The sequence below is a fragment of the Carya illinoinensis genome, chromosome 2, assembly GCF_018687715.1.
Source record: "Carya illinoinensis cultivar Pawnee chromosome 2, C.illinoinensisPawnee_v1, whole genome shotgun sequence".
Taxonomy (NCBI): domain Eukaryota; kingdom Viridiplantae; phylum Streptophyta; class Magnoliopsida; order Fagales; family Juglandaceae; genus Carya; species Carya illinoinensis.
In genome coordinates, this window is record NC_056753.1 from 3,758,270 (window position 1) to 3,830,358 (window position 72,089).

General features: G+C 36.3%; 4 protein-coding genes, 1 long non-coding RNA gene and 1 pseudogene across 5 annotated transcripts; 2 read left to right on the plus strand and 4 right to left on the minus strand.

Moving 5' to 3' along the window:
* Positions 1–3,195: 3,195 nt before the first annotated feature.
* Positions 3,196–6,069, minus strand: LOC122297540. Its single transcript, XR_006238807.1, has 2 exons — positions 5,894–6,069; positions 3,196–3,439 (listed from the first exon to the last, which is right to left on the minus strand). It is a non-coding gene; the product is annotated as an uncharacterized LOC122297540 (long non-coding RNA).
* An 11,059-nt stretch (positions 6,070–17,128) lies between these two features.
* On the minus strand, positions 17,129–20,770 carry LOC122301621. The gene is made up of 3 exons (XM_043113026.1): positions 18,216–20,770; positions 18,030–18,117; positions 17,129–17,932 (listed from the first exon to the last, which is right to left on the minus strand). Exons 1-3 carry the CDS (start codon positions 20,768–20,770, stop codon positions 17,129–17,131), a joined length of 3,447 nt encoding a protein of 1,148 aa, XP_042968960.1.
* Positions 20,771–29,187: 8,417 nt separating this feature from the next.
* On the minus strand, positions 29,188–34,534 carry LOC122297544 (GLABRA2 expression modulator-like). Its single transcript, XM_043107656.1, has 4 exons — positions 34,141–34,534; positions 33,946–34,047; positions 31,406–31,677; positions 29,188–29,766 (listed from the first exon to the last, which is right to left on the minus strand). The coding sequence occupies exons 1-4, from the start codon at positions 34,211–34,213 to the stop codon at positions 29,578–29,580; spliced, it is 636 nt and encodes a 211-aa protein (XP_042963590.1). The 5' UTR covers positions 34,214–34,534; the 3' UTR covers positions 29,188–29,577.
* Positions 34,535–58,644: 24,110 nt separating this feature from the next.
* Positions 58,645–59,589, plus strand: LOC122297553 (classical arabinogalactan protein 4-like). Its single transcript, XM_043107666.1, has one exon. It carries the CDS (start codon positions 58,816–58,818, stop codon positions 59,284–59,286), a length of 471 nt encoding a protein of 156 aa, XP_042963600.1. The 5' UTR covers positions 58,645–58,815; the 3' UTR covers positions 59,287–59,589.
* A 4,001-nt stretch (positions 59,590–63,590) lies between these two features.
* On the plus strand, positions 63,591–68,341 carry LOC122297563 (annotated as a pseudogene).
* Positions 68,342–70,356: 2,015 nt separating this feature from the next.
* LOC122297573 (putative clathrin assembly protein At4g40080) lies at positions 70,357–71,956 on the minus strand. Its single transcript, XM_043107683.1, has one exon. It carries the CDS (start codon positions 71,827–71,829, stop codon positions 70,762–70,764), a length of 1,068 nt encoding a protein of 355 aa, XP_042963617.1. The 5' UTR covers positions 71,830–71,956; the 3' UTR covers positions 70,357–70,761.
* Between the last annotated feature and the right edge of the window lie 133 nt (positions 71,957–72,089).

Sequence of the window (72,089 nt, forward strand, 5' to 3'; positions counted from 1 at the left end):
AGCTGGTTGCTATATATAAGACGGCCTGATATGGCCTCATCGACGGTGGTACGTAGCGTATTCTGTAGTGAGACATTTTCTGGACCAGTCGACAAAATTAGAGGTGGTGGATGGCCGATTGGCCACGAGTATTCACGCCAGATGATTTTGGGTGAAATCAGGGCAATGGAGAAAAAAGAGAAGTTTTCTTGAATTTCCTGGTCTTGGGTACATATATAATGGGCAATTTGCATATGTGAGGATCATTGTGGAAAGCATGTTAATTGGGAATTAAATATAGAGATCGCATGGGGTTTGGTGTTGAGGCCGCGGGAAGGTTTTGATCATATCTTTTCGCATGCATGCATGGAATATCGGTCCTCATGAGTACTGATCTTGTGCTCTAGTCATGATGGCTAGTGCCGGCTTTAGATAGGATATCTTCAGCTCCAAGATATTGCCCTTTCATATCCAAGAGTTTCGTGGCTTTTTTGTGGCTTGTGGGAGATCTAGGGGTCCGGGCAAGGTATAATTTGCTGTAAATGGGGGTCGGGGGTAGTTCATGGTCTTGTACATGCAAGGCAGGTTGTTTTGGAGGTTCTCGGCAAGCTTGGCTAGTAGGGAAATATTGGAGTACTAGCTTGTGGGTGATTCTTAAGGCTGTGTTTGGTTAGCCAATCCAACTCAACTCAACTTAATTTATCTCATGTAATCATTACAACTTTTTCAACTTTCAATACAAAATATAATAAATAATTTAATTTTTTCAAATCTCAAAATAATAATAATATTAAAAAAATATGAAAATTTTTTTTGTCATCCTCACACTTCATACACCACACTTATTTTAATTTTTTCTATAATAAATATGTAGTGTGTAGATGATAAATAGAATAATTCAATTAATTTAATAAAAATAAAATGAATTAATAAATAAATAATATTTTAATATATAAAATATATGATGTGAAATGATGTGTAATATTTATCTAAAAAATAATATTTTAAAATCTCATTTTAACTCAATTTACTGTTCAAATCTATCCTTAATCTTGATAATGATTTGGGAGAACATAAGAAGACCTAGCTAGCTAGGAGCACAATTCATGAGTTTTGGATTTTTCCGTACGTCTTAATTAAAGCGTCACTTTACCACACGTTTTAATTTGTACATTGTCACATCTTGTGTTTGGCAGGCGGTTTCGGGAAAGAGGATCAATGTGGATGGACATGAAGTATCATGCAACAATTGTTTTGATGAGCGACAATATTCCTGTTGTTGCATGCATGAGAGCAGAGTTTATTATTAAAACAAATTATTAACTTTTATATAAATATTATATATATATTTTTTAAAAAATATGTAAAATTTACACACTCTATAACTATAATTATTATTTTTCAAATAAAACTCATGTGCCACTCTCTAGCACCGTCACATTTCATTTTACGAAATGTTAGACCCATACACTACCCAACAGGAAGCGCTTCAATTATAGATCACGGAATTTAATTACTTTTATCATTCTCAATCACACCAAATAATTAAATAATGAAGTTTTTATACCTTACAACTTTAATAGTACTGCTATATGCAATCCATTCTTTATATTATATGTTAAGAGATAAATGATATTTACAATTGTGAAGTATTGTATAAATACTGTATAATCATTTTTAAAAAAAATTAGTAAATACGATATTCACATAAAAAAATAATTTTTTAATAATAAATCTCATTATTTTTCAAAAAGAATATACATATATATGTATACTCCACGACTATATATAACATAATTCATGTTACAATAATAATACGTTATTTTTCTCATGCAAAAATCAATTGTATTAATCAGCCAGCTTTGATTAATTAGTTGATAAATAATGACAAAGTACTCAAGATGAGGAATCTGTGGTCATTTCAATATTGTATTCTTGATTGCTACGTTCCTAGCTATATATGAATATTGGCATTGCCAAAAAAAACAAAAAAAAAAAAAAAACAAAAAAAAAAAACTAAAAACAGAAAACAAAAAACAAAAAAACAAAAAATGGTGACTCTGTCAAAAAAGAAACAGAAGTGGGGGCTAAACATTCCAGAGAACATAAAAGTAGTTATATCATGAAAACTATGATGTAGTGTTGCATGGCAGTCTAATCAAAATCAGAAATGGCCCTAATAAATTAATAATTGTAGTGGACTAAGAAATTCACCCTCTTGATCCCTAGCAACTGACATGACTCTCTGGTTGTCTCTCACGTGTTGACATTCCAGGACCAGGCATAACTTATCACCTCTAAGACGTTTATTACATAGGCTATATAATTGGTAAATACAGTCGATGTACAGTCAGTTGTATAAAATAAATAAAAAAATTATAAAAAAATTATTTTATATTCAATGAGACCTACATAAATAAAAAAAATTATAAAAAAAATTTTTTTTATGTAGGTTCTATATTAATTTACTTTTTTCTTCACGACTGCACGCCGACTGCATTTCCCGCCTGTCAAAAGTATTTCTCTTATTGCATTGGTTGAAGGTTCGTTTGCCTTTTTGTTTAATTAATTGTCCGGTAAGTTAATGAAACTGTCCCAACTTATGATATAAAAATGAATGATTGGATATTTTGGTTGGATTAGCAAGAGGCCAAGACAACCTGGTCATGATCATGAGTTCTTTTTAAAAAAAAAAAAAAAAAACCTGCCAATTTTATGTTCCATATATATATATGATTCCAAAAAATGGGGTTGTGTCATGCTAAGGAGAAACGTACGGTACTACATATACCAAAGGCTTTGGCTTGCCTCATCTTAATTATCTTTAATATAGATACTATGAATTTTATTTTATTTTTTTTTAAAATGAGTACCCGAAATTTACCTAAGATAAAATTAAAAATATCATTTTTATCGTCTAGATGGTTTGGGTTTATTGTCAACATACATATATACAACTTCATGTTATAAGGGCATTGGCAATAGTTTATGTATCTTCATATGCAAAATCACATATTTTGAAAATTGATTTTACATATAAAGAAAAATTCCTATATTAGATTATGTATTTTTTGACCAAATAATAATAAAATATTAATTTTTTTCCTATAAATCTGGATAATCCAATAAATTCAAGTCAAATTCCACATCCAAGTCCAATAATTTCAATATATCATATATATATTCAGCAACACAAAAAAATCTACACATACAATGTGGTTTTTAATTTCATACAAATTCACAACTTAATAAATTCTACTCCATACAAATTCAGTGTTTACAAAATAGATGCAATATAAATTCAACTTCCAACTAAAAGAACCTCTATACAAATTTAAATAAATCCCATGTATCAAAATCAACTTAATAAAAAATCCACAAAGTTGATTATAATACAACTTAATTGGCAACTCCACGACAGCACCATTCTGCTCTACAGCAACTCCACAGCAACAATAACCTGCTCCACAGCAGCTCCCAATAGTTTTCATGTCATTGTTAGCAACCAACGGTACAACAAGTTAACGAATTTGGTGCAACCAACAATACAAAAAGATCCAAAATATGTCACCACAGTATTTACAATTTCAAAATACCCAAAATATGTAACCATGCATAGTCAAAACTATGTACGAGATATAACCTTATTCTTTTGTTCCTCAATGATCTCTATTTGAAGATTATGAAAATACTCTTGCTGCACACAACTCAACGAATCAATATCTTTGGACATAATTTCAATATCAATCTTTCTCTTTTTAAGAGTTACTAAGTCAAATCTATCTTTTTCAGCCTTAATTTTCAAATCAAGTTTTCTCTTCTTAAGAAGTAGTAACTCAAATCTTTCATTCTCATACTTCAATTGTGATTCTCTTCTCTCCATCATACAAGTTCTCCTATCATCTGTCATTTGGCTTAAGGCCTCCTTAATTACTAGATTTTATCTTTCGTTACATTTTCTTTCTTTCTCTCTTACTTATTCAACTTTCTTGCCTGGGGGTCTCTCACAACCGACGAGTACATTTTCCATGTCTTCCCCTAAAGGTATTGAGTGTGGAGTAATACTTGAACTTGACCCATTTTTCTTTTTTATAAGGTCCATGTATGCTTGCCATTTCGGCTGGTGCCTCGATAGATTCCAACAATGATCTATGGTAAAGTTATGTTTGAGATTCTCTCGGTACAAGATTTTTACCTTATCAATTTACAAAATAGTTTCCACAATTAATACTAATGTCATTGCAAATACCTAATAATCAGAACCAAAAAACATTGAAAAAAGCATTATATCTTGTCTTGCTCAGTTGCGCTGCTTGGATGCATTCATTCAACTTGGGCTAAGCTATCACAAAATTTATTGACGTATTTTTGAATGATTGACTACCGATTGGTCAAAGAGGCTATAGACCATTCTTAACAATTAAGTTTTTTAATGTGGAGTAGTACTCATAAATTCTACTCCACATTTGTGTGGATGATTGTTCAATCTCCTGTATGGGATCTATATTAATGCTAAGCCAAACTGAAATGAGGATAGTATCTTTTTCTATAGTAAATGACACATCCCGTTGGGATTTTTGTTTCCTTTTTTCCCGTTGGGGTTGTGTCGCTTGAACATCAACACTTGCACTGCCCATGGGGGATTGTTAATATCAGCTTCACCACTTTCCAACAGTGTAGTGAATAAGAGATCATCATCAATTAAACAGTTCATCATTTAATAAAATATTGAAGGATAAAGTGTTACTCAAACAACACATGGGAAACAATGTATGTAGTGCATATGAGAGATTATATGGCTGCTGCATGCTGAATATATTTGGAGATTACATATACATATTGTGCATACATAAACAATCCATGTGGCTAAAGGCATACATAAACAATATGTACATCTAGTCTAAAGGCATACAAAAACATGGATAGCAACCAGCTATATTTTGTTTTTATAAGCTATTGTGGTTATTTAAGAATGTGGCATTATTTAATAAACATATTATGCATACATAAATCAAACCTATGCCTAAGACAATCCAATAAAAAAAATTTCAGAATGTGGTATTTTAATTTTACAGAGTAAATACTTCTCATGAAAAGCATGCAGCAGCAACCAATAAAATACATATAGGGTCACCATATATATATATATATATATATATATATATATATAGTGCCAACAAGTTTACAATTTCAGCATGCAGACTCAGATTGCCAAGGTAGGTTTACAATTTCAGCATGCAGAAGTGAACTCCAGTAACTAGATTTCTAATACCCAAAATATGGTTGTCACAAAATATGATTGTGCTTGTCATAGAATATTACATCCAATATATCGGCAATATGAGTTAGTGCATGTACAACTCAGATTAATGCATGCCAATATCAAATAATGAGTTAGTCATTTCGTGCAATTTGAGTTAGTGATTTTGTGCAATCTACACCCTCCAATATACAACTCAGATTAATTTCCTGCCAATATTCCCAGAAATTTCATAAATTCCCCAAATCAGTATCAAATTCTTCAGCCCACGTCCTCCAATCTAGTCTAAAGGCATGTACACGATCATTGATCATCAAAAAAATCGAGAGAAGAAACTACTGATTTTGTGCAATTACGGTGACTAATTTTGTGCAATCCGACTTAGTGCATGCCAATATTCCCAGAAATTTTCCAAATCAGTGTCAAATTCTCCAACCTATTTTGTGCATTCTAGTCTAAAGGCATGTATAAGATCATCGATCATTAAAAAAAAACATATATCAAGAGAAGAGGCTATTGCATGCGTAAAATCAAGGGAATTAGGGGAAATCACAAAAGAAAAAAAAAAGCCTAAATCGTTCTAGGGTAGCACGAAATAAGGGGAAATAAAGAAAAATTTGTAACATCAAAACAAGTAATGGAAGACGAAATCACCTTTAGCTAGAGTTTTCAAACAATGTTGTTGATGGATCAACCGTCATTGATGAAGGTAAAGAGAGCAGAGAGAGCCGTGAAGAGTAGAGAGAGAGAGAGCTGGGAGCAATGAGAGAGAGCCATGCCATGAGCAACGAGAGAGCAGAGAACAAAGAAGAAGCAACGAGCATGAAGAGAGAAAGAAAAAGAAACGAGTGAAAGAGGAAGGAAAAGAGTTGTTCGGAAAGAGCCGTTCCGATAGAGAGAGAAAAAATAATAAAAATAATATTTGAAGAAAGAAAATGACATCTTTAAAGATGAATAAAGACTGTTTATAGTTATTCATAATTTTACATATATACAAGCCAATGCAGAAGATTTTAAGGGGAATTTATTCAAATTTAAAAATAAAGATGAAGATAAATAAACCATTACTAATGCTCTAAATAGAATTGTTTAAAATTTACTAAAGGGAAAATGGGATATTATTATCACAAGTTGAAGGATAACACGATCATGATCATCCTACATGTAAACGGAAAAGTTGCTAAGCTAGCTAGCTAGGATGGAGAAAGAGTAGTGCTGCTGTTACCCTTAAGGGTGCATTAACTAGTCATGTGCTGCGCGCATGCATGCTCCTGTTGTAAGAGACTGCCCCCCAATGCTCAATTATGACTTCTGTATACATCCATCAAAGCATGCCCTTGTCAATTTCGACCATATATGATTATGGAAAGTTGAAGTTGAAGATAAAGTAAAATAGAATAATGTGGAATTATATGATTGGAAATTATTTATTATGTTTTATTTATAATTAAATCTTTTATTTAATGTCACTTAATGAGCTGACGAGATAATAATTAAAAATAAAATAATGAATAGATTTTTTCATAAAGATATATTTTTGTTGGTGTATATATTTATTGGATTGTAATTAAGTATTTTTGTGTTGGCGTTTTTCAGCCACAAATGAAGTGACCTGTGAAGTTTGCATGGATGTGGAGTAGATTGTACAATTTTGTTTTGGAATGGAATCATTTAGAAGAAAATAAATGCTCTAAGTGATTAAAAAAAAGTTTGATAAAATTACTAAAAAGATAGAGCTTTTAGGGCAAGTTCCGGGCATGATCATGAAAGGGTTACATGTGAATGCAGAAAACAGCCAACGGGATGAGGGACGGGTGAGGGGACGTGCTGACATGCATTTCTGAGAAAGAAAAGGAAAGAAAAGATGAAAGATTTGTGAATTTTCTTGGTTGTCAGTTGGCGGGAAACCGCTAATACAAGAAGACAGAAAGAGAGAGGACAATTTCATTGTGTCATCCATTCCATCCTCACTGAGCTTTCTCTGTCTGTCTCTCATACCCTTTTGGCTTCACTCTCTGCCAAACCTACTTTTTTATTTAATTGTAAAAAGTGCTAGCTTCTTCTCCATCGACGGAACGGCCATTGATAAATCTCATGCAGAAACGGGACGGGGTCGGCGGAAGGGAGGGGGGGACTGAGGAGTTGGGTGGCTTGGAATTAGAACCAAAGTTAATAAAAGGGTCTCCGTTCAGTAGGGATGCTGCAGCTAGCGTGCAGCATTACAAGCTAACACAGAGAGAGAAATTTGCGGAGAAAAGGGAAGTAGATGGTGACAGGACGAAAAAAGAGTGGGACGACCGTGATTTCCATTTCGATATTCTCTGGCAGCCTTTCTCTCTCTCTCTCTCTCTCTCTTACAGACACAGAGACTAGAACAGTGGCCCCCAGATTGCTTGTTGCAGCACCATCATCCACCAACAAATGAACAAAAACCATCTCCTTTTGTTTTGTTTTCTTTTGCTTGTTACGTCCCCAGTATTTCATGTTCTTCCTCTTAGATCTTATAAGTTATCATTCTTGTCTCGGATTTTACAACTCATTGCTGCAAAAGAAAATCGGAATGATTTAGCTTTCCATTCATCATTGTAACTTTTTCACCGAAATAGGATTTCTAATTATATATTCTTCTCTAGTTCTTGGACCGAGTTATTAGCTAGCTAGCTACGATTTTAAACAGTGAAAAAGATAAATATATATATATAACTAGTACTGTAGGAAACCAAGAATTGTTATTATGGCTCTGAATGAAGATATTAGACATCGTTACAATAATGAGGACCACTTGGGATGTGGTAGCAAAAGATTATAACGTGGGTTTTTTTCACACGAGTAATTGTAATGAACATGCCAAGTACGTGTGTGTGTTTTTGGTGGTGGGGGTAAAGAGAGAGAGAGAGAGAGAGTTTAATTGTGTGTACCTGACATTTCCACCCCACAATCACTTGGTTGACATTAATATTTGGGTGTGTCATGGATAAAGGTGTCTGATCTCTTTATCTCTTAGAAGTTGCTTGGATATTAATATGAAATGAGATAAAAGTTGAAAGTTGAATAAAAATATTATTAGAATATTAGTTTTTAATATTATCATTATTTTAAGATTTGAAAGTTGTATTGTTTATTATATTTTATGTGTGAACTTAAAAAAATTATAATGATGAGATTAGATGAGATGAATTGAGTCTAATATCTACATACACAATTCTCAAATTACTAAACTCATCTCAATTCAAAACCTTTTAACACATGGGACCATATCATTTTTCAACTCAAAATTTTTTTACACACGTGATCCACAACCTTTCTAACTTTCTATAGGTACATTTAAATTCATCTTAACATCTAATTAACACATCTAAATTCATTTTAAGTAGACCAAACAAAACTCATTTCATCATCTCAACTCATTATTATTCATAAATAACTCAACTCAACTAAACTTAGCTCAATATACAAATCACTACAAGAATATAACCTTTTTGCGGCGGTCAGAAGTCCCCGTTATAGGTGTCTAACTCGTCGCAACATCTCAAACGCTGCGTTTTGTTGAGCGCAGATGAACTGCCGCTATTTGACGCTGACATATAGGGAAAATTTTCGCAGCAAATCACCGCCGGAAAGAGAGGTGCTGTTCTCGGCGATTTTGACGCCCGAGACAGCAATGCACATGCTGCCGCGAAAATTGATGCTCCCAATCGACTTTTCTCGCAGCAAGATCCGTGGTGTTCCAGCGGGATTTGGTTCGTCGCAGAAGATGGTTTTAACGGGGAGCGGAGAGATGCCGGGAAACATAGCTGCGATTCCATACACGCCCAGAGAATTGCGCCGGGGGGGTGGGTTATTTACGGCGAGCATCCAATCGCCGATGACCTTGCAGGGCACCACAATATCAGGTATTTATGGTGATTATCATCGCCGAACATAATTACCCTTTCTTCAGAATTGTTGGGTTTTGCAGCGCCGTAGGGGTTGCGTTAATTAATTGGGTTGTGACGGTGATTATCACAGTACATAAGTGGTAGGGTATTCCATCGAATGTAATAGGCGCATAATTTGTTAATTCCATATCATTTACAGTGGGGTTCGGCCATAATTAATGCCATACCATACACGCCCATATCAGGATTACAGGGAGGGGGGGGGGGGGGGAGTGGGTGGGGGTACGTACGTAGTACTGCACGCAGAATTGATCCATTTAGTTCCCCAATTGATTTTTTAGTAGCAGAGGCCTAATATTTGACTCATTACATTGCAATTTGCAGGCCACCATAAAATTAAAACATGTTGTTTGTGAAGTTAATTAATATCCCTTGCCTAACTGGTAGAAATTAATCTGCCACTTCTAGATTTGCATTGGGTTTACACATACATGCATGATATATATATATATATATATATATATATAAAGGGTTTTCACATAATCCGGCCTTGCATTTTGAATTTGGTCTATATATGTAATTAATGTTTTCTGCATATGCATATAAAGATATGTCATCATTAATCCCTATTATATCTACAGAATTTTGCAAATATATATATATATATATATATATATCACAATTCTGCCAATGATACAAAATAACCTGATTGCATTGATCATCATGAAGATTTGACACATGAGCTAGCACTAGTACTACATATATATAAAGTCAGCAGCTTCTACTATATATATATATATAGTAATTGATATGTTGAACTCATGAGTTCAACACATCAATTACTTGCTAATTTAGCACTCCCACTAGTCCTATGCCTAGTATTGCTATCCATACATGCCAGCATTACTCATATATATGTCAAAATTTCTACATGCATGTACATGATACTCCACGTACATGAGAGGAATCCTTTGGTTCCGGTAGTTGTTGGGGTCTTGGCTACAGCACAACAAAATCAGCACTACCTTTGGAAGGTGATTTGACCTGTAGCAATAAACAACATCAGCAGTAAGTTTTTCTGTTTTCTATATCCATATTATTTCTGAAATTCCACACAAGGTAAGATGCTCTTTGTGCTGTACTGTATGTGTATATATGACATGCAACAATTATTTGTCCATAATAGTATAACATAGATGAGCCAAAATGTTATATTATATGATATATTTACTAACTGGAACATTGAAGCTGATGAGAAAAAAGCTTGCTACTTCGAAGAAACCATCTAAAGAAACACTCACGAATAGCGCCCAATAGAATTGTCAGTTTAGATGAGGAAAAACTTGTGAGTTCAAAAACTTGTAAGTAGCAAGCTTTGGCCATTTTACCCACCACACATGAAATTGAATAGCATGCAAAAAATATAACAATGTATTCCCAAAATATATATATTAAGTCAATCAATCAGTGTAGATTATCTACTGAATATATGTATAATCATTCTGTCTTCACTATATATATTTAGATTAAGTTCACAGATTCCATGCGTGTATATTTCTGCATATTAGATTCACAGATTCCATTCTAGTGTCAGATTCTATAACTTGCAATAGCCTTCTTCTTTCAGTCTCGCCTAGCATGGTTTTTCATGTATAACCATAAACTCTTTTAATGATGTAGTGCTCTTTATATTCAAGCAATCATACTTCTTCTTGTCCATTAACAAGTTGTCCCTATCATCCAACATTGAGATTACTGATATAAGTCATTTAATGTTGCTGTTAACATGCCTCATCTGAAAATCCCACTAATGTTGCTATTAACATGCCTCAATAATTAAAAACATCTCCTATTAATCAAACAATTTGAACATCATTAACATGAGCAGGATTCTCAGTTTTATTCTTAGCAAACTAAGCTTACTTTGATGTGATTTATGATCAGAAATTTAACCTCCCCAAGATCATAAGGAATGTGAGGCTAAAAATTGTCTAACTATAACTGTTAATGTGCAATGTCAATTATTTATGGTGCAACCAGATCATGCCTACCCTCACACAGCTTACAGAGCATATCATTAACACTAGCATTATACACATTCTTTAATGAATCCCACACTCTACTTGTATTTTGATCATAAACTAGCTGGTTCTGAAAAAGAAAATACAAGTCATTCTCTGGACATCATATATAGAACTTATAACATTAATAAGATATTAGCAAATTACCTCGAGGTTTTCTTTACCCTCTCCATCAACTTGGAAATTTCCCTATCTGTGCTGAACAAATGTATTTTTTCTACTGATCTCCCCATGACACCTTCATCAAAAGTGTTGCAAAAGTGTAGGTCAAAATACAAAATGAGTAATGCTGACATATGTGGTGGCTAAGGATTTGTGGATTGAGTCTCTCTCTGAGACTCTAATTCTGTCTGTAGTTCTGACATCCTGCTATTGACACGTTGCTCATACTCCCGCATACGGTCCTCCATAGCAGCGAAACCACCTTCCATTGATAGCATCCGATTTTGGTAATACTCTGCATTTTTCAAATTCTGTTGATTTTCCTCAGCAAGGCGTTCATACTCCTCATTGCTCACTCCAGGCACTGTACTTTCGGGCATAACAGAGTGGCCCAACCCTCTAGAATAGCCAGACCTATGTCCCAGAACCTGCCTAAAAATGGCTGCTGCTGCTTCATCAGTGCGATCCTCTGGTTCTTTGGCATTCATCAATTCAACCATATTATTCTGTGGCATTTTTCAGAACCCAACCATCAATCAGTTTTATATGCGTAGTCAGCTTAAAGCTCCCATTCAATATTCTATTTATCACCTAACTAATTGATCATAAAAAGCTGCTAGGTTTCTTACTATAATCTGTTATTTGTTGGGCATATAAGGTTGATGCTTTCTTAACTAATATTTAAAACTGAAAATCAAAAACATATACTTAAGAGTAGCAAACACAATATTGTTGAATACCATAGACTGAACAATTAATAATTTCAAATTACTGGCAACACTTGGCAACTGAAAAAACAGTTTGTGAGTGCTTACATAATTCTGTTCTGTGGTTGGCGTGACGAATCTGCCCTTTTTAGTTGACCAATGCGCATCCTTGTAGAAATCAATTAGATTCTTGTCCTTCTAAATATTCGAAGATAGGCAAACCAATCAAATTATATAAGTTCCCATTTCAAATAAAATGCAAATTGACAATTAGGAGTTAAAATAAGCTTATACCCTTCTTTCCATTAGTACAACAAACGACGTCCTTCCACTTGTGTGGTTGACCATTTGTTTACCCCTATTCTCTTTGTTTTGAGTGGACATTTTCTGCAATAAAACACAAGAGAGCAACTGAAAAGGCATCAAAACCAGCTTTTAATGCCAAAAGACCTTAGTGTTGATTTGTTTTAGCTATATAGAAACCCAGTCTTTTATTCGTTCTGAATTGAGTCACAAGCTGTACATCTTATCTAAACTGGTGAGAGTCTTCAGAGTAAACAGCTTTTGCTGAGGCACATTATCGCATTCCTTCAATATGATATTAGACATACGTACCTTGAATTCATCACTAGCCCACCGATTGCATAACCACTCCCAAACTGGCCTCTCTACCATCTCACCTCCATTAACTACTGCCTCCTCATGTGTTGCATATTGCTTGTATTTCCGATGCAACATGTAATGAAACGAGTTGTATGCATGGGATAACTGAGTTGTGACTGTCCGACGATGATTTTTCTTGGTCCAATCCAACACAAAATCAGCCTACAAATGCCATTGTGTTAAAAAACCTGGTTACAATATTTCTGACCATGCTTACTCTGGTTTTGTTAAAAACACATGTCCATGTCCTTCACCATTATATTTGATTGGTGATATTATTGGTGTTAATACATCTAGATGGAATTATAGTATGTGCAGCTTCAAGATAAAAACAAAAATAAAACCACCTTCTACATTTAGACATTCAGGGTAAAAAAACCAGCTTCTACATTTAATCATTCAACCAAAGTCTAGCAGCTTCTACATTTAATCATTCAATATCCATAAAAACTAGCTTGAATTTAATTTAACATGGTCTACCAACAGCTTCTATATATCTTCTATTAATTCAATATCCATAAAAACCAGCTTCTACATTTAGACATTGAAGGTAAAAAGCACAATATTTCTACAGTTATTCATTTAACCAAAGAAAACCTTACTCGAACTCGATCAATAAGTTCATCCTTCTCCTTAACGTCGACGTTACTCCAACTTACATGCCTCATTTCTGCATAGTGCTTCACAATCCACGTCACTCTCGTTGTATAGACTGTCCTGTTGTTGCATGATGGGCCTATCTTACCATCTTTTATCTCCAATGGTATCTTGCCATACTTTCGCAAACTCTCAAATTCTGTCCCTCTGGCTACACCCCTGCCACGTTTGTTACTTCTTGGTGCTATATATATATATACCACCCATGCATAGAAATGTTCAGACTTTTAAGTTGCTATAAGATTTGTATATATATATTACTGGCTAAGTTGAAATAACTGTCATTCTTACCCTCAGATTCTTCATTCAGCTGACCTGCTGGATTACAGCTCTCTGGATGTTGAGTGAAGTCATCAGCTTCCACCTGCCTTTCATCTCTCAGATCCCTACTAAGGTTGTTACTCCTTTGTACTATATATATATATACCAACCATAGAAATATTCAGACTTCTAATATGCAAAACATTATTATATATATTACTTTAAAGTTGCAATAAGGAACAAACACTTACCCTCAGATTCTTCATTCACCTTACCTGCTGGATTACAGTTCTCTGGAATCTGAGTGGAGTCATCAGCTTCCACCTCCCTTTCATCTCTCAGACTCCAACTTGTCGGTGCTACTGGTTGCAGGTGTTGTCCGATGGGAGGCAACACTCGTTTCCCTGGTCCCACTCTTCCTCCACCTCTCCCTCTCTTCGATTGAACCATTTCCTTAGCAAGCTAAAGTAATTCAGATTAGCATTACTGCCTACTAAAGTGTTAATGAGCAGAATGTGCAGTACTATGTAAGAAGATGGGCGTACTATGCTGTTTATCTATTGCAGAAGGAAGCTTCACTTCGACCACAGCTTTCAATCTCCAACACAGAGTTTCTTTCAACTGGAAAGTAGAAATATGCACAACCAATTCTTTTAACTTCAGGACTGAATTGGTTCCGAGTGCTTCAGCTTGCAATGTGTTTCGAGATAGCCACCAAGAGTAGTTGACTGAAATCTTATGCATTGGTAATGCCAAAAGATGGTTTGGCGCTATATTATTTTCATCTCCCGCGTAAGTGTAGCTTGTGTCTCCCAAAACTTACGCCAGTTGCAAGGGATGGTAGGATTTTGGAGATTTGTTCTGTCATTCACAGATATTGCATTCCCATCTGCAAGTACTTACGTCAGCAACATCATGATTACCTGTTTATGTAGCAGCAGCTAGCCTCGAATATCTTACATTGTTCTTCTTTTTCACAATATCTTATATAACAGCTATTGTGTATAAGCTTTGACTGTACACCCTGACCTTTATATATTCTCATGAATCAGATCAGTGGGTATTTATCATTGGAAGATGTATCAGTTTTATTTGCGAACATAGTATATATATACAACACAACTTTCAGATTTATATGTAAGATCGTGACTTTAATGTATTATATATACATACTGCACGTAAGTGTACGTGATCAACTTCTATGATCAATACTTATATATAATATATTATATATTATATTATTTATATATATATAAGTAATGCTATTTAATGTGTTATATAGGTAAGTATGTACCAAGGTTGGACTATATATATATTATATATTCTATTACATCATGTATGTGTGTTCAAGAACTTCCATGATCAAGTATTATATTATACATGTCTATATGTGTGATCAACTTTCCTTTTCAAGTAATATAAATATATTTATTTATATATATAATATTAGATAAGTGCGTAATGCTAATGAAGTTATTATATACATAAGTATTAAAAGTTGGATAATGAGGGCCTTATATATATTTGTCCAATAATATTGAAGCGTACGCTGTATAAATATACTCACTTCTCTATGTAAGGTAATAAAGTGTACGGAAGTAAATAAGGTACTTACGACTATATATTAATTTTATTATTGGAAGCGTACGCTGTATAAATATACTCACTTCTCTATGTAAGGTAATAAAGTGTACGGAAGTAAATAAGGTACTTACGACTATATAAATTTTATTATTGGAAGCGTACGCTGTATAAATATACTCACTTCTCTATGTAAAGTAATAAAGTGTACACTTGTAAAGAAAGTCGTAATTTTATTATTGGAAGCGTACGCTGTATAAATATAAGCACTTCTCTATGTAATGTAATAAAGTGCACGGAAGTAAAGAAAGTACTTACGACTATATAAATTTGAACTTGTGAGGGTTGATGATAATGATCAATATTTATAATATATTAAGATAATATATATTTTATCCAAAAATGTTACTTGATTTCTACTAAAATCAATTATTCATTTCAAATAAATTAAATGAGTGAATATTTATTCCTCACTTAATAAGGTTCGAATATCTTATATATACCGTCATGCTACATATTAGCCTTCATAAATCACACACCCTGCACACTCGATAAAGTGAAAAAGAAATTACAAAAATTCATTCACAAAAAAAACATTCTCTCACACTAAGTAAAAAGCCCTCATATATTCATTAATTAAGTACCTTTATAAACAATGCCCCTGTATTTGGACCTTTTCCTACTACACAATTGAGCAGAGTTGAATATTGACCATGAGCTTGATGAGTTGACCTGTTGAATAATCTGTGGTATAAAATTGGCACTATCTTCTCCTTCATCATTCAAAACCTATTTCAATAATGGCTATTGTACAATACCAAAAACATCACTTGTTTCTAAAGCTTACACAAAAAATCATCTCAACTTCTCTATATATATGTCCGGTATAACATTAATCATCCATTCTATAGCTAAGCCATATTCACTTTCACAAAATATCATTACAAATATTCTCAGAGATATGTCCAGTAGTACAACATTAATCATCCAACATAGAGGTAAGCCATCTTCACTTTCACAACAAATCATTACAACTGTTCTATATATATGTCCAATACAACATTAATAATCCAACATAGAGTTAAGTCGCATTCATTTTCACATAAACATTACAACTATGGCCAAAATAGCAGCTCACAAAATTGATGCTTGCGAAAATACAAAGAAAAATAAACAATTGCAAGCCAAACACCAAAAACCACCGAAAGGTTCTGCAGTACTTGCACGTCGTCTTCTTTCACAATCGGTAAATCCAACCCCTACCAAGCAGCACCTTCACTACCAATTGAGTTAGCTGCTGGGGTTTTCTTGGATGTAAGTAGGGATGCATGATGCCAAGCATTGATCGAAACAACCTGTTAATAATATGTAACATCAATACTGGAATACATGGAAAAACACTAAAAGAAGTATAGAACAAAATTAAATGGTTAGAAATTTATAATCACAGCACCAATACTTGTAAATGAGTAGCACTAATGATACGGAATTAGATTCTACTTATCTCATACATACTTGTGCGTTTGATAAGTGCAAACCATGGGGTTGAGCAAATGTAAATGAATAATAAGTCCATAAAACTATATCAGTTGTAAATTTTGTGTACAAAATTAGTAGTAAGATGCTTATATTAATTAATTATTACAACTCCTCATTAATCAGAGATTATCAAAAGTTGCATGAGATATACCAGTCCTCCCCGGTAGCCATCATAACAATGCCCACCAAGTTGTCAGTTATTCATCAAATTCTGCATAAAACATAGTCGTTTATTGGAGTTAGATATTTCATATTTGGGCGCACATTAATAATGAAAACCTATTTTTAAATAACTATATTGAGCAGGTTATACTATACACGTATGAACCCACATTTAATCTTGTAATAATAAGTAACACCCTAGCATAGAATCATACCATCGTCAGACGAAGACTGGCTGTCCGAGAGAATGTCTTCACTGCTATGAGTATGATTATCATCATTTTCATCCTCTTCATCATCAATGAATTCTTCATCATCAGCTTGTGAGGGTATTGCATGTTGCAATGTTCTTTCTTCAGCAATATGGGTTGGTTCCACGTCAGTTCTATGCAACCCCTGCCCAGTATCATCATCATCACATTCGGGTACAACTTCTACATATGAGGGGTCATTCTCTTGGAAAGCAGGAACATTCAGATTTTCGGCATCATCGACATCATCGTTGGCCACGGGCATAGTTGGAACATCATACACGTTTCTACTTGTAATCTTTTGCACGACGGACCAATTACCACCCAGGTTAGTGTCTTTAAGGTAAAACACTTGGGAAGCTTGACAAGCAAGGGCGAATGGTTCATCCTTATACCATTTGCGAGCAGTGTTAACAATAGTTAGGTGGTCCCCAACACGTATTCCTCTCCTCCTATCACCGATATCAAACCAATCACATCTAAACAAATATACATGACGCCAACCCATATAACGTAATTGCAATATGTCAATCAATACACCATAAAAATCAACAGGCTGTGATCGGTGTTCCCCTTGAACAACAACCCCACTATTCTGGGTTGCACGAAATTCTCCATGCTTTATTGTGTGGAATCTGATGCCATTCATTATGCAAGCAGAATATGAAGAGACCCATGGATCTGGTCCACAAGCGAGTGCATAAATGTCATCTGCCACGTCATCAGGACTTGTTGAACGTATTTCTTGAATCTAAACATGGCGATGTGAAACAAGATAATTAGCCATACTCTAGAATTCTGCATAAATTGACAAGATTAAATGTGAGTTCATTTTAGAGATAACGTACCCGTGTACGAAACCAACTTGGAAATTCAACTTGATGTCTACGATCGATATTCTCGGATGAAATTTCTTTCAACTTCGTCAGGTGTTCACTGCCGAAACATATGCAGATATTGAAACTTAGACAGGTCTTTGTAAAGAACAAACTAGAAAGCAATGTACAAGTAATGGAAATAACCAAAATACTTACTCTAGGTATTGACTAATCTCAGCACAATTATTAAGCACGTACCACCTTGCCTTTGCAAATAGTGGTTTATCTAATCGATTGGAGGTAGGTGAGCCCAAAGGACGTATCTTTTGTGAGAAAATAGAGAAATGTTCAGATTCTATACCCTTATCTATATCTCTGTTTCTTTCCTCCCGATTATGTATGGTCCCAACATCATGGATGTACAGGGAGCAAAAGGATAAGCATTCAACATGGACATATGCTTGAGCAATTGAACCTTCTGGGCGAGCCTTATTCCTTACATAACGCTTGAATTTTCCCAAATATCTCTCAAAAGGATACATCCACCTATATTGAACAGGCCCTGTAAGGTAAGCCTCGCGGGGTAAGTGAATGGCGAGGTGTACCATGATATCGAAGAAAGCAGGTGGGAAAATCATCTCAAGCTTGCAGAGGATAATCGCAATGTCATTTTGTAGTCGCTTCAATATGTCTAGTGTTAACGTTCGGGCACACAAGGCCTTGAAAAACGAACTGAACTCGGTCAATGCAAGATGAATATCAGATCGTAAAAACCCCCCAATTGCAACCGGAAGTAATCTTTGCATGAACACATGACAGTCATGACTTTTCATTCCTGATATCTTTCCATCAGCAACTGAAACACATCTAGAGATGTTCGAGGCAAAACCATCGGGAAATTTAACAGATGCAAGCCATTCACAGAAACGTCTCCTCTGATCGATATCCAATGTGTAGGAGCCAAGCATCATGGAGTACCCATTCGCCGAAGGTTGTAAATGTAATTCCTTCCTTAACCCAAGCTCCATCAAATCCCTACGTGCATTAGCTGTATCTTTGGTTTTTCCTTCAATATCCATCACTGTTCCTAAGACATTGTCGCAAATATTTTTTTCAATGTGCATGACATCGAGATTATGTCTTAATGGTAACATGGACCAATAAGGTAAATGGAAGAATATACTTTGTTTTGTCCAGTTCAATTCAGATGGTGTGCGTTTTCTCTTTCGAGACCCTTTACCAAATTCGGTGTTACCAATCTGCTCTAGTTGATGGAGTACATCATATCCTACTAGATCTGGAGGTGGCAAGCGATGATCCTCACATCCATTGAATGCAGCCTTTTTCTTTCTCCAAGCATGCGTGGATGGCAAGAAGCGACGATGACCCATATAACAATGTTTCCTCCCATGTTTCAACCACTTTGAATCTGTGTCTTCCCTGCATAATGGGCAAGCCATCTTTCCTTTTGTGCTCCACCCAGAAAGATTGGCATATGCGGGGAAATCATTAATTGTCCATAATAGTGCAGCATGTAACTGGAAATTTTCACGCTTTGATGCATCATAGGTATCTATGCCGTCCTCCCATAATTCTTTTAAGTCATTCACTAAAGGTTGCAAATAAACATCTATGTCGTTTCCCGGTGCTTTGGGCCCAGGTATGAGTAAGGAGAGTATTAAGTACGGATCTTTCATGCACAACCAAGGAGGCAAGTTGTATGGCACGAGTATCACAGGCCAAATGCTATAAGGTTTACTCATATTGTTGAATGGATTGAATCCATCACTGGCTAGCCCCAATCTCACATTCCGAGCATCTTCTGCAAACCAGGTGTAGTCTTTATCAAATTGTCTCCACATCTTAGAATCAGCAGAATGCCTTAAAGTACTGTGGTCATCAAGTCGTTCTTCTTTATGCCATCTCATTTCTTTTGCAATATTCTTTGACATAAACAGTCTTTGTAACCGAGGTTTCAGAGGGAAGTATCGCAATACCTTTTGGGGAATCCTCCCCTTTTTTCTTCTACTGGACACCCACCTTGACTCGTTGCATTTAGAACAACTTTCTTTATCAGCATCATCTTTCCAAAATAGCATGCAATCATTTGGGCAAGCGTCTATCTTCACATAACTAAAACCCAACCCATGCTCTAAGCGTCGAGCCTCATGGTATGAGTTTGGCAACTGAATGTCTGGGAAAGCTGATTTTAACAATTGTAAAACCATGTTAAATGACTTGATAGTCCACCCACCAATAGTTTTGATATGGAGTAGCTTAACTATAAATGAAAGCTTAGAGAATTTTTCGCAACCAGGATAAAGTGGACATCTGACATCATCTAACAATTGTTCAAAATTTTTCGATTGCCGCTCACTCATGGTAGGTTGTGAAGTAGTACCCTGTTCCATGGAATCATGGTCCATGAATGCACCGGCGCGAATGTCCTCTATCATCTCATCCATATCATCAACATAATTATGACTGTCATTATATGTATTCTGATCACTGTCTGACGAATTAGCACTCCAACTTTCACTCTCCCCATGAAATATCCAATGTGTATAACTTGGGAGAATACCTATCGTGAAAAGATGATCTTCGACTTGAGCTATTGATAAGAAAATGTTATTACAACATCTTTTACATGGACACCTAAAGGTAGTGCTTCCAGGTGCATGGGCTTTCGCCATTGTGAGGAGTTGCTTAATCCCTTCAGCATACTCCCGTGACGTAAACCTATTTGGCACGCGCATCCAATCCTTGTCCATTTAAACCCCAAAAGTATTGAGGATGAATCTGCCTTTTACCACAACAGTACTGAGTTAGTAAGGGGCAAAGGCACATATAAACAGACTGACTTAGTAAGGATCAGACACAAACATTGGTTTAACTAGTTAGAGAAATAGGCATATCTTAAACTTTTAGAGGAATTAAGGGTATTAGTGTATTGCCTGAAAGGGAGTTCAAAGGCGCACAACATAATGGATGTAGGGTAGGGATGGTTTTATTAAGTTCATGTCGAAGAAAGTGCCATTTGTGGGTGCCTATAAACCCTGATTCTATAGGGTTGCATTCTCTAAACCACCTTCTACATTTAGAATGTGCCACCTCCCCATGTAGCAATATACATGAAATTGGTTGCCAATTACTTGTGGACACTGAGATAGGCAAGACATTCCCCAATATCTATGAACTTTACACATGCAGCACATACTTGAAAGCAGTAAAATCATAACATTTAAGATCTATGTGCTAAACCATTCACAACATTCCTTAATAAATTGACAGATTTTTTAACGTAATTTTTTGTTATGAATAAGCTTTCGATACATCCACCTATAAAATGGAATAAAAATGGAGGGTTGGGGAAAACATATTATAACTAATATTGCACATATAATATCTAAATATAAATAAGGGGCAATGGAGGTTATACTCTGGTTGATTGGCAAAGTTAGCAAGAATTGGTCATTTGTGGTACAAAACTATGAAAGTTAAGTCTACAGTAGGCTAAAAGTGAGAATTGGTAATGGAATCAATTTAGTTTAGTGTTTTGATGAAATCATCATCAAGCTTCCCACAATTGAGTATTCCTCTAGATCCTCTCATCAAATTAGTTAGAATTAACTAATGTCAAGAACCTTATAACTACTATATGCCTGAAAGTCTGAATTAAAAAATTAGTATCAATATGGTCTCAAATATATTACAAATCTCTCTCTCTTTTTTTTTTCCAGTCAAATATCTTATAAATCTGTTTTCTCCAGATAAGATTCATGATCATGCTGTACAGTTTTATAGTTTCCTCTTAACTGAGATGGTGGATTGGAGACCTAAAATTTATGGTCTAATTTTTGAGTCTTGGGGGGGGGGGGGGGGGGTGGGGGGTTGGGCGGGGGTTGGTTTACTAAGGAGGGTAGGGGGACTTATGGGGTAAGATTATGAAAATTCATTAGAAAAGGTTGGGATGATTTTGTGAAAAAAGTTTATTTTGGGGTAGGTGATGGCTCAAGAATTCGGTTCTGGTTTGATGAACTCTGGATGAATCAAATTGTTTTCGCTGTATTAGTAGTTGAATGTTCTTAGGTGTTTCTTTTGAAGGCGACCTGTGTACATGGGCTTTGCCTACTACATTAGTTGAATTATTGTTTTTACCTATTTCAAAAAAAAAAGAAATGCAAATTATACCTTACTACTTGGGGGGAAAAAGTTGCAAATACCATACTCGTTATTTATTTATTTTTTTCCTGGAAAACAAAAGAGCAGATAGCATGCAAATTATAATTTAATTCCAACTCATGCATGGCACAGGGATTGAACACCTGGAGGCTCAAGAGAGCATAAATATCTATAGTCAAAGCTGTATTATGTAGCCTAAGAAAGCTTTATAACCAATCCCAAGGGAATCATCTCACTTTTCATCTTTATCTCAGGCCCCTTAGAATCTAAATTTTCTCAAAATGCTTGACAGTGAAAAGAAATCAGTTCTCATTACAAAAGTTCATTGCACTTTCACTCGACAAATACATATATGCAGTAACATAAAGGTGGAAAAACTTAATTATAATGAAAGAAAAAGCAAGCTGGCCTGCAATATTCAAAAGACAAGTTATAAATTGCAGCTAGCTAGCTGGTCCTGCATGCAGCATACCATGGATTAAAGGGACCCATATATCTATCTATCTAACATATATATAAATATGCTAGCTGTGTGCTGGGGGAGATCTAAATGCATTTGAAACTGCATGGGTCATTGCTTTATAACATGATGCATGATTTACACATATAGAGCATGCAAAACATAAAAGTAGTAGTTAAGAGGCTGCATGCAACCACGCTAGCTAGAATCTCTTGGAAGCTAATTAGTGATGGATGGAATGTCAAGGGAAGATCAAGACTATGATCACATATATAAATGGAGTTGCTTTTTGACCAATATTCTGCACAACCTCAAAGTTTCCATATTTAAGTCAATGATCAGATCAGGAACCAAGAAGAAAATGGTAATTGAAGTTCTAATACAAGGAAAGATGCAACAGATTCAAGAGAGAGAGGGAAAAAAAAGACTGTCATGACTGCTTACATTACTAGGAGAAAGAGAGAGGGGCACGTAAACAAAGGACATTATGTAGTTGGAGATTGGGGTATATTAATATCACAGCCCACTAGATCCAATCGACTTGGTCAACCCAAAGGTTATAGCCATGGTAATCAAACCTCCAAGCAAAACCCCCACAACAGACCTAAACACAAGGGCCTTACCTAACAGAGCCCCCAGCCACCTCGAAACCACCATAGCCAAGCTCACTGTCCCAACAATCAACCCCACTCTTACCTTATACTCCTCTATAAATGAAGCTAACTACAATTGCAAATTTGGTGGTGATAATTGTAATTGTACTTTGCACCAATCATACTTAATTTGTAAGTTTCAACATAACTTTCAGACACAGAGGCTTAAGGCTGAAGTGTGGGAAATTGGTTCAAACCCTTTGTTTCTAACGTAAGGCATGAATGGTTTGCTGTGAAATTTTTTTAATTCTCTACGTACGAAATTAGACTATGGGTAGTAAATATTGGACAGCAACTAAGATTTCTACAATTCGGCGTTTACCTATACAGACACGTTGGAAATGCTTATATATATATGCTTACATACATGCCGACACAGAGTATTGTAGTTGAAGGAGAGAGCTTACCGCAGGAGGCCGTGGCGCTTTGAAATGCTGGTCTGATACGGCATCCACGGTGGAGCAGCCGTGATTACGGAGGGAGCTGGCGTTCAAAGAGGGCAGCAGTAAACAATTAATCACGGACGGAGAGAGAGGGCCTTCGTAAGACTTATAGATAGATCTAGAGAGAGACAGAGAGATAAATCAACGATCGAAAATTGAGAGACAGATGAGGAGTTTCCCGGCGAACTGCGACGGGACGGTAGCAGGCTTACAGTGAGTCGCGGCGGCTTCAATTTGTTAGAGAAGAGACAGAATCGGGGCACCCAATTTCACACGGTCTGTCAAAACCCTTGATAATTATAGATGAGTTGTAACGGCGGGTCATAGTCGACGCTTCAACCAATAAGCAGAAATCACTTCTTTCCAAAATACCTATAGCAGCGACACACAGCTGCCGCTATAAACGCTAGCCTCGCAGAAATCCATTTTAACGCATTTAAGCAAAAACATTTACTGCGAATTTATTTGATTTTAAAATTCCGCCGCAATAAAATTTATTTACCGCCGTTTCATTACAGTCAAACTTAACAATGCTACATGAAGATGATTTATGGCGAGACTGTCTCGCAGCAAAATAATTTATTAACGGTAATTTCATAAACTGCCGTATAATACGCATGACCATGCAGCGATTATTTTTGCTGCGAGCAAAATTTGCTGTAAAAAATTGGTAATGTGCGGCAATCAGAGAATTCGACGCAAATAAAAAAACTAAAATGTGGGCTTCACAAATTTTTGGCAGATATCTATCGCCGCAAAAAAAAAATGCAACAAAAGCTACTTTATGTTGTAGTGAATGGGGCCTTAGTCTTCCCTATAGTCATAATATATAATTGGTTTTTTAGTTTACTAACAATGAGGCATGAGTAACTTGATCGATTTTTTTCATATGAGGAAGGCATGCACATTTGTTGTCAATTTTCCCCCCATATGTTGGTTGCAAACTTGCATAGAGCGTTCTCAATAGCTTATGTATAATACAAAAAATGTAAATTATTTGAAGAATTGTTTATAAAATAAGTTCCACCTGATTATATAAAACAATTTGTAAAATACAAATCGCTATAGTAACTAGCTACATATAACGGGTATTGTTCATCCTTCGAATAACTTTTTATTATTATTTATACTTCATTTACTCCCTTATTTACTTTTACTTTTTAAACATTTCAACATAAATTCTTTTTCTTGTTCGTCATTTAAAACGCCTCTAGAAATATTATTTATCCAATTTTTTCATATTTTGATTTTATTTTTAATTTTTATTTGGCTTATATATTTTTATTTTGTGTGCATAGAACTGAATTATATTACATTGTCTATAATAATATATTGCAAATATAAAAAATATATATATAGCTATTACAAATTTATTTGTAGAAAGAAAATGTTTAAAAAGAATAAAAAAAATATTACTTAAATGAAATGAAGAAAAAAATAGATAAGCTGATCATGTATAATATATTGTAAAAGTCAATATGTAAAATAAAAAAAATTAAAGTTTGGTAATGTATTTTAAAATATCAGATAAAGAAACCATTGTAAAAGCTCTACCACAAGTGATGGAGGCCATAAGCATAAAAAAATAAAAAGGTTGTATCTTGAGATTGAGTTATTATAATTAAGATGCTTGGCTTGGGGGATATATGGCAAAGAGAGAAGTGGGGTGGGGGGGTCTTTGGAGATAAGATTGATAATCAATGAGCTACCATATTTGGGCTGACAATGTAAAATGCCTCCTCCACTATCATCCAGCTTGCACCCAAATGGAAGATATATATTGATATTCTCTTTCAGTGACCTTTCACTAATTCTTGCGTGCAATGAAAACCCTACCCATCCTTCTCTGAATCATGATAATGGGAAAACTATGACAATTACAGCAACTTGTCCTTGCCAAATCTCTGAAATTTTGCTTTTGTTTTCATTCATGTCATGACTTTGTACAACAGGTTATCACGATGCATGCATCCTAAAATGAATATTATTTCTTAATTTTATGTACGTACATTAATTTATAATATAAGAGTTTCTTTTAATTTGTCGCCAATAATTCCTAGCTAGCTTGTTAGATAAGGTGGCTATAGCTAATTACTGCATGACTAAATTAAAGAGGTTCCACGATAATTAGTCATGATTAAATAGTTCATCGGAAGGGGAATAAAGTACCAAAAGCCAAGATGTGAGGAGATATTCTAGCTTCAAGAGTACAAGGAAGATCTTCTTTTTATAAAAGAAAATTAAAGTGCAAACAGATAAAAGGCACTATTAATACAAAGGTCATTGCTCACATGATGATCGCTAGCTAGGGATCTTAACATAAGCTTGTAAAATTCACTGTCACAATGCATATTTATATATAAAAGTTGTTGCTCATCAATTATTAATGAGAGCTATAGTGAAAAGGGGATGGGCATTAAAAATAAAAATGGAAATGAATGGGGCCAGATTAAATGAGTATGTTCTAGAACAGAAAGAAAGACGTTAAAGCTACATATTAATACATGATACATGTTGAGAAGCATGATGATTGCGCCTATATATATGGGCAGGGGGGGGGGGGGGGGGGGGGGGGGGGGATCAGCTATTACACATGAGAGCCATGCATTTAGGCCACCGACATACTCATTGTTAAAGAGTAGTACTCATGGATCGAGATCAAGTAAGCTAGATAGATATATCATATATACTTTAATGGAACAGTAGAATTGCATACTTTGATGAATGTTAATGGCTGTAAAAAGCCTTTGGCTTTGGCTTTAGAATTCTTCTCCTCATGTCGAAACATTAAAAGAAACATGCGAAACATTATTATATTATATCATGATGATATACATGATCAAATCATTGCCTTTCCCAGCTCAAAACTATATATATCTATAAATCACTCGAAATTATAGTAATTACGCACTACAATTAATTGAGATCGATATCAGCTAGCTAGCTAGGTTTAATTTCCTGCATGCATGAATATATATATATATATATATATATATATAGCTATTAAATTTCTTAATTATCACGGGGATGCATGCATGGGTCCTCATGAAGGTATTGGCCGGGTTTTAATATAATCTATATATAATTGATTATAATTAAGGAATTAATTTCAGTTGTAATTATTTGGACCATTAAGGAATATTAACGATAATATAAGTGCTTCTTTCTTGTAAATAGTGATTTAATTAGGGCATTGCATGTTTAAATTATTCCCGAGCTAGCTTGCTTGCTAATATATATAATATTAATATAGAGTACTTGATTTCACCTACATACTAATAATTATAAGTCAATTGTATATATAATTAATTAGAAAGTGGTATATTTACATATGACTTAGGCTGTGTTTGGATATGAGCTGAGCTGAGCTATATTTTTTATGAATAGCAAAGCATTGAGTTGGTGAAATGAGTTATGTGTGGCCCATCTAAGATGAATTTTGATGTGTTTGAATGTTAAGATGATTTTAAAGATATTTATAAGAAGTTAAAAAAATGTTATAGATCATATGTATAAAGAGATGCTGAGTTAAAAAAGGTTGTAAGTCCCACGTGTAAAGAAATTTTGAGTTGAGATGAGTGAATTGAGTTTGAATATTAGACTTGACTTAAAATTAGACTGAATTAAATTGATTTCAGTTGAGTTTAACAACCAAAATTGCCAACCCTTAAAATAATAGAACTCTTAAATTTGATATTGCTAGCTCATAAGATCAAGATTTCTTATAATTTTCTTCTTAACACAATTTCGAGAGATGTAGACACAATATTAATTACTGTCTACATAGTCATGTAACCGTCTCCCTAGTTTAAACTTCGTGTCAAGTATTCTAATCAGAAAATTATATAAAATATATGCATATATATATAGATCCCATGCCACTTGTACGTTTAGATTTCCAAAAATAATTGCACTCATGCTTTAATTATCTAAAAAGTGAGTGATATATGGACTTAATTAATAATTATATATACATGTAAGTTATAATATTAGTAGTAATTAAAAGTAGTAGTAGTCATGTAATCTTAGGTAGGAAATGATCGATGGGGTGCACATAAAAGGCAGAACTTGGTGGGTCAATTAATATCGTTTAAGCGTTGATGCATATTATAATATGCATGCTTTAACTATAAACAGTACTACTACTTTTAAGTCATGATGATATGATGATGTTGATTTTGAGATTATCGGTTAATGATTAATTAAAAATGAGACTAAAATCTAAGTGTATATCATTATAATTAAGTGTAAGTCCCAATCACATGATGCCCAAAGGAAATTAACTATGTGGTGCCCCACTTCAATTATATCAAAAACCATATTGTTTTCTAAAGATCGACTACATACATAGCATGCATTAATTAATCTAAATAATTAGGCCAATATATATATAAGAGTTGTGGCACTGGTCCACCTCTAGCTAGCTTTGTTTTTATATTTTATAGGACATGACATTTCTGATCAAATGGACATCAACAATATGATTGAGTCTTACCCAATAATTTTAGTGGCAGTGAACAAGACCTGGGATGTATACATATATGTGTCTGTATATATATATATATCAAAGACATCATGTGCCGTTTCTACAATGTTTAGGTACTGATCATATATCTGCAGAGGTAGTGAAGACATACCTAGTGTGATTATTTCCGAACCGTGACTCGTCCCAATAACAATGAGCACCAGACAGATCCTAATCATATTTGCATTTCAGGCCTCAACTTTTAAGCTCCATTTGATTACATAGATGAGATGAGATGTTATGTTTTAAATAATAATGAATAAAATATTATTATAATATAATTTTTTAATATTAATTTTATATTAAGATTTAAAAAAATTAAATTATTTATTATATTTTTTATATAAAAATTTTAAAAAGTTAAAATAATGAATTAAAATGAGATGAAATGAGATTTTTAATTTTATATAATCAATCGGGATCTAATAGAGAAATAAAAGAATACGTGCCTGTCACAGGCTCAAGTGACACTAGTCAATTTTTAATTAGGTTTATATAAAACTTTATCGTTTGGCAAATAACAAAGTTGTTTGTTATGTACAGTCACTTTACGTATTCTTTATACACTCTATTAATATGATTAGCTGCATAAATCTTTTTTTTAATATCTATCCAATCACATCAATAAAATATATAAAAAAATACACAAAAATAATTATACATAAAAATTATAAAAATTTTTATAGTCTTACACAGACTTTTTATAAAGAAACGTACCCCACCGTTAAAAAGTGTTAAACAAACTCACTTTTTGTTAGTAAAATCTACTTTTTTAACAAAAAAAAAATTAAGTGGGGTTTGTGCATTTAAAACTTATCCCTAACATTACTCATGTTCTAAAATATGGCCTTTTTAAGTGTGCTGTAGGTTGTACTTACCATTTCGCAAACTGACAAATAATAAAACAACTAAACAAGAGATCAGGGATAGCAAGATCTTATTGATAGTACACAATAAATAAGATTATACAGAGAACTGTTGGTTTTGAAGAGGCAGCAAAGCAAGTCAGTCACTTTAACTATTATAAGCCCACATACCAAAGGAGAAGGCCCCTTTCTTCCTATTGACATGACAAAGTTTAACTTGTGTCTGTTAAGACATGCATAGCTTTGCTCCCAAAAAAGACCAAGATCTAAACTGTACAATTACTTCGTTTCATTTCACAGAAATATCAAGAGTTTTCAATTAATTGTGCCCCATTCTAAGATTCTCTGAGACCAGCACGTGATACGTACAACTGTCTAACCTGTTAACTGAGTTATATGAAAAGCACATTGTACAAAAGGGTAAAAACTATGCGACACAACAACAGGTATCATGCAGATTGTAAGTTGTTGGCTTGCATAGCTTCCTGTAGGCATTTCACAGCATCATCGTAGCTTAAGAAGCCCATGAACCAAAATTCATGGTTATCAATAGAGATGACCTGAATATACCTTTCAGCGGGATTGTTTCTGCTTGTTGATGGATTAACAGCTTTGAGCTGATGTAATGGGATAACCACCTATTAAATGATCACACAAAAAAGGTAAAAACCCCACAGAAAACTCAGAAATGGAGGCAAGTTCCATCTTGATATCCAAAAAACAGAAAAGAATCATTCCAACTATACAGTAGTTTATGGATACCACAAAGAAGTCTGATCAAAACACATGTTACAAGCCAAAACAGGTTCTGTGACTCCTTCACTTTTACTCTCTAAAGGAACATCTCACCACATTATTCCTCAAGAGTATTGACCTCAGAAAACAAACAGAGAGGTATGCATAGGATAGCTAAAAATCAGCAATATAATCTTGAGTACAAAATATTAGCACTACAGTTACCAACGGGTCTTTCCCATCATAGAAGAAGACTCAAATTTGATGATAACCAAATACTAAGTTTTCGCCAGGGATGAAGCCAGGATATACTTGAATGAAATTTACAGAACTTCTCTCACAACATTACGAGCCAAAATTTCCTATAACATCAAACTATCAAAAGCAAAATCTTCCAAATATTTAATAAAAAAACTTTTATAACATTCATTTAGTCTTCTACTTTTTTAGAGAGACAATGCGACTTCAAATTACAAAATAGAAGACCTCTTAAACATCTAAAGAAAGTACCCTCACGGTAGCCCAACTTCATATCATCGACTTCTATGCCACCAATCAAATCCCCTAGATGATATCATAAAATAAAAACCATGTCCAATAAAAATGTAAATGGAATACATGGTAAGATGTGACTCTGGAAAATTGTCATACATGGGCCCATAACAGATCAGGATCGTAATAGTTCCTAACTTGAAATCATTTAAAAGATTTCAAACTTCTTAAGCCGGCATCATATCTCAACTGAAGCAAATTTCCTATTCATTGAATTGATCCTTGTCAAGTTTTGTGCCCTGACATTGTAGGCAAGACCATCAAGTTGGCAGGCAGTCAAAAACTAATCCCCCCAAGTGTCTGAATGAATTCATATTCAAAATCTTAAAAGTACAAGCTACGTACTGCCAGAGGACTTGTGGACTAGCCAATGGGAACAATACCCCTCTCCGCCAAAAGCCCTGTCAAGATTGGGAATTCATATTGGAATAAATAAGTTAGTCAGACTAAGGCTCAAAACTCCCTCGCACCTTTAGCATATTGCATGTAACCCCATGCAACTAAATAGTTAGTCCAGTCCTATCTTCTCATCCCCTCTCTCTCCTCGTTATTGTTATTCAATCACAAATATATACCAGAGGACTTGTGGGGGTAGCCAAGGGTAACAATGCCCCTCTACACCAAAAGCCCTGTCAAGTTTGGGTATTCCTAGTGGAATAGACAAGGGAGTCAGGCTCTTGACCAAACTCCCCCGCACCTTTAGCATAGTGCATGTAACCCCATCCAACTAAATAGTCTAGTCAATCTCTTCCCCTCTACCTCCTCATTACTGTTATTCAATTACACATATATAAAGGTGCCGAAAAAATTATATAGATTTTGTTTCAAAAAAAGTCCAACAAGATTCAGATGCTCAAAATAAAACTTACACTAGGTTAAAGTATTAGAAGAAAAAAAAGAAAAAAAAAAAAGAAAAAGAAAGAAGAAAGAAGAAATCTCCACAACATATATCCTATTGTGTACCAGCATATAGGATTTGTCCAAATGTACCTTATAATAGCTCCATTCAGTTTGGCCATTAACTGTATATGAAAGAGGATTATCGCTACAAAAGGCAAGCTTTGCTGAAGATAGATATAAAACTCCTATGACAGGACCGGCTGATGTGGATAGGTAACATGCATATGAATCTTGAAGTTGCTCTTCAGGAACAGTCTCAAAAGTTTGTTGGAAAATATTCTCATAACCTCCTTCTGCTAGGACCTTTGTTCCGTGTGCAATTCTTCCCATAGCAGCATCAGCAAAACTACGGCTGGTTTTCACTATTTTCAAAAGGAGGTGACTATATTACTAGAAAGGAAAAGAAAAAAAGAGCTATCACCAGGAATTTCATGTATGAAAATTTTGAAAACTTGAAAAAGTAATTATAACAAATTAAAAGCAACCCAAATAAAAACAAAGAACAAAATCGAAAGAGACATAAATCATCTCTTTCAGTACAAAAATTATAAAAACAAAATCCTCATTTTGTCCTTAACATGAACTAAAAAATAAGATTCTAGTATAGGTCGTGTGGTCACGTTTGAACAGGACCACTATACAGACCAAGGTCACATGTACTGTTATGGTGGAATAAGCGCATGGACCAAGATTATGAGAAGAGGCATCATGATCTAAAATTCTAACTCCAGATGTCTGCCCAAATGTGACACCACAGCAGATGGCATGCTTAATAGTTTGGCAAATAAAATATTGATCAAGATGTGCATTTGTAAACCAAAATGACACAAAAAAAAAGGCAGGTTTCTCCACTTCTTTACAAATGCATACGAAAGCCAGCTCAGAAGTTCACCTTTTAGATTTGACTAACAAGCCATAAAACTTGTAACACCAACAACGTGATGCCCACATAACACCACTGACGCGACAGAAATACATTAGCCATAAAAAATTGAAATTAAAAAATCATACCAAACTCTTGAATACCTGTCAGTCATGACAGTTGTAGTATGTAAATGTTATGAGTAGCATTACTCTTGATTTTTTTTTTTTTTTTTTTTGTTTTTTGCTAGGAAATAGGTGGGGGGATTTGAACCTTAGTTCTCCAGATGAGAAACCAATGCTAATGCCATGTGGGCCAAAGGCCACTGGCGCATTAATCTTGATTATACAGCAATACTAGCATCACCATAAAAAAAGACACTAATTCCTGTAAACTGCTTATAATCATGTCACCCCAGCATTATTTAACATCCTGCTTATTTTAAAACTTATAATGATATATTGCTTAGAATCTTGACATCAAACAACCTTATAGCCTTCAATTTTATAATCAGCAAATAAAATATTTGCCAGATAGGGAGTCCCAAGACATCCTATCAAGCTGATCTTCATAATAAAGGTCAATAATTTCAACAATCTAGAAAAGGGATGGTATATTGGATAGGCCATAATTAAATAAAATAGAATTTCACAGGCAATAAGAATCTCTACTTAGTTTAATGCATATAAACACCAAGTTTTAGTATTGATGTTCATAATATTTGGAACAACAGAGAACGGAATTTGGAAACATAAGGCTTTAATTAATCTTAATGGACTCATCAAATGGATTCCATTATTTACATTCCCAAAGCTTGAGAACCATTTCCCAAAAATCATAGGTTTGGTATTCCAAGAATTGCAGGAAACTTCACCAAATGAAATATGTTCTCTAGAACTTTAAGATACAGCAACTGTATTTGACACTTGTCTGAAAACATCTTAAAAACTCACCATCTATACCTAAGAGAAATGCATGACTGCAAATCTTTTTCATGGTCATTAAAACCTATAGTTCTTAGAGATAAACATGCATACATAACTAGTAGCATATAACACCTATCCATGTCAAAACACTAGTTTCTGTCTCCACAACTTTAAAAAATTGATATTGCTTGTTCAGTGAGGTGAAAGATGCTACCGATACCCAATGAACTATTATTCAAGCGTTCAATGTTGTAAGCAAGACCATTATTTTAATTTTCTGCACTCGCATCATGATCTGAAGCAAGTCTATTTTATTCCTTCAATGAGAAAACAGAAGGAAAAAGAAGCATCCTCTTCACTTTCACCCTCCTATGCATTCATGTGGATATCTTTTACTAGCCACTTTTTTGAAGTGATCTTCCACAGAATCCAGACATTAATAGTTTCACTATTCTCTTGTCTCTTTCATGGATTATTATAAAAGATCAATGAATAGCTACCCCAATTGTGTTAATCACACACTAAACCACGTCACAATTTTTTCGCGTAGTCCCCCAAAACCCTTTACCTTGAAACAAGCAATATAACCCCCAACAAATAGAGATATAATAAGAAAGCCCAATAACTGAAGGAACCACCAGGCACATCTACGTACAAAATTTAAGGTTTTTTGGCACTTATGTTTATCCGGATATTTGAGTTTCTGATCATTGAAAATCATAGGTGCGCCTATACCTATATGCAAGGAATGAAACAACTTAACCATGCAGCATTCAACTCAAAAGAACATCTTTAAAATATATTGACACGAAAGAAAGAAGACCGAATATAAAAAGACTAACAGTGTTGCCAAGTGTTTCCAGCGAGATCTTCAGCCTTCTTGGTGGCTTCCCCAACCTTCTTTCCCCACCTACCGAGGACATTCCGTACATTTTCCATCTTATCTGCCCAAGAAAATAACACAGAAAGTCCATCAATACGAGATAATTCACGTAGGTAGAGCCAATCCTAGAGTATAAAAACAAGAATCCTATTACCCTTGAAGGAAAATGAAGACGAGGGCACAGGGGGAGGAGAAGCGTTTGAATTGGATCCTTGGGGGGACGACATGGCGGACGATTCGGTCACCAGTTCGGAGCTCCAATGCACAGATTTCCTTGAAGCCGTAATGTTCGTCGAGTCTCGGTCTCAGCCAGAGTTGGAGTCTGATTCTCAATCTTGTTTCGAGACTCCGATCCCAACACTAAACTCGTCCACTTCGGTTGGTGACCGGCCGCTTTGGAATGTGCATTCCTGGCGGTTTCCTCTGCCTCAGGCCTGGGATTTTCCACTTCCTTGGTTCGTGCTTTTGGAGGTTTCGATAACGTTGATTGAATATATATTGAATATGAGATTTCTTGGAATGTAGGCAAACGCTCTTGAATATAAGATTTCTCAATCTCTAACAGCTATGTCACGTTGATTTTAGTAAGAGAGATATTTCTACGAGGCCCAAGCCCGAATTACCACGAAAGCCTTTTAAATTAAATTTTTTGAAAAAATTATTTTTTGAGTAACACTAAATACTGTCACTTTTACTTATTTTTTATATATTCTATTAATATAATTGAATAAATTAATTTTTTTAATAAATAATTAATTATATAACTGAAGTGTATAAAAGAGTCTGTAAAGATAAATGCATATAAAATTTTTGTTATTTTTTTATTAATGAGATTTTTTTTTTAAATAATTTTTATGCAACATGTTTAAATAAACAATAAATACTCCCATTTGATCAATCGGAAAATATTCAAATATAATTTTTTTAAGATCATACGAGTGATCTTAAAAAAATTATATTCATCATAACGATTTCAACATTCCCATTATATATTTGGCTCTAGGTAAAATATAATAATCAATTTTTAATTATTAAATACTATATTATGAAATCAAGAAGGTGACGGTAAAATCGATGATGAATAGCATTATTCATTTTATTATAAAAAAACCTATTTAAAATTTTCGAGGGCTTTGATAATATTGTAGAAGAAAAATGATACGTGCAACCGGGCTGGCGTCCCCGACGCGGCCACACGGCCACGTGGAAAAATAGAACGACGTCGTTCTGTACCCCTAACCCTAAATCCTTTCCGGTTTCGCACCTTCCCCTATTTCATTCGAAATTTTCCCCATTCGTCTCCCCCCTTCACCCCCCCCCCCCTTTCCTAGGTTTCCCCCGTCCCCCCCTTGGATCTTCTTCTCCGAAATCGACCGGCCGAGAACCCCTCCCTTTACTTCTTTTTGGCTTCCCTTGCATGCTCCATCGATCTTATTCTCCGAAATCGACCGGCCGAGACCACCTCCTTTCATTCTTTTTGGTTTCCCCCGTCCCTCCTTCGAGCTTCCTCTCCGAAATCGACCGGCCGACCCCCTTCCGTTTCCTTCTTTTTGGTTTCCCCCTTCCCCCCTTCGATCTTACTCTCCGAAATCGACCGACCGGCCGACCCCCTCCCTTTCCTTTTTTGTTGGTTTCCCCCTTCCATCTTCCTCTCCAAAATCGGCATGGAAACCCCCACCTTCCTCTCCGAAATAGACCGACCCCCTTCCATAATTCCCCCCATTTTCGTGCTTTAAAATTGGTAGATCTATGATTTTGTAACATTCCAAAAAAAAACCTTAACCACCGAAACCCAACCCTGTGGCTTGACAGATACTGGTGTAACCCTAACCCTAACCACCATGTACAGAGGAGGTAAGTCGGTCACTTTTCTAGTTTGTTTTGGTTTTACTTTCCAGAATACATTTTATTTAGAAATTAAATTTGATGTTTCTGTTTCTGATGGATTAGATGATTAAACATACAGTTACGCAATAAACTGTATTGCGATTGACAACTGGGTTAGGTATGCTTTCTGATACCTATTAGGTTATTCTTATTTTTGTGGGATTGACAATTGGGTTAGGTTATGATTTGGTTTGTTGCTGCTTTAGATGTTTTTAGGCAAATGGTATGACTTTCTGTTTGACACTTGACAGATAGCAACTCTCTATGCAAACTGGGACAAGTTGCACGGATTAGAGGAATTGGATGGGGTTGGGCGGTGCTGTAATCTGTAATCTGGCTGTGCGTGTGTGCAAAATTTTATATATTTCTAATGTTAGGCATTTTACTACTAGAAATCAATTATCTCAGTGTCATTAAATTTTTTTTTTATGGACTTTTTTGTCTCATATAAACACTAACCACCAGCAGCAGTAAAGGTAGAAAAATTGGAGATTTGTAATACTACTAAAAGTCTGGTGGTATTGTTGGATGATCGATCTTTAGAAGTTACTTGAACTGTTAAATGTGTAAAAGCTTGTTAATGACTCATATTGTTCTCCTCCTGCATGTGTTATTTAAAAAACTGTGTTAATGACTCAATCAAAAGCTTGTTATTTCCATCAACAATATGAGGTTTGATGAAGTCATGACTCCTTGCGTGACAAATGAAATTGGGGCATCGGCATAACTGATAGCTCTTGATACGAAATTGTTGAGGTAAGGACTCGCACAAGCTTGACACTGGGAATAAACCTTTTAGAAATTGCATTTCAAACTTTGAGTTGATAATTAATTCAGATTTATTATATCCTTTACTACTACTGATTTAGTTATTTTGTTTCACCTTAGAATGTCATCATCATCATCAACAACGTTTTCTCCATCATTTTCTAAACGCACAATGGGTCAAACATTGTGCTTTTGCAAGGTCGAGGCCATACTAAAATTCTCAAACACTACAAGGAATCCAAGACGACCCTTCTTAGGATGTCCAAACTACAACTCAGAGGTGAGTAAATTCTTAGAATGTTAATGAATTTTTTTTCTATTAATGATTAATATGTTGTCATTTAACATATTAATGGATATGTCACAAATGATCAGGGATTACCATATTGCAAATTTTTCAAATGGGTAGATAGTAATGAAGAGAATGAGCTCGAACTTCGAGAAAAAGCCAATGAACTAGAATGGAAAGAGAAAGAACTGGAGAGGAAAGATAAAGAACTCGAGAAGAGACTCGAGTATCTCGAAAAAAGGGAGGCTGAGCTTGGTAAGAAATCGGATGACATTGAGAAAAGAGAGCTGCTGGTAGCGAATTTAAATGAGGAGGTCCGGAAGAAGGAGTTGGTGCTTGTGCTTCGTGAGGCCAAAATATCGCTTTCATGAACACTACTGCAGGTTTATTGGGCTTTTGCAGTCTTTGTTGCATGTTATAGCTTAGCATCTAAGTAATTTCTAGCTAGTGTTAGAAAACCTTTTTATATGGTCTTATTTTTTTGTATTCAAGCTGTGCTGTTTGTTGTTGCTATATGTAGATATATGTATCATCATATATGCTATAGTAAGGTGGAGTTGGACTCGGTTTGGATGCATTCCTGCACTTTTTCTGATGATGATGATAATGTTGTATGATGATGCAGGCCAAAATAGGTATTGTGTTGGTGTTGTTCTATTGGACTCGGTCTGGATGTAGTAGATTATTTTAGTTGGAAACCCAGTTATTGCTATATGATGATTCTGTACAATTCTTGAAAACTCTTATGTGTTAGTTGTTGTTCTATTGCTATTTGAAATGGTGTTTCTATATGTACATGGTAATTAGACCAATCTGGATGCTTAGGTAGATGTACAATCACGGCAACAACATCCCATCAAAACACGTCCTGCACATCATTTAACTATGGACGTTCACGTTTAACAAATCACCAAAGTGCACCATAAGGATGCACATCATTTGGACACCAGCCATTGACGTCCTGCACACCTCTTTGCGTCTACCCAGAATGGCCAACTAACGTCCTGCACGTCCTACACGCAAATCGTCTACCCTGCACATCATTGGTTTTGGCCATCAAACAACACTTGAGTATAACATCCTGCATCATTAAGAATGACCATGAAATACAGAAATATTTTCCTAACATCCTGCACATTGTACATGGTCTTGTACATAAATGATTTGCTCACATCGTGTATAAGTTCCTACACATATGGTCTTATGTCCTGCACATATGGTCTTAAATAGATTTAAATTCCACAAAATCGCCAAACTATTCATTTTCTCCAAAAATAATTTCTTTAATTAAAAAAATAATACATTTCATTCCGAAATAAATTCCACAAAATCGCCAATAAATTCATTTACTCCAAAAATAAATTGCTTAAAAAAAATAATACATTCATTCCAAAAATAATGTCCTAGGATCCACCAAAAAATTTGAGAAAAATCTAGAAAATTACATTAAAGTCCACAAAATCATCTATTGCTCTCGTGATCCATCCATCTCATATCCATCAATCCCATAGCGCAACGGTTGCGATCCAACCAACTGAAATTGCATCTATAAATAATAAAACCAAGTTAAAAATGGCATATTGCATTTAATAGCATTAATATATCAATATAAATTCCTTATCCGCTTACACTTTCTTGACTCTGAACCACTGTTTCTCGGACCTGAGTTCCACTTGGGTCAAAAGGTGTGCTTCCTGAAACGGCCTGGTGAGAAAATAAACACCAATGTCACCCAGCCATATCATTAGTACTAACTAAATCTGTTAGTAATTGATTCTTTATACCTGCACATGTCCAGAAAATGATATATCCATCTCTGAATCGCCAAATAAAGATCTTTTTGTGTCCAAGATGGGTGTATCTCCTCCATGTCGCTAATAATCAAATAAAAAATTAGAAAACACAATTATCTTTGCATTGTTCCAAAATAAATGAGCATTTCTTTACATAGAAAATAAATACACACCTCTTTGCGTTTCCCTTTTTCTTGAGCTTTCTTTGCTTTCGCTTTAACTTTCCGCATATCCTTCTCCATCCTGGATGCTCTCCTTAGAGATGGAGGTCTACCTTTCCCACGCACAACATGTGGACTGCGTATTTGCCCAGAACCCCCAACGGTACTTGTGCCCCTTGCCGATATTGGAACATTGGACCCCGTTTGAGTCATGGATGGGAATTCTTGGTTGGCACGATACAAGTGAATCATTGCAAATAACTTAGCTTTTGCGTCCTGAGTATGCTCTTTCGTACCCGCGGCAAGAGTAATCATCTGATAACAGATATTCAACAACTCTGAATATCTATTAGAATCTGCCCGTTGTTCCCCTGCATCAAAGCTACTGTGGATCAACGTGTATCGCCTCCTGATATCCTTTCTCCATCGATCTAAAATGTACATATCTGGCAAAATTGTAATCTCGTGCAATCTAAAAACGGACAAAAGATGCCTACATAATATCCCCCTCATCTGGAATAATCCACAAGAACACTGAGCAGATAAATCTTTTTCACAAAACTCCACATAATACATAACCAGCTTAGCGAAGTCTGCCATATGGATTTCATCCTTTACCATATAGGTCTTTACTGCACCACCATCCTTATATAACTTAGGATTCATATCAATCATGCCGGTCACTTGCTGTTGTATTTCCTTGAATTTAGAATTAGTGTACAAATCTTGAAACTTTTTCTCAATTGGAGATTTAGATATGCTGGGGATTGTGACACTAAATGAGTGGAAGTCCGCAGCATTTTCATTCTCAATTTTTTTTTTAATGCGTTATCAAACTGATCGACAAACTCTTTCAAGTTCATCTTAGCATGAACATACCCATCAAAAAAGGCATTCATGCTCTCGCTCTGCTGCGTTGTACTCATTCCGGCCCAAAAGCAGTCTTTTAAGAATGCTGGTACCCAATGCTCACGCTCTAAGTATAGACTTTGCAACCACGCATTCTCATGCAAATTGTACATGGTAATTAACTGAGCCCAAGCCGTCTCAAACTCCTCAACACTTTGGCTGTCATACACACATTTCATCAATGAATTTTTCATCCCAATTTTGTAAGAAGCATAGGAGCTAAGCTTTTCGGGGACTTTCTTCAGTATATGCCACAAACAAAATCTATGTCGGGTATTTGGGAAAACAATTACTATTGCATTTTTCATCGCCCGATCTTGGTCAGTGATTATAGCTTTGGGAGCTATACCATCCATACACTACAGCCAAGTTTGGAATAACCACACAAAGGTCTCCGTATCCTCACTAGAAATCAAACCGGCTCCCAAGAGAATTGATTGCCCATGGTGGTTTACACCAATAAATGGTGCAAACGGCATCCCATATCTATTCGTCAGATATGTGGTATCGAATGTCACCACATCACCGAAATATTGGTAGGCTGCTCTACTTCGAGGATCTGCCCAAAAGACATTCTTTAACCTCTCGTCATCATCTAAATCCATCAATGCAAAAAAACCAGGATTTTTGTATTGCATCCTACAAAAATACTCTTGAAGTGCACCAGCACCACCTGCGCCAAGTCTTAGATGTCTTGCCTTGTCGATGTAATTACGACAATCCTTCTCCAAAAACGGAAGGTTTTCAAACCCGCCCGCGCCAACCACTAAAGAGTTAAAGCTTTTGTTCATTCGGACACCAGCCATATCATTTGTATCTAGAACTCTTTTTACAGCATCACTTACTTCTCTATTACATCGAAAAAACTTTGATTTTTTGGGACTAAGACCGTGTTATGGATATTATGAACCGTAGTCAACCGAAGTTTTCCATCACATTTCAGGGCATTAATTTTTGCCTTACATTCGGTCTTTCCTGTCGGACGTGGGTTGGCGACATTGACAGTTCTATTACGGGCCTTACCACCACGAGCACAAGCAAGGGTGACATACCTAACTGTGCCATCTTCATCCCTCTCGGTCCTTTTTGTCATCACCCCAAACCCGCACTTCTTAGCATAAGATTTATAATAATTCACTAAATCTTCATGCGTATTAAACTCCATCCCCTTATTTGGCTCCTCAATCATATCATCACCATCATTGTCAACATTATGTGATGTCCCAGCATTGCAATCCTTGTTTCCTTCTGCATTAGGTATATCCTCATTACGTCTACATAGTCCATCAGTTTCCCCACCACCGGCACTGTTAGAATCTGACCCAACTAGTTCCCCTGCAGTGGAGCTGGTGGTATTCTCGAGAGGAGTTGGAGCCATGTTATGGGGAAATGGGTAAGTAGCATGGATGGGATCAAATCCCAGTGACCACACAGACACTTGACTAGAAAGACCATGCATGTAATTTGGAATGCTTGGACAAGTTGATGGTATGTCCTAACAAGATAATAGAACCAAGTTACTGTTGTATTGTGGAAATAAATAGGTAACTCAACATATTCCAATCTAGTTATTTTGATATAGTAAATGATATAACTTACTGCAGATGATGGATTTGAGCTACATGGTGTTACCGTAGATGGTTGTTCTTTCCCTTCTCCCATGCTGAGAGGGAGCTAAATGCAAATACTGGATTTGAAAAGTAAAAAAGCACCAACACGGTACAAAAACATCCAATCAAATAAATCACGATGAATAAATTCCAATGGGTTGTGAAGAATGGAAATTAGGACTAGGACGATACAAATTAAAAATAAATAATGCAATTGCAATGGGTCCACAAGAATGTAAATAAAATTATGTGATTCTCACTACCCGAACATTGTTTCCTGGAGATTTTAATGTGTACAAATTTTAAACCAACTCAAAATGTTTTTTAAAGCAAGACAAAATGTTTTTTAAAAAAGACAAAATGTTTTTTAAGCACCAATTCAAAACTTGGAAACATAGGAATGGGGTAGCAGTCAACATATACATTTTTCCTATTACATATACATAAAAATTACACATTTTTATGTTATAATACACATGACAATTTGACCAAAAACCAACAAACAAAATATCAATGAATTGCTTTGTTTCTTAGACTAACTCGGTTATGTTTGAGAGTGGCTCTCTGTTGGATTATTTTAGTAGTGTCACCCAGACAAGAAAAGCATTTGCCATCATGATACCGACCAACAAAACTAAAGAAATGAATAAAAGTTAGATAATTCATTGTGTTAAATTACTAGTTTTAATGATCCTTGCATGCTCCACTCCTGACTCCTAGCCATTATTTTATTTCTTAAGGTCTCTAAAATTCTTGAATGTGGTTGGCCAGTGCCCGAACATTGGCACCTGGAGATTTTCCAACTCAAAATATTTTTTAAAGCAACACAAATTGTTTTTTAAGCATCAATTCAAAACGGGGAAACATAGGAATGGGGTAGCAGTCAACATATCAACAATATTCATTTTTTCTAATAAATATTCATTCTAGTACAGCCAACTGGGTTTGCATCTTCAAACTACTTACTAAATGGTTGGCACGAAAACTGAAATCAACAACATCCAAGAGTCATTTGTGCCATTTTATCAGATCTAGCTACTGGATCATAAATACTTCAAAAGATAATGAAAAATGATATCTTTATACCTTAACTAGAAACCCAAACCAGACGGAGAGAAGACAAGTTCTTGTACGACGAAATCTGAAACCCAGTTATACTACCCACAATAATCGGACAACCAGGCACGAAAAGACAAACTTCTGTTGCTGATAGAAATGCCGACCTCCTTCTCTAATACAATGTTGACCTCAACAACCAAGAAATGAGGCAAACCGCGCTCGGCTTGGCAACGAGAATGCAACCCAGCTCAACCGACCACAACAACCAAGAGCAAGACCCACAACTCGAGGAAGACGCAGACCCGGCTCGAGGAAGACGAAGACCCAGCTTGAGGAAGACAAAGAGCCAGCTCGCGGAAAAGAAAATAAACCCAGCTCGCGGAAAACGAAAGAAAATAAACCCAGCTCAAAATTTGTTCGAGCTTCTCCGTCGTTTTTTTTTTTTTTTTTTTTTTTAACTCAACTGACGTGGCAGTAGCCACGTCATCCGAGGACGCGCCAGGGCCGCAACCCCGGTGGTACGTAGAAGAACTGATTGTAGAAACCAATCCCGGGGTATGTGAAAAACATTGTACATATTACATGTCAATCAGATGATGAAGTTGGTTGCAGAAAAGAAGAATAGGAAGAATTTACTATTATTTTTTTGTATAGGTAATCAAGAAGTTTTTGTCTATAGAAATAGAAGGCATCGGGCTGATTGCACGACTGCACTCTTGCAAATGAAACATTGAAATTTGTTACGCTATTGTTTAAAGAGAAATGAAAGATCAATGAATGAATGATTATGGTTCATGAGCATATGATGCAATTAAGAAGCTGTATCAAATATAAAGCCCATCTCTTCATCATGATGTCATGGGACCCGTCTCATGAATAATTTTCTCAATCAACTTTTCAAGATCATTCTAGAGGTCGTATATACCATGCTTGAAAACCCCTTTTGGTCGAATCATTTTTTTATCAAACATAAAGATTATGATGTTTAATCTGGTTTAATAATCTTGAATATACTGATCTTTTTTTTTTTTTTGATATATTTGGAGAGGGTGGTTTCAAACTCCATACCTCTATTTTAGAGGTTCAAGATAATACCAATTAGGTCACATGCTTTTGGTGAATATATTTATCTTCTATTCATGGAATACATACAGAAATTAGTAAATTACACATTCTCTATCATTAAAATTTATAAGGGATTCTACTGAAATGATTTGATCACATGAATGCATCTTTTTCTAACTATCCTCGTTTGTTTATACAGATGAGATGAAATGTTTTAAATAGTAATGAACAAAATATTGTTATAATATAATTTTTTTAATATTAATTTTATATTAGGATTTGAAAAAGTTAAATTGTTTATTATATTTTGTATGAGGATTTGAAAAAGTTGTAATTGGAAGGACCATTCCAACCGGAGGGCCCTAGAGCATATAAAAAAGGCCCATAATATATTAAACACCAAGAAACCCAGAGTTTAGGCCCAGCATGAGCCCGAACGTCACGAAAGAATGGTTAAAAAGAATTCAAAAAGAGACATGCATGGCGCCACCTTTAACGGAAGGATAAAAATAGTAAGAAGTGATAGGATTATTCAAAATCCTAAGTCTTGATCAGTTACGATAAATCCTGGAAGAGATATGTGCAACAAATGAGCCTATATATACAGGTAATCTTTAAGGTTTAAGGAGAATAATTTTCAAAACTGACTTGAGCGTCGGAGTGTTTGTAGGAGGAGCCCCCCTCGAGTTTCTACAAAGAAGAACGGCTGAGCTGTGGGAGATTGGAAGATAGACATGTCTCAAACATTGGCGCCGTCTGTGGGATTTGTGATTCAACGTGGATCTCACATGCCAATTATAACACGCTCAGTAGCAAGTCGAACAATGGACGTTAGACCGTCATCTGTAGAAGTGCGACTAGCAGTAGCAGAGGAGAAATTGAAACAAGCTCTAGAGGCTATAGGAGTCTTTCAAAAAGAGAACGACTTGAGACGAAGGAACGTCAATTCTTATAATGACGATGTGCCTGCTCACAGTGAACAAAGTGAGCAAGAAGCACATTGTAGGGTTGAAAAGGATGCTGAACGTGAGGAGAAAGAAAAGATGCATGATGAGTTGAAAGAGTTGGCAGAAAAATACGAAGAGATGGTGAAGAAGATGGGTGGTTCTTCCTCAGTGAAAAGCCTGCTCCACCAAACAGACCTGTCGTACAGTGCCCGTATTATGGCTATATCGCTCCCGCCAAAGTTTAAAGTTCCCCAGATAGATATGTACGATAGGTCAAAGGACCCAGTAGATCATCTAGAAAACTTTAAAGCTCACATCACGCTTCACAATTTTCAAAGAGAAATTGCATGTGAGCCTTCCCTCTGACTCTGAAGGGGATCGCTCGAGGATGGTTCGGGACCCTTAAACCAAGGTCGATAGACAGTTTCGAGGATCTGGCAAAGCATTCCTTGACTCAGTTCATGCCTAGCCAGAGATGTCGACACCCAGCCGCCTACCTGTTAAAAATTAAGCAAAGGGAGGATGAGAATTTAAAAGCCTACTTGGCCCATTTCAAGAAGGAGCGCTTAACAACGAATGACGAAGATGAGAAGATCACCCTGGTCGTCCTCTTAGGAGAGGTATGGCTGCGCAGTCCTTTCATGGCGGAGTTGGTCCGAAGGACTCCTTCCACCCTCAGGAAATTCATGGACAAGATGGATGATTTTGTCAATGCAGAAGATACTCTGCAAGCTTTGGTGGACCCCTGTAAAGAGGATACTCAAGTTGAGCGGAAAAATAGGCGAGCCGATAAGAAGGGTAATCCTAGTAGGCGAGAAAGAGCAAGAGAAGGGCGGACATATCGCAACCTCATATTGGTGCACAATAATTTGAGCGTATAGGAAAGAGAGAAAGAAAAGGAAAGACGCCGCCCTACCAAAGCAGGCGGTCGGTACTGCAAGTACCATTAGACAAGTTCTCACTAGACAGAAGACTGCATGACCATGAGAAAAAACGTCGTCGAGTTAGCAAGAACTGGTGAATTGGAGCGAATGGTCGTGGAGCGATCAAAACCTAAAAGGCGTCAGGAGACTAGGCAAGAAGCAAAGTGGAGTTTCAGTCCAGAAAGGAGGCGCCATGTCAGTAACTGCCAAGACAGGAGAGAGAGATCGCCCCCAAGAGGCGATTAAAACAGGGCGCCCATAGGAGAAATAAAGACCATAGCTGGAGGTTTTGTTGGTGGTGGTATTTCCACGTCCAACCGAAAGGAGTATGCATGAAAGGCAAGATATGAAGAAGTGTTTGTGGCGGATAGAGCACACAAACAACCAAAGCTCAGCAATGAGCAAATGGTGATATCCTTCGAAGAGGCAGACAGGGAAGGCATTATATATCCGCATGACGACGCTCTAGTAATAACCCTCATGATAGCAAATTATACCACTAGGCGGTTACTAGTGAACAATGGGAGCTCGGCTGATATATTGTTCTGAGAGGCGTTTTTCAAAATGGGGATTGATGTTGGAAAACTGAGGGTCTCCCCTACGCCATTAAAGGGTTTCTCAGGGGATACCATCCAACCAATAGGGGCGATCACGCTCCTAGTAACTGCAGGCACGGGGGCGAGGATAGCAACCACGATGACCGACGTCCTGGTAGTGAAAGCTCCTTCCTCCTACAATGCCATATTGGGCAGACCGACACTCAACCATTTGAGGGCGGTAACATCCACCTACCACCTCAAGATGAAGTTCCCAATAGATAGCGGCATGGGAGAGGCGAGCAAACCCTGGCTCGAGAATGTTATGTACTGTAGCGGTAACTTACGAGACAGACCTAGAGGTCAAAGATGACCGGGGTCAGCAACATGCGGAAGTCAACGAACCTTTGGAACTCGTGACATTGTACGCTAATTGCCCCGAGACCACAAACCGTATCGAAACACAAGTCCCACCGATAGATAGAGAAGCGTTGATACAGTTGTTGATAGAACACAGGGATGTCTTCGCACAGAACCATGAAAAAATACCTGGTATAGACAAGATATTATTGAGCATTGCTTAGGCGTAGACCGAGCGCAATAGGCAGTGAGACAGAAGAGGAGATCGTTCAGCGCAGAGAAGTACGCCGCCATTAATGAAGAAGTTGAAAGATTGCTCGCAGCCGGTTTCATCAGAGAGGCCCACTACCCAGAGTGGTTATCCAATGTTGTCATGGTGAAAAAGGCGAATGGAAAGTGGAGAATATGTGTAGACTTCACAGATTTAAACAAAGTTTGCCCGAAAGATAGCTTCCCCTTACCACATATCGACATCATTGTAGATGCTACAGCGGGGCATCATATGCTAAGCTTCATGGACGCATATTCAGGTTACAACCATATACAAATGAATGCGGTGAATGAAGAAAAGACATCTTTCATCACAGACCGAGGACTGTATTGCTACCAAGTCATGCCCTTTGGGTTGAAGAATGTAGGGGCAACCTACCGAAGGCTAGTAAACCGGATGTTCAGGGAGCAGATTGAAAAATCTATAGAGGTATACGTGGATGACTTGCTAGTAAAAAGTAAAGAGCCCACCCAGTACCTTGTAGATTTACAAGCAACTTTTGGAGTCTTACGCCGTTACAAAATGAGGTTGAACCCATCAAAATGTGCTTTTAGGGTCCAGTCGGAAAAATTTCTGGGCTTCATCGTGTCTGAAAGAGGAATTGAAGCCTCTCCAGATAAGATAGAGGCCATAATCAATATGAAGCCGCCACAGAATCTGAATGAGACTCAACAACTGACAGGGCGAGTGGCCACCCTGAGAAGATTCATAGCCAAGTCAATAGACAAATGCGTCTCCTTTTTTCAAGTGTTGAGGAAGGTACATCTTTGGAATGAGCAGTGCAACGAAGCGTTTGAAATATTAAAACAGTATTTGGCCAATCCACCCCTTTTAAAGCGACCAGAGAAGGGAGACATACTCTATGCGTATCTATCAGTCTCCTCGCACGCTGTATCCACCATCCTCATAAAGGAAGAAGAAGCTGTGCAGCATCTAATGTATTATGTGAGTCGAGCACTCAGAGGAGCGGAGGCAAGGTACCCTCGATTCGAGTTGTTGGCATTTGCCTTGGTAGTGGCGGTCAGGAAACTCTGTCCTTACTTCCAGGCCCACATAGTGAAGGTTCTGACTAAGGCTACATTGGCAAAAATACTGAAGAAGCCAAATTGCACAGGGAGGCTGATAGGTTGATCAATCGAGCTGAGTGAGTTCGATATAAAGTATGAACCAAGGAAAGCCATTAAAGGGCAAGCAATGGCAGACTTTGTAGCAGAATTCTCAGACTTTCCCCAAGAGGAGGTAACAACATCGTGAGGAAAGCCTTGAGTATTGTTTATAGATAAGTCGTCCTACCGAACAAGTGAAGGCATGAGAATACATTTACTGAGCCCCGACGGTCAGGAGTAGTATTACATGGTCACACTAGCGTTCAAAGTAACGAAAATGAAGCTGAGTATGAAGCTTTGATAGCGGGATTATTTGTAACCACCTAGATCGAGGCAACTAAAGTAAATGCCAGGTCGGATTCACAAGTAGTAGTAAATCAAGTGTTGGGCATGTACGCAGCAAAGGGTGAAAAGTTGAAGAAATATCTCGCACAAGTTTGGGAAATACGTGACCTCTTCTCGTACTTCTCTATAACTCAGATACCAAGGGAGGACAACAAGGTCGCAGACAGATTGGCACGAGCGGCATCAGGAGAGGAGGAGCTACCCCTGCCATGGCCAGTCGAGAGAATGGTCGTCGATGTCCTAGCTGTGGGTGTCAAAGTAGGAGTTCTGGGGTCAAGTACCCCAAACTGGGCGAGTAGCATAGTAGAGTACTTGGATGAAGGAAAATTACAGAAAGCGAAAGAAGAGGCAAGAAACATAAAGAAAAGGGTGGCTAGGTTCCTACTCATCGATTGGATCCTTTATAAAAGAGGTTTCTCTGTTCCTTTACTACGATGCATCTTCGCACAAGAAGCACAGTATGTCCTGGCTGAGATACACGAAAGGATATGCAAAAACCACAGTAGATAAAGAACCTTGGCTAGGAAAGCGGTTCGGGCAGAAAATTACTAGCCTAATGCGCTAAGGGATGCACGGGAATTCGCCAAAAGGTGTGCGAAATGTCAGAACTATACACCTGTACCACACGCCCCTCTGAAGGAGTTAACATTAGTAACAGCACCATGGCCTTTCGCCCAGTGGGGGGTAGATCTGGCGGGACCCTTCCCGCCAGGAAAAGGTGGTTTAAATTCATGATAGTCGCCATCGACTATTTTACAAAATGGCAGAAGCTGAGCTGTTAGCAACAATCACAAGTAAAGCCGTGACAAAGTTCTTGTGGAAGAATGTCGTCTGCAAGTTTGAAATTCCCTAGAGTATTGTAACCGATAATGGGCGCCAATTTGACTTAGATCACTACAGAGAATAGTGCGCAAAGTTAAGGATCAAGGCAAAGTACTCCTTCCCAGGCCACCTTCAAGCAAATGGTCAGGCTGAGGCGACAAACAAGGCATTACTCTCAATCCTCACGAAAAAGGTCGCAGAGAAGAAAAGGGATTGGACGGACGAGCTGCCAGAGGTACTTTGGGCGTACAGAACTATAGCGAAGACTCCAATGGGAGAATCCCCGTTTACGCTGGCGTACAGGTGCGAGGCGGTTACAGCAGCGAAAGTAGGGCTGCCAACCTACAGAACAAGTCATTTCTCGGGTGCTCAGAATGACAAAAAGATAGAAAAATACCTTGACTTACTTGAAGAAGAAAGGGAGATAGTCGAGGCTCGAATGTTGCAGGAAAAGAGAAAAGTCGCGCAGTACTTCAACAAAAGAGTAAGACTCAGGATCTTTAAAGTGGGCGACTTGGTTTTGAAGAAAAGTGGGGTAACTACCCGAGGCAAAGGAAAAATGGGGCCCCAGTGGGAAGGTCCTTATCTAGTTGTAGCTAACAATCGGCCTAGATCGTACAGATTAAAAGATAGAGTGGGCAAGGAACTATAGCACCCATGGAATGCGGAGCATTTGAAGAAATTTTATCAATAATTTTTATAGTAATTATTGATTTAAAGTTCCTTTTCTTTATTCCTGTCTGAATGATTGAGACTTCACTATTTATGAATATATTCCATTTCATTCATTAAAAAATTATGTACAGAGAAGAACGCTCCCAGGGGAAACATCAGTGCCAAGAAAAAAAAAGGGCGAGAAAGGTCAGGGACCGCTTGGCCCTAAACACCAAATACAAGCCTTAATAGCTTGTGGTGCCATGAAAAAATGGCGCGTAGGTTCTCAGACCACACCGACCCTAAACACCAAAGAGAAGCTTTAGTAGCTTGCGGTGCCATGAAAACATGGCGCGTAGGTCCTCAGACCACGCTAACCCTAAACACTAAAGACAAGCCTTAACAGCTTGTGGTGCCATGAAAAAAAGGCGTGTAGGTCCTCAGACCACGCCGACCCTAAACACCAAAGACAAGATTTAGCAGCTTGTAGCGTCATGAAAAAAGTGCGTGTAGATCCTCAGACCACGCCGACCATAAACACCAAAGACAAGACTTAACAACTTGCGGTGTCATGAAAAAAGGGCATGTAGGTCCTCAGACCACGCCAACCCTAAACATTAAAAACATGCCTTGGCAGCTTGTGGTGCCATGAAAAAAGGGCGCGTAGGTCCTCAGACCATGCCGATTCTAAACACCAAAGACAAGCCTTAGTAGTTTGTGGTGCTATGAAAAAAGAGCGCATAGGTTCTCAGACCACGCTGACCCTAAACACCAAAGACAAGCCTTAGCAGCTTGTGGTGCCATGAAAAAAGGGTGCGTAGATCATCAGACCACGCCGACCCTAAACACCAAAAACAAGTCTTAGCAGCTTGTAGTGCCATGAAAAAAGGGCGCGTAGACCCTCATACCCCGCCAACCCTAAAATACTAAAAACAAGTCTCAGCAGCTTATGGAGCCATCAAGAAGACAAGAAGTAAAGAACCACAGAAGCCAAAAACGCTCAACAGAACAAACCAGAGTCCAATATTACAAATGTATAACATATATCGAAAAACAAATGTTGTTCTTCACAGTCAAATACAAAAAAATGGGGACGAGCATTCAAGGGGCATCTTCAGGCGGGAAGGCTCGAGGCACGTTAGCAAAAACATCAGGCATCTGCTTCCGCCCAAACTTGTCAATCAGTCGGAGGGAGGCTTCCTCAGGGTAAAACAAATTCTGATCTAGAATCCTAATGTTGGCGGCAGGACCAGCCAGAAGATGGTCCCTTAACCTCCTAATACCGCTGCCATACCCAAAAGCGAAGGCATGATCCCTCGTAGTAGAGACATGGGCCAACTGGTCGCGAAGTCGTGCAACCTCCTCCCGAGCAGCAATCAGCTCCCCCTCCTTCTCGACCAGACTCTACTGGCTGGCTCCAAGGGCCAAGTTTGCCTCTCGAAGACTCTCCTCGGAGGACCTGCAGCTATCTTGAGAATGGGTCAGGTCTCCACAAATAGAGGACAGAGCCTCATCATGGGTGGCAAGACGAGAGCTTTCAGCCTTAAGACTCTCTTAAGCCTCCAGAAGTTGCTGCCTGGCAGAGTCCCTCTTCGAAAGTAGAATTGACAAGGCGAAGCCTGCCTTGGCCTTGACCTCATTTGTTAGGCAGGCTGCTTCACACTGTGCGAGGAGTTCAGCCTCGTATATCTCCAAATCACCCTGCAAAGAGTGGAAGTAGCCCTCAGATTGCTCCAATAGGATTTTCAGCTCCTCCCTATTCTCAGCCAGAGCAGCCAATTTAACCTTGTCCGTCCTCCAACTCTCCAAGGCACGTTTGGCTATGTAGCATAGTTGGAGATGCCCCTTGACCTCCTCCTCTAGATGGGTACGCTCGGCAACAATCCATGCCGCCAAGTCATTGATTCCCTACAAAGAAAAAAAAGGTCACCAAAACAATAAAAAAAAAGGGGGTAAAGGTATGAAATAAGTGTATACAAGAAAGGATGCAAAATACAATACCTCATAAAGCCAATCTTTTAGACGATTTGCCATCTAGGCAATGGCCTCTGCCTGAGAGTGGACTGATGTCGAAGAACCACCGCCACTAGTATCACCCTTCACGATCTCCCTAGGGCCTGGAAGATTTTCTCCCTCGGACCTCGCAGATTGAGGCGTCGCCCTCCCTGATGGGTCAGCCAAGCGTAAGGGGGGCAGAGGAAGTTGTGGTTGAGCCGAGTCGGCATCACGAAGGCAGGCTTCTTCCTCCAAAAAATTTGCCCACTCCTCCTCAAGCAATGAGTCAGTATCCCCGCAAACAGAGGAGGCATGGGTAGGAGGAAAAGAAAGTCCAGGCCCGCTGCCAATGGGCGAGGGGGTTTTTCCCCCAGAGATAGTGTTCGGCAAGCTCTCTAATGAAGTTAGGCGTGAACCAATCTCGCTGCCTGTCTCATTTGGGCGTGGAGGGACGTCCCTTGTGGCGCCTTCCACCTCATCCACTAGTAAGGCGCCTAGCGTTTCCCCGTGGCCTCCAGGGGGCAAAACAGTGGCCGCCTCTGCAGGTCCAGCAGTAGTGGAAGGGGGTGAGTAAACTCCCACTGAAGTGATTGAGTCAAGATTGAGGGCTGCAACCACTCTGGTGCTTAACTCGAACTGACTCGCCTACCCCGCCAACACTGGAAACTCAAAGGCAAGGGCAGATGTTGGGGTGGGTTGTTGTGTCCCAGACACTACCTGGGGGGAGGAAGCCAGGCCAAAAGAGCCATGCCGGCTAAACTCTCCACGTCCCTCAGGCTATGAGAACATGGCAGCGACAGGGATGGCGGCGGCAAAGAGGGCTAGTGATACTAGGCGAGGTAGAGCCCTGGCTGTGGCCCTCCTCCGAAGATATTGCAAAGACCTCCTGTTGGGGCGACAAGGACTCAGCGGCGGCTAGCTACAAAGACCCAAAAGAATGTGTGCCCTCCTGCAACACCAAGTCTTAGGCGCCCCTTGAGGGCTCCAGAATCTCTTGTAGAGCAAAAGAAGGCGGAGAGAGACTTCTAGAGCAAGTTTTCTTTTAGCGACCACCCGCTTCATTTTTCTTCTTGGTTCTCTTCTCTCTCTTCTTGGCGGCTACCTTCTTTTCTCCATCGTTCTTCTTTTTGCTCCTTTTTTCCCTCTTCTCAGCGGCCTCTTCCTCCTTCTCCTCTTCTAAACACTTCTTCCGCTTAGGGGGTTCAGACCTCGCAGTTTTATCAGTGGACTTCGGCAAGGGAGGAGGAATAGTGTCTATAATCATAAAGTCGCGCCCTTGAACAAAATACCGGTTGGGAGACTTCAAGAACCGATCAATGTGGGCGGCGGTCAGCAAGTTGTCAGTCCAGAGTGACTCTGGATTAGCTTTGGCCCAAGAATCAACTGTCGCGATTCGAGCCAATTCACGACGCGACAAGGCCAACATCTTATGCCATAATTCCTTCTCATCGAGAAGAGGGCGCCAAATTGTTATAATTGGAAAATCACGGAAAACTTCTTCCATACCGGGGTATTCCCAATTTTGACCAGAGACATAGAAGAACCTAGTGGTCCATGCCTTGTCATTGGAGTAACGAGTCTCATACCAGGCCAACGTCTGCCCATCATCTTTCCTACGGAAGCCAAGGACATTGCCCTTGGAAGCTTCCCTTAGGCCATAAAAATACAAAAACTCCCGGATGGTCAAATCAGGGTAAGGGTCCCTAAGAGGCTCCAAAGCGATGCAAAACACTATACAGGCACAAAGGAACGTCCTCAATGTGAAAGGATGCATTTGAGAGGGAGTAAGGTTGAGAAGATCCAAAAGGTCGCAGAGAGGGCGGCAGAAAGGGAGCCTCAACTCGTGCTGCAAGTGAGAAACAGTGATAGCCACTCTAGGGGCAAAGCTCTCGCTATCACAAACCCCATACTCAGAAAGGCCTAAGACAACGGTCTCAGGAATGCGATAGTCCTCCTGAATCGTGGAAAGATTTTTCTCTCGGAAGCATGAACACCACCGGTACCCAGCAAAGACTGTGCCATCAGGGATCGTGAAGGGGCTCTCAGAAATCTCGCCTTCAATGTAAGAAGCCATTAAGAAAAGATAGCAAGAAAAGAGCAAGAAAAGGCAGAAAACATAACAAGGAAAGGAATGAAGAGGCAAAGAACGTAACAAAGAAAGGAATGAGAGACAAGGAAAAGAATGAAGTTCTGAAGGGTAGTGAAATGCGAAAGGCCAAACGGAAAGAAAAAGTAATTTTGTAAAAAGACTAACCAGCACAAGTAAATTGTCTGTCTTTTCTGCCACAATAGCGGGAAATGATGTCAAATCTACGGCTTTTCGTAACCAAATCTTCATGAGGGGAAGGAAAGGACATAGAACGGCCAGAGGGTGTAACAGGCCAGAAAACACAAAAAGGCCGTGGGTTGTTTGGGCCCATGACCTTGTCTACATAATTTCCAAGTACCCAAGCCCATATAGTCACACCTAGCATTTTCACAGCGATAAAATTAGTCAAAAATAAATTCCATCCTCCAAAGGCGAATAGAATTGGCGGGGTAGCTGGAGGGACTATTTCAACCGGAGGGCCCTAGAGCATATAAAAATGGCCCATAATATATTAAACACCAAGAAACCCAGAATTTAGGCCCAGCATAAGCCCGAACGTCACGAATGAATGGTTAAAAAGAATTCAAAAAGAGACATGCATGGCACCACCTTTAACGAAAGGATAAAAACAATAAGAAGTGATAGGATTATTCAAAATCCTAAGTCTTGATCAGTTCCGATAAATCATGGAAGAGATATGTGCAACAAACGAGCCTATATATACAGGTAATCTTTAAGGTTTAAGGAGAATAATTTTCAAAACTGACTTGAGCGTCGAAGTGTTTGCAGGAGGAGCCCCCCTCGAGTTTCCACAAAGAATAACGACTGAGCTGTGGGAGATTGGAAGTGAGACGTGTCCCAAATAGTAATGATAAGTTGATATGAGATTTTTGATTTTGTGTAACCAATCCGGAAAGTTGTAGGCCTGCAACCCGGCTTTCATGTTGCCAAAACCGATCTGACACGATTCTTGTCGGGCCAACCCGGTTGAGAGAGAGAGCAAAAGAAAGAGAAAATCTGGTTTCTTTTAAATCACAGCCATGTCATTAGTCGAGGATGTTGCATTGTGGCTCATTGATGCAGTTATTACATTTTGGAGTGAGATTTTAATGTCTACCATTTGGTTTTTAGAGACAAAACTATTCTAATTGCATGTACACAAGAATATGTGTTCTTGTTGCTTTTATTCAAGCTGTTTCTTACATGAATGGAGAACGCGAAACAAGTTGTCTTAAGTACGTTATTGCAGTACTTCTATCTTTCATGAGTTGTTATTTCCAATTTTCCTTCATGATCAGTTTTGTAAACTCCTGTTCACATACTTTAACTGTTATTGATGAAGCTACAAACATGCACAAAGACATGAATAAATGTTGGAGGGTTTGAGATGTGGCAATAAATAAATGTTTTGAAGCTCCATGTTGCAATATATCATGAAACATGTTTACTCAACTCTCCAAAATGCATGTTGCAACATGAATTTTTAGGCCTTCTTTAGATACTTAAGGTTTCGTTTGGGTAATATTATTATTATTTTTTTATCTATTTTTCATTATTTTTTTAATTACTTTTCACCACTATTCAATATTTCATCATTTTTTTATTATTCATAAAATATCTGAGATCATTTCACTATCCAAATGCAACCTAAAACAATTTCAACTCGTATCATATAATCATTACAATTTTTCAAATTTTTAAATAAAATATAATATATAATTTAACATTTTAAAATCATAAAATAAAATAATAAAAATAAAATAATATTTTAACTATAATTTTTATCCCTTAACCTACAATTCAATTTTGCTTTTATGTTAAGAGATCAGAAGAAGATTGAGGTTGACTTGGTGTCTGCAAGAATAATCATAAATGGGTCAGTTTAGAACTTCCACTTATAGTATATGTGTGTGTGTGTCTATATATTTAAATATATATATATATATATATCCTGCATTAATAATAATCGTTTTTTTTTACATTAATAATAATCGTTTTTTTTTACTGCTGCGAGCCTGGATAAGTTCAAAGGCGCTCACTTTGACTCTTTCAGACATGCACAAAGCTTCTTCTTCCCTTGACCTTTTCATTGTTCAGATGGTTCACATGAATCACGTCAAAGAATTTTTCTGCCGGCCTGCCGGCCGCTTGAATAGGTCTGAATCATCTGATTAAATATTACGTATAACCGAGTCTCCGCCTCTCATACATCAGCTCCTATATATCATGAGATTGAGATATACAGACAAAGCATTAGAAGCTGATTATATGAGGTTCACATTAATCAATAATTGATCTATGCATGCAGACAATATTAAAGACAACTTTGGTAATTTGGAGTATCTCAAAATTTTTGTAAATATTAATTAAATTATGTTTTATTAGATTTTAAAAAATGTGAGAAAAAAATTGAATAAAAATATTATAAACTTAAAACATTATTTGAATATAATTTTTTAATATAATTTTTGTTTTGAAGTTTGTAAAAGTTGTATTGAATTTTATATTTGAAGAATGACTATATCATGATTTGATGAAAAAATTGAAAAGTGTGTTGTATTTGAGTGATATTTGAGAATGAAATTATGAGAAGTTTTGAGTATCTGAGTGTCCAAAACATACATGCGTTTGGTTGTTGGAGTAAATTCAACTCATCCCAAATCAATCATTGATGAGATTCATTACTTTTTCAACTTCTTATAAAAAAGTTAAACTCATTTCAACCTATTCTATACATTCAAACACATCTTAATGGGACTTTCAAAATACTATTATTCATAGATCAATTCAGATCATCTGAGATTACCTTATTATTCAAACACAACTTAATGTTGTAATGTCTATATAATGTGTTAAATCTTTAAAATTAAACCATCTAATTTGATAAGACAATTGAAAAACATCCCTATATATTCACAACCTATAATGTTCCTAATTTAGAAGTTGCTTTAATTTTATAACAAATTAAAGCCATGTATATATGGAAATCCATAGGATGGATATTATTTTTCCATTTTCTCTCGTCTTTGGATCCAAGTAGAAAGGAGTATTAATTTATTAGATCAATTGGTCATGTAGCATTCCAAGCAATTAAGTTCGTTAGATGGAAGATCTATTTTCTCATGTGACTTTGTTGAAATAAGCTCCCAAGTCCTTTATGAGACGTTTGAAACATTCAGAAATAGTAAAGGGATTTGTCATCATTGGAGACAACCATTCTCACCTGCTCACCATTAGTGGGAAGATATTATGAGCAAAACTTTTGACAATTTCCATACAATTAAAGTTGGCTGAGACTTCAAGTATCGTACGTTATCGAGATAATTATTTTCTCACATCAAAATAATTTGTGGTGACAAAGCAAAATACGTGAAAAGAAAGACAACTTTTGCTTGTCCAATTAACTTTTTACTTGTGTCCCAGTTAAACTCGCCAAATTCCAATTGGGGTCCCAACCATCGATCTCATCACTCGTGTCTCCTTTCCTTCGTTTTCGTAGGAACTTTCCAGACAGTATTGGAAGAATTTTAACATGAATAAGGGCGGCCTGGCGGGCTTGTTTGTTTGTGTACGTAAAAGGCAGTTGAATGATTTTTTAATAATAATAAAATAATTTGAATTAAAATATTTAAATAAATTTTAAAAAATAAGAAAAAAAATTAAAAAATAATATATATAAAGTAAAAAAATTATTTAAATATTATTTTTAATATGATTTTTTGTTTTAAAATTTGAAGAAATTGTATTAGTACTTTTTATATTTTATTTGAAAGTTTAGAAAAATTGTATTGAGTTTTATATTTTAATAATGATTAAATGAAAAAATTAAATATCAAAAATTAAAAAATGTTGTGTTTACGTAGTGATTGAGAATGAAATTACGAAAAATTTTAAGAATATATCATTACCCAAACAAGACCTTAGAGCCATTGAGATTTATAATAGAGGTTGAAAAATATTTCTTCTAAAATAATACGAAATATCATATATACCTTCATATACATATTAATATATAATCTGAGACATGATTAAACTCGATTTGAATGCGTTGAAGTAATATCTACAACGTGCATGACTGACTCAAAGAACAAAGTATTGAATCATTATAAACGTCAAATTAAGAACTGCATTTACAAATAATTAGAAATGGAATTCTATTAATTATCAGACTGATCTCTCTATGTATAGACGTGACACCAACCAACATATATAAATTTTAAGTGAAAACATTTTGGACGTATATTTTATACAATAAGCAATAATCGATACTCATAATAATTGGTAGAATGTCATTTCGAGTATAATTCAATGCTTTTTAATTTGTTGAGGCATCATTTTCTATTTATTTGGAAACTTGGAGCTGTAGAGCATATATAGCATCATCATGGACTCTTCTGCAATAATATATATATATATATATATATAAGTTATATATATATATATATATATATTATTGCAACATGAGTACCATATATCTTGGTCCTTAAGATTATTAATGGAGGTTTCACGTAAAATTAATACAGCAACGTCATTCCCCACTTGCCTGGTGTATACCAAAAATCAACCAAACACGCGGGTCTTCCAAGCAAAGTTAAGAGTCATGTATAGATGACTTGTTATAGACAGCTAGAGCTGTATACTAAAAGAGAAAATGACATTCAAGAGTAATTTTACTTCCCCGTCCGTATCCTAATTGCGCGCTCCTTCCTAATTATGGGTTGCGTCGGAGGTAGAAACACGCGGATACCCATTGATCACGCCACAACGTGTTGAAAAGGTTTACGCCGCCCCTAAAGACAGTCTCTAAAAGTTCGCACAAACACAGCTTGGTCCGCTATTTTTTATTCAACAAACAACCATCTCCAACTCACCTCCTATATACACATGTCCAGTTTCAAAGGCACCATCGTAATTAAACTAATTCATTACTAGGACAGGTGTCGTATCTTGGCGTGTTGACTACGTACACCCTCTGTGTACCTGATCCTTGCTGAGGAAAAACACCGATTATTTGATTGTGACAATATTCCAAGCTCCTCCTGATCATGGACTTTTGCTATAAATAGGAAGTACAATGTATGCAGAACAGACAGCAATCTTGATACTTCAACTTAAGAACTCTCTCCTCTCCATAATTTTCAGTCACCCAGTCTCTCTCAGCTTCTCCAATCTTTCCCCCCATACTCTGAACCCAAGTTACCAACACAGAAAAGGAAAGGAGTTTTCTTTCGTTCTTGAAGATGATGATGAAGATGGATTTTGCTCGGTTTCTCCAAGTTTTCATGATCTCCAGTCTCTTGGCCAGCTCATGCTTAGCCCAGGCTCCGGTGCCGGAACCCACCGCCACGCCGCCCTCACCAGTCTCATCCCCGCCATCTCCAGCGCCGTCACCTAAAACGTCTCCGTCGCCTGCCCCTTCTCCGACCACCCTAGCCCCAGCTCCAGTTCCGACATCCCCTGCACCAGCTCCGACTACGCCAGTACCGACCCCAGCCCCTACTTCGGCTCCCACGCCTTCGGCGAATTCTCCCTCATCCTCCTCGTCTCCTTCTCCCGCCACCTCAACGCCCCCTTCAGCCTCTCCCACGAGCCCCTCAGGCGAGCCAGCGGCTTCTCCTGAGTCCCCCAGTGGTGCCTTCTCTCCTAGCAAAGCCGTTGTCGCTGGGACCGCTCTTGTTGCAACCTTCTTCGCCGTTGTTGTCCTGGCTTAGACTGGGTTCGGATCTGTCCACGTGGATTTTCAACGCTTTTAACTACAGATCGTCTTTTCTTATGGAGGGCTGAGATCTATTTATTTCTATGTTTTTTTATTTTTTATTTTTATATTTATTATTTTTGCAGTGTTTGTTTCATTCAATATTGGGTTTGAGCGAGGATGGATGTATATGGCGATGAAAATGATTATTTGGATATTTTCATTTCTGTGTTGTTGACACGTGTATCCCATTGTAGATGAATCTCGTGTAAATCAGTTTTCTAGTAGTTGAATAAAGCAGTTTGTTATTCTTTTGGTCTCTTTGGTATAAATGCTGTGCGGTTGTTTTTGTGGAAGATACCATTAAATCATCTCTCAGACCATGATCTCAACATCCCAACGTGGTTTTAGAACTTTATACAAAGCTTGATCTCTAAAATGTCACAACGAATGGCATTATACAGGGAAGGCAATTCTCAATCGATCACGGTGATCCGATAAGGCAGACCAATTCATTTCAGAGAAAGATCAAGCACTTACACGTAGGGATATTGTAAATGAACAATGCTATTCGACAGGTTGTTCAACTCGACTTGATTTGATTGTTGAATAGGCTATTCACGAACAAAGAATTAGGCTCTGTTTGGTTATATACATATGATATGAAATGACATGAGATATTTTAAATAATAATGAATAAAATATTATTATGATATAATTTTTTAATATTAATTTTGTATTAAAATTTAAAAAAATTAAATTATTTATTATATTTTATATAAAAATTTGAAAAAATTATAATAATAAAATAAGATAAGATGTTTTGAATTTTGGTAACGGGTCGTGGCCTTAGATTGAAAATCAAAACTTTTTTATCCAATTTTCCCAACTTTGTTTTATTTACTTTTCTCATTTCGCAATACCTAATTAACGAGATGGACCACACCTTTTGCAATGAAGGAAGCATCCGGCCTATTGTTTTGCCACCCTCCTTTTCACCTTCTCTTTCTTTATAATTTTGTAACAGAAATGGTCCCACCACCCTATTATTTACATATATATATATATATATATTTTTAAAGACCACACATATTAAGATATAAAATAAATAATAAAATATATTTTTTTTTTATCAATTTAAATTTTTGAGATAAGTGATAATTTTAGATAGTATCAAAGCAAAGATCCTGAGTTTGAATGTTAACTTTATACTCTATCTATTTAATTAAATATTTCACGTATTGGTCTACCTATTGAGGAAGAGTCTGGCACACATATGAGTGGGAGTGTTAAGATAAAAAATAAATAATAAAATCTATTTCTTTCCATCAGCTTAAGTTTTTGAGACAAGTGGTGATTTCACAAAGCACACATGATCTATATATATATATATATATATAGATTCAAGACTCCTATTTGCTTATCAAAATATGAATGATTTATACAATTATAGGTTTGAAATAACCAAAGTGTACATTTTATGATCATTTGCGTTAATTAGTACTGTCGGTCAACACTAACCCAAAGATGATCTAAAATTTAAATGTAATAAAAATACGACATTTTACATAATATAATAAAAAAAATAGGATGATAATATAGTATATAACATTACTAATTATTTTAGAATTACTTAACCCAAAAGAAATTTAAAAGAAAAAGTTCCTCCCATGATCACCACCAGAATGCAATTGCATGGATGCCCCCACAAAAGTTGTGCATTAAATAGCAGGAAATTTGGTGAAGGCTAAAGTTAACTTAGCCCTTATCAACCGAGGATTGGTATTTTTTTTTTTTTAAAGAGAAAATAGGTATCGTTTCATTATATATTCAAATCAATACAAGCTTTTTCCTTTATAATTAAATGTTCCATCTGTTGTGGTCCTTCTTCTATCCTACAAATTAATTTCCCTTTCCCCTCTATCTATAACTAATTTTGCTAACTTGTCTACCACTTCATTCCCTTTCTCTATGCATAACGATTGAATTTGACTTGAATTAACAGCATCGATCATCTCTTTTGCATCTCCTTCAAATATGGCATCCCACAATCCAAGCTCCCCACATAGCTCCATGGGTCTCCACAAAGCATTGCATTCAACTAAAAAAGGTGAAGCCACATATCTCATTTGAGAACACATATATAGCAGCCAAGGATTGGTTGGTATATATTCCAACAACCTCACAATGGCACCTCCATTTTTTAATGTTCTTTAGCTAGTAACTAAGAAATTACTACAAGAAAAATGAATTTTTGTAACTAATTTTAGTTGCGAATAGTCTTTTCATTACAATAAATTGATTACAAAAACCTGTTTTTATTATAGTGAATTGTGTTGGCCACCATTTAACCATTTTTTTTAGAGGAATCAAATAATTTTATTGTTATAAAACTCTATAAAAGAGAAGCATTAATACAAAGAGAAATATCCTCCAATTCAATGAGTACATCAGTTATATCTAGTGCATTCTTGACAATGCACTCAAACTTGTGAGAGGGTACTTGAACAGGTAATGATTAGATGTTAAATTAAAATGTTCTAAATCTCTAAACCTAAGCCCTCTTATTGCTTAAAAAAAAAACAAAAAACCAAAAAGCCCTCTCACTGCTTTGGCCTTTCCCATTTGATGCCAAGGAAGCCAAGCTAATGTATCTTTCTTTCACTTGCTTTCTGATAATAAAGTCAAAATTTGATAATTATTATTTTTTATTCTCTACCTGTATTAAATAGTCCAATTTATATAAAACTATATGCAAAATGTAGATTCTCTCTTATGGTTTTTCAATTTTTTCCTCTTCTAGAAATTTTGAAGTGACCATTCATGACCCCCTCTCCTCCATGTCCCTTTGCCAAAACGACAAGTTTGTCGTATATATTGACAGTAACTTCTTGTGATGATCTTGACGATCTTATCCACTTGTACAATTATTTGTGAGATTTGGAGGATCTTAGCAATCTGTGGAGGGACATCCCCCTTCTCTTCCATTTTTTATTTTTTCTTTTAATCGTACTAAACCTATTTTGGTAAATTACCCAACAACCATAATATTTAATGTTTTAGAATTGTCTTAAATTAATGTTATGTCTTTTCCTACGTTTGCTTATACATATTTTTCTGTTTTTTTCTTATATTTTTCTTTTTATTTTCTTTTCATATTTTTTTTTTGATTTTTTAAGGTCCATTTAGATCTTTAGAATACCTCACTGTATTTGAGAATAGTAATAAAATAATTTAAATTAAAATATCTTATTAAGTTTTGAGAAATGACAAAAAAAAATTTAATAAAAATATTATAAAGTTTAAAAGATTATTTAATATAAATATTTTTATTCTGAAATTTGAAAAAGTAGTATTATATTTTGTATTTTATCTTAGAGTTTGGAAAAATCTTAATGATTAGATGAAAAAAACTTAAAATTAAAAATTAAAAAAGTATTTTATATTTAAGTAATGTTTAGAAAGAAAATATCTGAAAATATTTGAAAACTTGTCAAACGGTTCAAAGTTTATTTGTATTTACATCTTTTTGCTTTATTATATGTATATATTAAAAATGTTTAACCAATTAAGCATACAATTGTGGGGTCTATTAATTGATATTAATTCTTACCCAAATAACTGTTTCCGAATTGGCTTATGAATGTGAACGATGTTCTAATGTGCTTCTAGGAAAGCAAGGATGTATTTTACTCGAATGTGGGACAACATCGATCTCATCAATGCTTGTACACTATAATGATGGAATGACAAAATTATTACAAACTTAAAGAAAAGGAAAAGAAAAAGATAAAAAAACAACAATGACTATAGTTTTCATCGTGAAACACATGGACAATTGTCCCATATTGCGCACGATGTGTTTGTCTAAAATAGTAGGCTAATAGTACTAATGTAAAGGCCCACCTAATGTTTCATTTAAAAATAAAATAATTCAAATTATTTATATTATTAATATCATAAAATTTAATTTATAAGATTCAGATTTTAAAAATTTTCTTATAATTCAAATTATGTTATATTAACATTATTAACGGTGTCCTCGCGTGACTTACAAATGTAACTTTTTTTTCTATGATCGGGTTATATTTTATGTGTGCAATCAAATTATTTCTTTTTAACAAGTTATTTTCTTTCTTTATTATCAAAAAAAAATTATTTCTTTTTAACAAGTTTTATCTTATTCTTGAACTACTTGATTAATTTATTATTTCCTTAATGTCTTTTTGAACAGCATGTTCACTTTTTTAGAAGAAATGACAACACAACTTTTGTATATATTAATCCCGATCAAAGGGTTCATCCAAAGAATGAGATCGATAGTGTTGGGACTTTCAACTCTCTCTCTCTCTTTCTCTCTCTCTCTCAGAGACTGTTTGGACCCCCAAGAAATTCGTGAACAAGCAAGATAAACAAGGCTAGCTAGCTACTGAAAAATGTATAGCAACAGGGCATCGGTCGAGGATGAGAAAGTCCCCTTACTGAAGGATTTAGCTCCAACGTCTGGCCGATCCAAAGATGGACAAGACAGTCATCCAGACCAAGATCTTGTTTTGAGGGTTTGGATTGAATCAAAGAAGCTGTGGCACATAGTGGGTCCTGCAATCTTCAGCCGCCTCGCCTTCTACTCCATGTTCGTCATCACCCAGGCCTTTGCTGGCCACTTGGGTGACCTTGAGCTTGCCGCCATCTCCATTGCCTACAATGTTGTCGTTGCCTTCAACATGGGCCTCTTGGTATCAATGACTCTTTCTCATAAAACATATGTATAGGATCTAATTGTTTGTCTTCTGTGAGAAAAACAGAAAGGAAACAAATAGAAAACGTTACAACTGTTTTTGTTTTTGCTTTTTTGTCGTTCTGGGTTTTAACAGCTAGGTATGACAAGTGCTTTAGAAACGCTATGCGGTCAAGCTTTTGGGGCAAAAAACTACCACATGATGGGTATATACTTGCAACGATCATGGATCGTTCTTTTCATTTGCTGTGTCCTGCTCTTGCCTCTCCGGTCTTGAAGCTTTTGGGGCAGCCTTCAGATGTAGCTGATCTATCTGGGATCGTGTGCATGTGGTCAATACCGATTCATTTCAGCTTTGCATTTCAGTTCCCTCTGCAAAGGTTTTTGCAGAGCCAGCTCAAAACAGGAGTGATTGCGTTCGTAACTCTGGTGGCACTTTTGGTGCATGTGTTGTCGTGTTGGCTATTTGTGCATAGACTTCAGCTCGGAGTTGTGGGAACTGGGAACAACCATTATTTTGAACTTTTCTTGGTGGGTTTTAGTGTTTGGGGCCTTTGGGCTTCTTATTTATACTGTCTTTGGCGGGTGTCGTCTTACTTGGACTGGCTTCTCTATTGATGCATTTTCTGGTCTCTGGGAGTTTGTCAAACTCTCAGCTGCTTCTGGCGTCATGCTTTGGTCTCTCTCTCTCTCTCTCTCTGAACTATGGTAGTCTTGGCCGTCTTTGGCTCTTTTTAACGTCTTTTTGTTTTCATTCAAACTTGCAGCTTAGAGACTTGGTATTATAAAATACTAATACTGATGACTGGAAACATGAAGAATCCAGAGATTGCCGTGGATGCTTTGTCCATATGGTAATCTTTTGCATCACATTCAATTATCATATTTGTCAATTTTTTCTTTAAAAAATATATGATTAAAAGAAAAATGAGCATTTATAAACAAGTTATTTGTGGTAAGAATAGACTCATTTTTTTAAAAAAAATAAAATAGTCATTTTAATATAAAATAACTGACTACAAATAAACAATTATTTTTATAATAAATTAGTGATATAAATTGGATATTTGTTTATAAAAATAATTTATAAATTTAAAACTTACAAATTAAATCATGCCGATGCTACATCAATGACGTAGATGTTGTGTTTTCTACACCGACTTGAGAAGAAAATTACTTTCTAAAATAGGACCCGATAATATCTCATTTCACAAGGATAACTGCCAATCTTACATCATGCATTGTTTATAAATTAAGAGTTTTGCTAGTATAAGTGAAATTATGTAGTAATTTATGTATCAATATTGATTCTTTCATATTTAAAATTTAAATTAATACTGTTTTTAATAAAATTTACTTGTTGACAAATCACATTAGATTTGTATATATATTAGTGTGCCGTTGTATTTATAACTAAATTTTTTCATAAAAATTAATAGTCTTTGAGAAAATTATGAGTTTCATAAATTGATAGTCATGTTATGAAAGAATTAATATTATCTTTAGGGATGAAATGTGAGTTTCTTCATTGTGAATTAATTTTGGTACTTTCATACTAATTTTGTCATTTGGCAGCATGTCCATAAGTGGTTGGGAGATGATGATTCCTCTGGGATTCTTTGCTGCAACCGGGTATGTTTGATTGATTAATTTCTTGGTCTTTTCTTTCCCAGAAGTCTTTTGTTGGGGCCCATATCATATTCCAGGGCCAGGGTACGTACAAAAGATATGGTCCATGTGCCTCTGGACTTTCAAACATTATTTCTGGATGCATGGTTGTCCGTTGCACTATCTGATTGATCAATGTCCCAAAGGAAAGATAAATATAGTTGTAAATATAATTGTATATTAATCTATGTATTAATATAATATAATTGATTAAAAAATAAATTTTATTGAAAATAGTGTTAATTTAAATTTTAAATATAAATAAATCAATATTGGTACATAGATTAATGCGTAACTATATTTATATATAGTAAAATTTAAAGAAAAATGTACAATCAGATTAAAAGTGGAAAAAGAAAAAAAAAACGCATGATTCATGCTCTCCATGATGAGTGGCTACAACCTTCGATTGCCTAGAATTATTTGATGTCCCCAAGGAAAAATGAAGAAAACCACATGCTCCTCCATAATTCGTGCTTGCCAATTGCCAGTCAAGTAATTCATTGTTTCGACGATATTGAGTTATGCTGTTAATTATAAACTTAGTACGACACATTATTAATCACTTACTAGTCTCCTTTTTTTTTTTTTTCTTTTGAAAAGCTAATCTCGTCTAGTTACATAATTCAGATGAGATGTTTCGTTAAAAGTTGAATAAAATATTATTATAATATAATTTTTTTAATATTAGTTTTATTTTGATATTTGAAAAAAATTAAATTATTTATTATATTATATGTGAAAATTTGATAAAGTTGTAATGATTATATGAGATAAGATAAGATAGTATGTAACCAAACCAGGCCTAAAACTCATTACACATTTATGTAAGCTGAACATGGCTCTGTTTTTACACCCTTCAGAGGACAAATTAGAAGTAAAACAAGCTTACTTCTATAGATCATGGTCATGATCATGTGGGTCGTCACCTTATAATTTCCTTTTAAATCCAAGAAAATATTTGTGCGCATGTTTTTCAATTTTGTTTTTAAAATTCTTTTGAAGGACTTGGATGAAAGAATTTCATTACATACTAAATCTTTTGATGATGATGATGATGATGATAATGATATAGAGTGAGGGTGGCAAATGAGCTTGGAGCTGGGAATGGAAAAAGGGCTAAATTTGCCACCAAAGTATCAGTGGTTACATCAATTATAATAGGTCTCTTCTTCTGGTTATTGATTTTGATTTTCCAAAATGAGTTGGCCTTGATATTCTCTACATGCAAACCCGTCCTAGAAGAAGTGAAGAAGCTCTCCCTCCTCTTAGCCTTCACAGTTCTTCTTAATAGTGTTCAACCAGTTCTCTCTGGTAATTATTTAATGCTAATTTCTTAATTAATTTCCATTATTGTATGATTTGAACTGCATGCATGCATGCTCTCATGAAAACTAGCTTACTCATTTTCACATGATCATCATGTGTTTTTGGTTCATTAATAGTCGTGGCTGTGGGATCGGGATGGCAATCATACGTTGCATACATCAACTTGGGTTGCTACTATCTTATTGGGGTGCCTCTTGGGGTTCTCATGGAATGGGTCTTCCATTTAGGAGTTATGGTAAGTATCCATAGTTGGATCAATCGCGCAAACGAAAAAAAAAAACACTCTCTAAAGATAGAAAGATGATGAATTGTTCGATCATCTAACTTCTATTTATTATAACACTATAAAAAAAAATAACTTTTTACGTTATTTAAATTAAATATAAAAAATATAATATAATTGTAAAAAAAAATGATTACAAAAACCAATTCTCTTATAGCGTAAATTAGTGTGCAATACAGTATTATTTATCGTGAGATTCATTGTAATTTTAAAAAATTAAAAACATCAAGTATTGGCTGGCTGGCCTGCAGGGAATTTGGGATGGAATGATATTTGGTGGGACAGCAGTTCAAACCTTGATATTGGGCATCATTACTGTCCGTTGTGACTGGGATAAAGAGGTAATTAACTAATTAAAAAGACCCTTTAATATAATATATATTAAAATAATACTATATATCACATTATTATCTTATTTATATTTTATTATATATGATGTGATATATTTATTACTATTTAATAAAAAAGAAATATATAATAAATGATTATTTAATAATGATAAATGTATCACATCTTAATTAGTATGATGTAAACAGGATAGTAGTATGGTTTATAAAATTTTCCTATTTATTATATACATATTCATACTAATTATTAATTAAGGCTCATGGTTTGGTTTTATCAAAAATTTTATTTACAGTTGTTTTTGTATATTTTTTTTATATATTCTATTACTGCGATTAGTTATATTAATTTTTTAAATATAAAAAAAACTGTTTTAACTCATTATATTAATATAATATATAAACAATACACAAAGATGACTAATGTAACATAAATCTTTGTTTATTAACGTGGTTTGAAATTGCAGGCAGAAAAGGCAGGCAACCGCCTGACCAAGTGGGCAGTGGACATGAAGCAAGATCAAAACTAATAATGTTGTTGTAGAGACGGCAACATTATTATACGTGTAGTCCCATTGAAATGAATTCCGCCATCTTTATTAGGTGTGTTTTTGGATGAAATTAATAATACGTTTTGTTTCCAAGCTGTATGATGATGATTATTTCTGTATTTATTTTCTTTAATTCGAAGATCATGACGACTCTTGGGTATAAAGTGTCTTGAATTAAATGATATTTAATAATTTAAAATTTATATATTTAAATGTTAAACTAGACTTAAATCAAAATTCAACTCCTAATGAGTGCAGCTTCTTCTGTATTCCAAACGTAACTGTGATTCCTGATCGAGCATTCTTTGGTATACATGCATGATTAATTACTTTTTAATCCTTTTCCAAAAATAATATAAATCGAATTCTTTTGGGTGGAGCCCATAGGGTATGGCCTAGGGCAGTTATGATTTGGTACAGCTTATAATAAATGATAAACATGGGGTGGTCCACAAAAAGATAAATAAATAAATAAATAAAAACAAATGCTTCCTGAGATCCCTAAGTCTTTATCAGCATTAAAATAAAGAGCTATAGTCATAGATTTTGTAAATATTTTGTGTTTTTTTTTTTTTTTAAAATATAGTTTACACTTTCATGTACTTCTCAAATTGTCGGTTTTTATCATATTCTTGTGTTTGGAGCTCAAATGAAATATAAAATTTTTATCTGATTTTATTTTATTTTATTTTTAAATATAAAATTTTTAAATTAATTATTACGATTTTTTAAACTTTTAAATAAAAAATAATTTTAATTTTTTCAAATTCCTAAAAACAAATTATATTATAAAATTATAATTTTATTCAACATTTTCTCTCATTTTCTAAATTTTAAAAAATACTTAACTCAAACTATCTCACTATTATTCATAAACTATTTTATTACTATTCATATAATTTTCATCTCATATCATTCTCCAAACATCCCATAAATCTAACCATTAAAATAATAAAAGGTAAGTGATGAAGTATAATCTTAGGGCAGGTTTGGTAAATATGATGAGATACAAAATTCTTATGTTATCTCATTTCATTATTACAATTTTTTCAAATTTTCACACAAAATATAATAAACTTTTTCAAATTTCAAAACAATAATAATATTAAAAAATAATATTTTAAATTTTCATCTAAAACTAAAAAGTATCATCTCACTATCTAAATATACCCTAATCTTTAGAGTGCAATTAAGGGTGCTATTTAATTGACGAGGGCTGCTAGAAATACAAAAGAATCCTGCAAAGAAATCTTACACACTGATGTGGTATACTATTAGTATCAGTGTGCCATGTGTCATCTTTTTTTTTTCTTTTTCTTTTTTTTTTTTTATGTTTCCTCTCCATTCCTCCTCTTTCCCTCTCCCTTCATTGCGCCAATGGTTCCCGACCACCCTAGCCACCAGACTGTCAACCACCCTGGACACCGAACGATGCCCATTAACCACACATGCTGCAATCACCCCAACCACACTGTAAGCATCTCGCGCCTCTCCACTTTGCAACCCGTGTTGTCACCACCCTAGCAACACGAATGTGCCCACCCCAACCACGCCGCAACCACCTTGGCCACAAGACACCGACCACACAAGCCACAACCATCCTTGCCACGCAACCACGACAACACCACAACCAGCCACAATGCACAAAATGTGCATGGCAAGCCGCGAACCCATCCCTGCTGTGAACTTCTATATCCCAGCCAACCGTGTCGTTTGGACCGCTGACGACTTCTGTCCACCTTGAAGTGGTCCCCGACCACCATAATTAGTGCAAGGAGGGGGAAGAGGGAGGCACATGAGAGGAGGAAAGTGAAAATGCAAAAGAAAATAAGAAGAAAAAATGAAACAAAAAAAAATGTCACATCAGTACGTCAATCCCTTTGTAGGATCCCTTTATGTCTAAAGAATTTTTCTTAATTGACAATTAATTGAGATAGTACGAAAATTCAATATTTCAATTTCTATTATTTATATTCACATATGACAAATATATTTTCTAAGAAAAAGATAAACAGCAGTTGGTTCCACCTAGAAGCCTGTTTTTGCAAAAACTAAAGTAACTCTCAATTCCATAAAAACTATAAGATTGGACCTTTTTAAGTTTATTTTTAGAAATATTCTAATCACAATTTTTTTTTTTTTTATATAAATTCACAAATTAAATGATTTAATATGGTATAACATCAAATCACGTACTTCATTTTTATTATCCTTTCTTCTTATCCAAACAGTAAATAATATCTAATGAATTGGCAATCTCAAGTGAAAAGTTAAAGCCGACAAGAGACCCCTCAAAAATCACATATTATACACAAGTCAAAGAGGATGTCCCCGCCCCCACCCCACCCAGTTTACAGAAAGAAAAGAAGATGAAGTTCTCCAGATATAAACATGGTTCATCTCTCCCCTGCATTCGTCTCTGCGCAGTACCTATATATGATCCGATCGAGTGTCTCATCAGCAGCAACCATAACTCGTATGAGCAAAATTAATCTCAGATATTACCCAAAATTATACTGATTAAATAATAAATATTTATACTTGGACTCGAAAGCATATATACATGGAAATTTTCACATCATTGCATTTGCCATGATTCCATCGACTCTGGAACGTGAAAAGGAAACCTCCCTGAAGAAAACCGGACCGAGTCCCGTGATCTGATCAGAACTCGCTCACCATACCGAGCTGACTCGCCCGCCTTCTCACTTCTCACCCTAATCATCAACTTCCCCTCATCCTTCTCCATCCCAGCCCCTTCCTTAATCTCCCCAATCAAACACCAAAAGCTGTCCATCACTGACCTTTTTCTGGTGGACAACTCGTACAATCTCTCTTTGCAATTCTCTAACCTTGTCAGAGCACAAACCAACTCGACCGATTCACCGAAACTCAGTCCACCCAGCCTCTCCCTAAACTCACTGACTCGAACGGAAACCTCGTTGATTGCCGAGAAATGATCCTCACAAACAAAACCCATGATCTCTTCGACCAATTTGTTACCTTCGACATGCAAAGGGTCCGGTCTCTTACAAAACTCTTCTATCAAACCCACAAGAGAGACAACTTCTACAAGCAATTCCTTATCCATAAGCGCTGTGATTTTTTCTTCCTGCTTATCTTTCTCTGAACTGTACGAAGAGGAAGCAATAAAGAAGCCCAAAACTCTAGAGGTAGATAAAAGGGTTTCGATGTATTGCGCGTACCAACGTACCCAGGAGGAGAGCTCCCAAGTTAAGGGGCTGGAATTGTCCCGGAAGTTGGAGAGCTTGAGGTAGTTTCTTCCGCCGGTGGAGGGGTAGATGGAGAGCTGGTCCTGGAGGATGAAGTCGCCGCGCACGAGGACGAGATGGACGATGAAGAGGCACTTGAGGGCGACGCAGGAGTCGCGGGTGGTCTGGAGACGGTCCATGAGGACTTCGATGGCTGAGGAAGCGGTGGCGCGAGAGGAGTGGCCGAAGGAGAGGATGGCGGAGAGGTGCTTGTGGAGGGGAGGGGAGAAGGGGTCGTGGGTGGTGGCGCGGAGGAGGGATAGGTGGAAAGAAAGGGTGGAGGGATTGGAGAGGAGGGCTGCTTTGCTTTGGGAAGCCTTGTCCTTGATTAGACCAAGGATGTCTCTGAGCTTCCCTGATCCAGTGCGTCCCATTGAGACGGGAGAGAGGAAGAACAGAACTCAACTCAGAAGGGTGGGTGTGTTGGTTAATGGGCGGCCGAAGCCCCCCTATGCAACATCTAATGTACTCGCGACTGCTTATTCTCACCTCCCTAGGTAGGTAAATTGGGAAAGATCCCGTCTTTAATTTTCAAGAGAGCCGCCAGCAGCTACACTTGGACGTGCTCCGTACGTAAAATTTATTTTTTAATTTTCTTTTATTTATATATTTTTAAAAAATAAAAAATTAATAT

Excerpts from the sequence above, each read along its gene's own strand:
- LOC122301621 (XM_043113026.1), bottom strand. The coding sequence starts at position 20,770 with ATGGACAAGGATTGGATGCGCGTGCCAAATAGGTTTACGTCACGGGAG. Across the intron at positions 18,118-18,215 it reads GAGATTAGTCAATACCTAGA|TGAACACCTGACGAAGTTGA; the intron begins GTAAGTATTTTG and ends ATGTTTCGGCAG. Across the intron at positions 17,933-18,029 it reads CAAGTTGGTTTCGTACACGG|ATTCAAGAAATACGTTCAAC; the intron begins GTACGTTATCTC and ends CGCCATGTTTAG.
- LOC122297544 (XM_043107656.1), bottom strand. The coding sequence starts at position 34,213 with ATGTCGTCCCCCCAAGGATCCAATTCAAACGCTTCTCCTCCCCCTGTG. Across the intron at positions 34,048-34,140 it reads GTCTTCATTTTCCTTCAAGG|ATAAGATGGAAAATGTACGG; the intron begins GTAATAGGATTC and ends TTTCTTGGGCAG. Across the intron at positions 31,678-33,945 it reads TGGAAACACTTGGCAACACT|TGAAAACCAGCCGTAGTTTT; the intron begins GTTAGTCTTTTT and ends TTTTGAAAATAG.
- LOC122297553 (XM_043107666.1), top strand. The coding sequence starts at position 58,816 with ATGATGATGAAGATGGATTTTGCTCGGTTTCTCCAAGTTTTCATGATC.
- LOC122297573 (XM_043107683.1), bottom strand. The coding sequence starts at position 71,829 with ATGGGACGCACTGGATCAGGGAAGCTCAGAGACATCCTTGGTCTAATC.